At 32.2% G+C, this 60,948-nt stretch overlaps 5 protein-coding genes across 5 annotated transcripts; 3 read left to right on the forward strand and 2 right to left on the reverse strand.

Moving 5' to 3' along the window:
* Nucleotides 1-7,864: 7,864 nt before the first annotated feature.
* LOC129886000 (putative UDP-rhamnose:rhamnosyltransferase 1) lies at nt 7,865-9,466 on the reverse strand. Its single transcript, XM_055960505.1, has one exon. It carries the CDS (start codon nt 9,418-9,420, stop codon nt 7,987-7,989), a length of 1,434 nt encoding a protein of 477 aa, XP_055816480.1. The 5' UTR covers nt 9,421-9,466; the 3' UTR covers nt 7,865-7,986.
* Nucleotides 9,467-12,191: 2,725 nt separating this feature from the next.
* LOC129886008 (UDP-glycosyltransferase 91D2-like) lies at nt 12,192-13,872 on the forward strand. The gene has a single exon (XM_055960517.1). It carries the CDS (start codon nt 12,229-12,231, stop codon nt 13,678-13,680), a length of 1,452 nt encoding a protein of 483 aa, XP_055816492.1. The 5' UTR covers nt 12,192-12,228; the 3' UTR covers nt 13,681-13,872.
* Nucleotides 13,873-25,322: 11,450 nt separating this feature from the next.
* On the forward strand, nt 25,323-34,005 carry LOC129897641 (receptor-like cytosolic serine/threonine-protein kinase RBK1). Its single transcript, XM_055973047.1, has 8 exons — nt 25,323-25,617; nt 25,999-26,544; nt 30,474-30,731; nt 31,420-31,574; nt 31,688-31,767; nt 31,838-31,973; nt 32,176-32,325; nt 33,496-34,005. The coding sequence occupies exons 1-8, from the start codon at nt 25,611-25,613 to the stop codon at nt 33,652-33,654; spliced, it is 1,491 nt and encodes a 496-aa protein (XP_055829022.1). The 5' UTR covers nt 25,323-25,610; the 3' UTR covers nt 33,655-34,005.
* Nucleotides 34,006-34,788: 783 nt separating this feature from the next.
* LOC129886017 (uncharacterized) lies at nt 34,789-35,547 on the forward strand. Its single transcript, XM_055960528.1, has one exon. The coding sequence runs from the start codon at nt 34,824-34,826 to the stop codon at nt 35,460-35,462; it is 639 nt and encodes a 212-aa protein (XP_055816503.1). The 5' UTR covers nt 34,789-34,823; the 3' UTR covers nt 35,463-35,547.
* A 5,696-nt stretch (nt 35,548-41,243) lies between these two features.
* On the reverse strand, nt 41,244-47,384 carry LOC129897657 (AP2-like ethylene-responsive transcription factor AIL6). The gene is made up of 8 exons (XM_055973048.1): nt 47,112-47,384; nt 45,856-46,408; nt 45,673-45,755; nt 43,140-43,228; nt 42,930-43,003; nt 42,794-42,844; nt 42,227-42,303; nt 41,244-42,122 (listed from the first exon to the last, which is right to left on the reverse strand). Exons 1-8 carry the CDS (start codon nt 47,302-47,304, stop codon nt 41,656-41,658), a joined length of 1,587 nt encoding a protein of 528 aa, XP_055829023.1. The 5' UTR covers nt 47,305-47,384; the 3' UTR covers nt 41,244-41,655.
* Between the last annotated feature and the right edge of the window lie 13,564 nt (nt 47,385-60,948).

Here is a 60,948-nt window from a genome sequence, read left to right on the forward strand (position 1 = left end):
ATGTATCAGCTACAACTTATGTATTAAGTCAACTTATGTATCAGCTACAACTTATGTATCAAGTCAACTTATGTATCAGCTGCAACTTATGTATCAGCTACAACTTATGTATCAGCTGCAACTTATGTATCAAGTCAACTTATGTATCAGCTACAACTTATGTATCAGCTACAACTTATGTATCAACTTACTACTTCTGATACATCTACAACTTATGTATCAGCTGCAACTTATGTATAAGCTACAACTTATGTATCATCTGCAACTTATGTATCAAGTCAACTTATGTATCAGCTACAACTTATGTATCAAGCCAACTTATGTATCAGCTACAACTTATGTATCAAGTCAACTTATGTATCAGCTACAACTTATGTATCAACTTACTGCTTCAAATATATCTACAACTTATGTATCAACTGCAACTTATATATCAGCTACACCTTATGTATCAGCTACAACTTATGTATTAAGTCAACTTATGTATACGCTACAACTTATGAATCAAGTTAACTTATGTATCAGCTACAACTTATACATCAACTTATTGCTTCTGATACATCTATAACTTATGTATCAGCTATGTATTAGCTACAACTTATGTATTAAGTAACTTATGTATCAGCTACAACTTATGTATCAGTTATTCTCATGTATCAAACTCGAATATAAGATGAAAGTTTATGTATCATATTCTCATGTATCAAACTTTACTGCTTCTGATAGATCTCAATTTACTACACTCCATACACATTTCAACTACACAACTGCAGTTTTTGCACATTACAACTGCATATTTCAACTGAACAACACAACTATACATTCATCAATATTTCAGTAAAACTAAACATAATTGAATTCGACAAAATAACTGGACATTTCAAACACCATAATAGTTGTATGGATGCCACACTATAACCCCAAAAACTAATACACCACAAGTCTTAAGCAGTAAATACATCACCATAATTCACAAAAAATAATAACATTTCATAAAGCTAAATCAATTGTAAGATCCCCTTCTTGGATTCAATTTTCCAATCCTCTCTTGAGCTTTAGCCTCCAACTTGCTGGTAGTAATTGCATCATTCCCTTGACAAGTTAATCTTGTTAATGAGACTGAAGATTAGTTGCCTCACTAACACCATTGCCGTCACCTCTAAAGCTTATTGCCCTTCTACCTGTTGGTTCTTGCGCTTTCTGCCTCATTTGAAGTCTTGTGGAAAATTCAGAAATCACTATGGGCCTTAGAAAAGGGTCTTCATCATCTTCCTCAACTGAGGGATATTCAAAGTTAGGAAATGGGGTGCTGCTACTAGGCATGGGCTGACTGTCTTGGGTTGGTTGGGGGGCTGTTAAGTTGATCTCTTCTTCAACTTGGGAGTTTTCATCTTCATCAACTAAGCCCCGAGTCTGTCTCTTTTTGCCTCTAGAAGGATGTCTTTTCTTAGCTTGTTGCTTGCCTTTCTTTGGCTACAAAAAGGTGAAAAAATTATTAGAAAATAGTTAATTATACTAATATTAGATACACAACAGTTAATAGATGTGTTTATTTACCTTGCCACAGCCCCTAACATTATGATTTGGCTCTCCACAGTTGTTGCAAGTCATCACTCTACCTTTCCTTGAAAGCTTCCATTCACCTTGCCTATTAAGGGTCTCATCTTTCCCTTTATCCCTCTTAATCCTGGGTCTGCCGGCAAGTTTGACCAAAGCTGGTGGTTCCATGGCCTGAGAAGGGTCAATATTTCAAAACTGTATGGAAAGTGTATGATGAAATAGAGGTTGAAGACGATGAAGAGAGGTGGTATGCATTTTTTTAGAGAGAGAAGAGAGAGAGAGACCAGCGTTATTGATGGGTTAGATTTAGGTTTATTTGGGTATGATATGTTATTGATGGGTTGGGTACTAAATTGATTGGGTCGGATCTATATTTATTTGATCCGGATAAAAAAATAAGAGGGAAAATAAATTGGCCACTGAGAAATCAACACATGGCACTCTATTATACTCAAGGGTATATTTGGCCCAAATTATAACGGCAAGGGTATAATTGGCCGTAAATTATAATGAAGGGCATGAATGAACTATTTTTTGAAGTTCAGGGGTAATTTTGGCCTTTTTCGTATATTATATAAGGTAATGTTAAAATTTAAATTGTTACGTCGTGATTATGCGGAATTTTTTAAGAGTGAAGAGCAAGGTATGGTATATATATGTTAGGAAAATTTGAATTAGTCGAATCAAATGAGATTTTTTCAATTGTATGATTGTATTTGAGAGATTAATTTAGATCAGTCGATTAATGAATGATACATGATTAAGATAAGATGTCAAAATAAATTAGGTTTCTTCCAAATTATAACTATAGGAGAAAACAACATATATGAATAAAGAAAAGACAAGTAGTATGAAATCTTTAGAAGAGAATTGTTGTTACCAAATATTCTTCTTTCTCCCTAATTGAAAAAGACAAATTCAACCAATGTAAGTAACTTGTCTTTTTAATGAAAATAATTGACAATATTATAACAAGAATAGGACATAAATTTCACTATCATCTCAATAGAAAACATGAGTATTGAACTATTAATCCACGTATATGCAAGGTTATCATGTTAAATAAATTAGACAAATTTATTCAATGTATGTAACATGTATTTTATGAAAATAATTGACAATTTTTTTAAAATAAGAATAGTGTTATAAAATAAATTAACTTGGCAAAATAAAAAGGAGAAAGTAAAAGAAAAGAGAAAGCAAAAGGAGTAGAAGGAAAAGCAGTGTATATTTTTGTATCTATGCGTCCTCTTACATTGCAAATGATGGCCTTATTTATAGCCAAAAAGATGAAGAAAAATAGCAGGCAGTGGGCCCCACTTAAAAATAAAAATAATACAAGTGGACAACCAATTGTCCTATTTATTCTTTAACACCCCCTTGGATGTCCACGTGTAAAAAAAAACTTTATTAAAAACAATATACATAGTTATTCTGAACACCCTTAGATGTTGTGCCACGTTAAAACTTTATTAGAAAAAAAAATCAGTGGGAAAAAGCCTAATGAAGGAAAAAGAGTACACACATCTGGTAATACGCCTTGAATGTTGCCTCATTAAAAACCTTACCAGGAAAACCCAGTGGGACAAAACTTTTGTTAAGGGAAAAAGAGTGCAACGCGTATTTTACTCCCCTGATGAAAACTTCATTTGATATTTTGGAGACGACGCATTCCAACCTTATATCTTAGCTTATCAAAAATTGATATTGGTAATGCCTTTTTGAATAAATTTGCAAGATTATAACTAGAACGAACTTGTTGTACATCAATATCACCATTCTTTTGGAGATCATGTGTGAAGAATAATTTTGGTTAAATATGTTTCGTTCTATCTCCTTGTATGAAGCCACCTTTCAATTGAGCTATGCACGCGACATTATCTTCGAATATAACTGTGGATACTTTGACATCATTTTTCAAGCCACATCTTTCCTTAATGAACTGTATCATCGATCTCAACAATACACATTCTCTACTTGCTTCATAAATTATTATTATTTCAACATGATTTGAAGAAGTAAATACAATAGACTGCTTTGCAGATCGCCATGATATAGCAGTTCCTCCATGTGTAAATAGATAGCCTGTCTAAGATCGAGCTTTATGTGGGTCTGATAAATAACCTGCATCTGCATTACCAATAAGATCTGCACAATCTTTGTTAATATAAAACAAACTCATATCAATGGTACCTTTTAGTTATCGCAAAATATGTTTGATACCGTTTCAATGCATTCGCGTTGGGGATGAACTATACCTTGCCAACAAATTAACAGAAAATATTATATCAGGCCTGGTTGCGTTATCAAGGTACATAAGTGCATCAATAGCACTGAGATATGGTACTTCAGGACCAAGAAGTTCTTCATCCTCTTCTGGAGGTCGAAATGGATCTTTTTCCACTTCAAGTGATCGAATAACCATTGGAGTACTTAATGGATGTGCTTTGTCTATGTAAAATCGTTTTAAGATTTTTTCAGTATAGGCAGATTGGTGGACAAAGACTCATCTGCTAAATGTTCAATTTGCAGACCTAGATAAAATTTTGTCTTTCCAAGGTCTTTCATCTCAAATTATTTCTTTAGATATTCAATCGCTTTTTGGACCTCTTCAGGGGTTCCAATAAGATTTATGTCATCAACATAAACGGTGAGTATAACAAATTCTGATTTCATTTTCTCAATAAAAACACATGGACAAATGACATAATTTATATAACCTTCATTTATCAAATACTCACTAAGGCGATTATACCATATATGCCCTGATTATTTCAGACCATATAATGATCTTTGTAGTTTCATTGATTACATCTCTCGAGACTTAGTACATGCTTCAGGTAATTTTAATCCTTCTGGAATTTTCACGTAAATTTCATTATCAAGTGAACCATAAAGGTAAGCTGTAACTGCATTCATTAGATGTATTTCAAGATTTTTATGTACAGCTAAACTGATGAGATATCAAAAAGTTATTCCATCCATAACAAGTGAATATGTTTCTTCATAGTTGACCCCGGGTCTTTGAGAGAATCCTTGTGCAACAAGGCGTGCTTTGTATCTTACAATTTCATTTCTCTCATTTCATTTTTTTGCACCAAAATACATTTATAGTCAACTGGTTTTATACCTTCGGGGGTTTGGACTACAGGTTCAAAAACCTCACGTTTAGCAAGTGAGTCTAATTCTGATTGAATTAACTTTTGTCATTCTGGCCAATTGTATCTACGTCGACATTCTTCGATGGAATTAGGCTCAAGACTTTTACTATCTTGTATGAGGTTAATTGCAATATTATATGCAAAAACATTATCTACCGTAATTTTTGATCGATCTAAATTTATCTCATCACCGGTAGAACTTATTGAAAGTTCTTCATTCACTTGAGCATCGACGTTCACTAATTTCTTTAGGAATATTAGAATTACTCAAATCTCGACCTTCTTCGGGGGGTTCTTTTGTAGTATCATTTTTGTTATTCCTTATGCTTCTCTTTCTAGGATTTTTATCCTTTGAACCCAATGGTCTACCACGCTTCACGCGTGTTTGGGATTCAGAAGCTATGATACTAGTAGATGGTCCTTTTGGGACATCAATCCGGATAGGCACATTCACTGCAGGGATATGTGACTTAGTTATCCGTTTCAAATCAATAAATGCATCTAGCATTTGATTTGCTATGTTCTGTAAGTGGATGATCTTCTGAACATCCTGCTCACATGTGCGCGTACGTGGATCAAAATGAGATGGTGATGAAACCTTCCACACAATTTCTCTTGCAGGGTCGGTCCTTTTTCTCTCCCCCTAATGGCGAAAAAATTATTTCATCAAATCGATAATCTGCAAATCGAGCAGTAAATAAGTCTTTTGTCAACGGTTCAAGATAGCAAACTATGTTTCTACTTCTAAAAACATCGATCGACTCCCAAAAATTTCTCCAAATTCAAATTACTGTATAAATTTCGTTAATCTCTCTCGACCTTTAACTAACAGTCTACTAGAATGTGCAGAAGCCACAAAGGATGTACCACTTGACAACGTTCAATACCTCAAGAAAGTCTTTGATGGAGTGGAGCACGAGTTGACTAGATTCCTCAAAGACTCAATCCCCGATTGGGTCATTTACGATTATACCCCTTTGGTTGCCCTCTATCGTGGGTAGACTTGAAAATTCATGTGCCTTCTTTAACACGCCTAATGCATGGTCTAGTGTTTTTTTCGGTCCGGTTAATGACATGAACGATGGTAATCTTCCAAGGACCAAGCCTGAGGATTTCACCGTTCCACCAAAATGGATCCCTTTTCAGTCCAATATTGTGTATCGTCTTTATGAAATAAACAGATATTATTCAATAATAATTCAAAATTTAACATATTCCTTTTATTAGGTAGAGTAACGGCTCGAGAAAAATGATTGATTCGAAGTTTTGTCTCTATGGAATTCTAACTAAGAAATGACAATTAATAGTTCCGATTTTCACAATTTGTTAGTCAAAGTAAGGACATAATAGGTGCTTAGATTCTGTTACTAGTTGAGGATGTATGTCTTTTTTTTTTCTTTTTTCTTTTATCAAGCCCAAGCTATAAACACACATGTTCAATCCACTACTTAAAAAAAAAAAATTAGCGACGGACAAATATTGTAGCTAAATAGAAAATTCGTTGCTAATCCCATTTAACGACGAATTAATAATGAATTACCAAAAAACTTTATTAGCTATGGCAATTTAGCAATAGATTAGCGATGGAAGTTTGTAATTCTTTTTATTTTTTTTGGTAGTGACCTATTTTTAGGTTTCTCTCCATTGTGATCAATTAGCTATCCTTTGTTTCTAATTTTCATACTTTATTTAAATTTTTCCAATAGGTTTTTTGGTCATGGACAAGAAATGTTTCCGGTGTATCTAATTGGCAGCGATTCGAAATTTCAGTTTTCGGTTGTGACGTGATTCTCATTCGGAGTTGTAACGAGTTAAAATGAGAATGATTAGAACTTCTTTCCGAACTTCATCAGAAACTTGTCGTGTCAGTTGGCCTATTGCCACCTTCGGTATCTTGTACCGAAGGTGACAAGGACGATGCATGGGGTTTAATCAATAATTGGTTAGCCATGCAACGTGAGAAATCCGTTGTCTTCGTGGCACTCAGAACAGAGGCGACTCCGAGTCAAGATGAACTTACCGAGCTAGCTTATGGTCTAGAGCTCTCAGGGTTGCCATATTTTTGGCTCTAAGGATTAACCAACACGATATTCTATCGTTAAAATTATCAAAAGGTTTCGAGGAACGTACAAAAAGCCAGGGGATAGCATGGACAAGTTGGGGCCCGCAACTCAAGATATTGGAACATGACTCAGTTGGCGTGTTCTTGACTCATTGTGATTGGAGTTCAATTACAGAAGGACTTCAATTTGGAAAACCACTTGTTATGTTGCCTTTTATGGGAGATCAAGCACTAAATGCTAGAGGTTTGGAAGAAAAAAAGTTGGGATTAGAAATTCCAAGAAATGAAAATGATGGAACTTTGACCAATTTTTAAAGATTGTATATTTATTTGGCCAAAAGAATATCATATACTAATTAATTTATGATAAAAGATAAAGAACAAAAGAATATGGAGAAATCATTTTATATATGACAGCTTTTTTGATTTAGCATATTCGTTCTTGAAGTGCTCAACTTTTCAGGATAATGTTTTAGTGATAAATGAATCGATTCGCCAAAGCAATTTGAAGTATGGTCCACATGAATATATACGAATTAATTTTCTTGTCATTAATTTAATAAATTGATAGTTATTTATAATTGTAGAGGAAGAATTTTTACTAAAAAATTAATATTTATAAAAAAAGTAAACACTCGAAATACGATAAAGAATAAACAAAAGTGAATTGGCATTGTAGGGGTGGTTTTTGAATGAACATCTACTTGGCAGGTTAGACATTCAGAAGTAATGAAGTAAATATGGTAAAGTGTATATTTCGAAATTATGAAATAATTAGGAAAAAAAAACTATATATTGTACTCCTATTGTCAAATATTAAATAACAAGAAAGAAAGAAAAAAAAACTCTCTCTGATATGTGTCTTCCATCTTCGTTTCATCTTACATATGAAAAAATAGAACATGAAAATAGGATGTTTTAGATAAATAAAAATACTTTATTGAAAAAAGGCGATTCATATAAGTATTTTAAGTCAATATGATTCTAGACTACAATCATTTTTTCTCATTGACTTTTTCATTATGCATATTACATAAATTTTTTAATACAAATATAAATTTAAATTTAAATTATTGAATTATGTAGAACTCTAACAAAACCAATGTAGAAAAGTACAAATTCTTCACATCATTGGTTTAACAACAAAAATATAGAAAAAAGAATATAAGCATCACATCATTGTCTTACATTAAGATTTAAAAATCATGTATGCCAATTCTTGACTATCCTATGATTTTCCAAGAAATTAATTAGATTTTCAATATAGTTATCATGAAGCTCTTTGTTATTAAATATGGAACTCATTTCTTTTGCTTTGTCTCGAATTAATTTTCCATCATTTTCCACCATTACTAGCTTCACCGAGTTAGCCACCGATTTGCTCGTGTAGGACCCGTCCTCTTTGTTTCTTGGTACTTCTATACCGACCCCTTGATCTTCTAGAATTCTAGCGTTCAATCCTTGATCTACCAGAAAAGGTAACATAATCAACGGATGACCAAACATAAGCCCTTCTATAGTTGAGCTCCATCCACAATGAGTCAAGAATCCACCGATTGATTCATGACTCAGTATCTTCAATTGAGGTACCCAACTCTTCCATACTATGCCTCGACCTTTGGTTCTTTCCTCAAAACCATTAGGTAGCTCAATTGGGTCAGTATTTCCTGATCCGGAGGGCTTTCTCAAGACCCAAAAGAAGGGTAATTTAGATAACTCCAACCCACGAGCTAGTTCATTGATTTCACTCTGACCAACCGCGACTTCACTTCCTAGTGCTACATAAACCACTGAACCTTTTGGTTTTTCATCTAACCATTCTTTAATCGATATCCAAGATTCATTATTAACATCGATACTATTTTCCACTATAGGTGGCATTAACCCCGTAGGAAGCACAAGCATATGATGCAAATCCTCTAATAACTTCAACCATTGACCCTCAAACTCATGACAGTGACGAATAATAATTGCATCTAACCCTTTAATGGTGACACCAGTACGATACATGTCTGAAACGCCAGAAACATTTTTCTGGGTAGACTCCACCATCCACCGCGCCTCATGGAGGCGATACGCCGCCTTTGTTTCAAATGGGATCCATTTTGGTGGTACCAAAAAATCCTCCAACTTTGGTGGTGAAGAATTATTAATGTTGATCATGTTCTCAATGGAACCTAAGAAGGAAATGAACCAAGCATTTATGATACTATAGTAAATTCTTGAAATTCCTAATTTAGCTGAAATTGGAGCCAACCAATATTGTGCAAAATCTTGAATAATCCAATCAGGAGAATTATTTTCCAAGAAATTAGTCACTTCTTTTTCCATACCATCCATTGCTTTCTTGAGATAAATCATTTCTTCATTTCTTATATCCATAGTGGCCTCTGCATCATTTGGTAATCCATCAATTTTGGGAAGTGGAATTTTTACAAAAGTTATGGAATTAGAAAATTCATGGGGAATTTTCGGGAGACGATCAATGTTTCTTGGAGTCGAAATAAAAGAAATTTTATGACCCTTTCGAGCTATGAATTTGGATAGTTCAAGAAATGGGATAATATGACCAAAAGCTAGCCATGGAAACATAACTATGTGAAGTTCTTTAGTATTATTTTCATCTCTATTGGCCATGGATTTGAGAAATTGTACACAATTTTCTTTTGTTTGTGCTTCTCTATGATGTTATTTTCCAATACTATAAATAATAGTACTATCTTATGTTGGCATATGCTAAAATCTACCCATACCACTACATTAAAAATGTTAGGGAATAGATTCCTGACAAAAGGTCATACACAAGTGGTGGATGTTTTTAATTAATATAAGGATCTTTGTCCTTTTAATATAAGTTAGATTATTTGATCATTTCTTGAACTTTCCAAATTCATTGCTAAGAAGGGTCACAAAAAAAACTTTTATTTTAACGTCATGAAACATTGATGGACTCCCAAAAATTTCCTTTCAATTTTCCAATTTCATAAATTTTGTAAAAATCCCACTTTCCAAAATTGATGGATTATCAAAAAAATGTAAAGGCCACTAGAGTACAAAGGAGTTAATGTGGAAGTTTCAAGAACGAAAAGGATGGGTCATATAAGAGTGACTCGATAGGTATTTGGTGTGATTCGCATATATCTATATATCTGAGCTATCAGATACGCGAGCAAAATGGGAGGGAGGTGACGCAGACGAGCGAGATTTATTTATGTATCCTAGATATATGCGATTTGTGGACGACATAGTCGTGATCGACGAGACTCGTAGCGGAATTAATGCTAAGCTGGAGGATTGGAGACACACCCTGGAGTCTAAAAGGTTTAAGGTGAGTAGGACCAAGACAGAGTACTTAGAGTGCAAGTTCAGTGAGACACCTCATGAGGTTGGCGCGGAAGTTATGCTTGGTGACCAGGCAATCCAAAAGAAAGGTAGTTTCAAGTACCTTGGGTCTATCATGCAAGGCAGTGGGGAGATTGACGACGATGTCACACATCATATTGGGGCAAGGTGGATGAAATAGAGGCTCGCTTCCAGGGTGCTCTGTGACAAGAAGGTGCCACCACAACTTAAGGGCAAGTTTTACAAAGTGGTTGTTAGACCGGCTATGTTATATGGACGGAGTGTTGTCCAATTAAGGTCTCTCACGTTCAAAAGATGAAAGTAGCCGAGATGAGAATGTTGAGATGAATGTGTGGGCATACCAGGAGCGACAGGATTAGAAATGAGGCTATTCGGGACAAGGTAGGAGTGGCCTCAGTGGAAGACAAGATGCGGAAAATGCGCTTTAGGTGGTTTGGGCATGTGAAGATGAGAGACACAGATACCCCAGTGAGGAAGTGTGAGAGGTTGGCCATGGATGGTTTTAGAAGAGGTAGGGGTAGGCCGAAGAAATATTGGGGAGAGGTGATTAGACAAGACATGGCGCAGTTACAGCTTACCAAGGACATGACCTTAGATAGGAGTGTGTGGAGGACCCACATTAGGGTAGAATGCTAGTACATAGTCTCGTTATCCTATACTATTAGTAGGCGCATCAGCGCACTATAATTTCCTTTGTGAAGGACTCAGATTAGGATAAAAGGCTAGGTGATTCACCCTTTGCACCATAGTAGTTGTAGTTCTCCTCAGTGTTTATTGTCTTTTGATTTCTGCATTGTATTGTTGTTTATAGTTATAGCGCCGTTGTACTTTGACTATCTTACTTATTTATCTTATCTTATTTTATTTATTTATAGTAGTTAATGCCTCTTTCTTCCCGTACCATTCTACCACGACTTTCTCTTTTTTGTTATTCCTTGTTTTCATCTTGTTTTCGATATGCTTGTCCTTATCTGATCTTTTATCTTGTTTTTCTCTCTTAAAGCCGAGGGTCTTTCGGAAACAGCCGCCCTACCTTTCGAGGTGGGGGTTAGGTCTGAGTACACTCTACCCTCCCCAGACCCCATATTGTGGGATTATACTGGGTTTGATGTTATTGATGTTGTTGTAGATATATGCGAATCCACTTTGATACAATATATCTAGAATAAATTACATCTAATTTTGACCTCATGTATTTTGAGATACATTTATCTAAACATATTTGTACATATCAAAATCTAATAAAATTCGTAATATTTTCCTAGATTTGTGATTTATCCATTTTTGAAAAGTTGGGGCCCTTATAAGATAAATTGGACTGGGACCACATATTCACATGGGCTTAATTGCATCAGCAGAAGGGTCATGTGCACTTTTGTCCCTACTTTGTGTCAAGTATTTAGTTTTTACCTCTCAAAATAACTTTTTTGGTGGAGCATAAATTTATATTTTCGTTTAAAAGTTATGTCTCAAAGCTTTTAAAAATATTTATACCCCACTAAATATAAATTTGATTTTAAAAAATATTAATTAAAAATCAGCTTATTTAAAGAGCGAGCTGTGCATTTATAACTCAGCAGAAACATTATTGTGGACAAATATTCCAACTCCAAAACCATGCTGAATTTGTGTATATAAGCATATTATGCAAAGATATTTCTACTTATTTTCTTAAAAATATGTTTCAATGAAATATTGAAAATATTAAACAAAAGGTGTTGAATGAATTTTCTTTTTATTCTACTAGTAATTAGAAATCTCGAGTTTAAAACTTGAATTGAACTTTACATATATTCTACGAAAATCTAAATTCATCTAGATAATTGACTTTAAATTGGATTTATTAGAATTACGTAAAACGTGTTAATTATCAAGTGGCCACTATAGATATCTCATAGAGATTTTTCTATGATTAATTAAATGCACTCTTTGATGACCTAGTAGTGATACCCCTACGTGTATATGATTTAACTATGACACCACTACCATTCAAAAAAATTCTGTCATAAGAGTGATAAAACTTTATAATATAGTTGTCCATCAGAGCAAAACATTAACAAAAAAAAACAAATTGTGTAAGCCATGGAAACTCAATTTCTCAAATCCATGGCCAATAGAGATGAAAATAATACTAAAGAACTTCACATAGTTATGTTTCCATGGCTAGCTTTTGGTCATATTATCCCATTTCTTGAACTTTCCAAATTCATAGCTCGAAAGGGTCATAAAATTTCTTTTATTTCGACTCCAAGAAACAATGATCGTCTCCCGAAAATTCCCCATGAATTTTCTAATTCCATTACTTTTGTAAAAATTCCACTTCCCAAAATTGATGGATTACCAAATGATGCAGAGGCCACTATGGATATAAGAAATGAAGAAATGGTTTATCTCAAGAAAGCAATGGATGGTATGGAAAAAGAAGTGACTAATTTCTTGGAAAATAATTCTCCTGATTGGATTATTCAAGATTTTGCACAATATTGGTTGGCTCCAATTTCAACAAGATTAGGGATATCAAGAATATTCTATAGTATAGTAAATGGTTGGTTCCTTTCCTTTTTTGGTTCTTTTGAGAACATGATCAACACCAACAATTGTACATCACCACCAAAGTTGGAGGAATTTTTGGTACCACCAAAATGGATCCCATTTGAAACAAAGGTAGCGTATCGCCGCCACGAGGCGTGGTGGATGGTGGAGTCGAGTCAAAAGAATGTTTCTGGCGCTTCAGACCTTTATCGTAATGGTGTCACAATCGAAGGAGCAGACGCTATTATTATTCGTCACTGTCATGAGTTTGAGGGTCAATGGTTGAAGTTACTAGAGAATTTGCATCATATGCCTGTGCTTCCTACGGGGCTAATGCCACCTATTGTGGAAACTAGCATCGATGTTAAAAATGAATCTTGGATATCTATTAAAGAATGGTTAGATGAAAAACCAAAAGGTTCAGTGGTTTATGTAGCGCTAGGAAGTGAAGTGGCGGTTGGTCCGAGTGAAATCAATGAGCTAGCTCGTGGGTTGGAGTTATGTGGATCACCTTTCTTTTGGGTCTTGAGAAAGTCCTCTAAGTCGGGATATACTGACCCAATTGAGCTACCGGATGGTTTTGAGGAAAGAACCAAAGGTCGAGGCATAGTATGGAAGAGTTGGGTACCTCAATTGAAGATACTGAGTCATGAATCAGTCGGTGGATTCTTGACTCATTGCGGATGGAGCTCAACTATAGAAGGGTTAATGTTTGGTCATCCGTTAATTATGTTACCTTTTCTGGTAGATCAAGGATTAAACGCTAGAATCTTAGAGGACAAAGGGGTCGGTGTAGAAGTACCCCGAAACGAAGAGGATGGGTCCTATACGAGTGATTCGGTGGCCAATTCGGTGAAGCTAATAATGGTGGAGAGTGATGGAAAGTTAATTCGAGAGAAAGCAAAAGAAATGACTTCTATATTTGGTGACAAAGACCTTCATGATAACTATATAGAAAATCTTATTAATTTCTTGGAAAATCATAGGAAAGTGAAGAATTAATGTATGAAAAGTTGAAAACTTCCCCCCACCCTTTCCTTTTTTTCTTTTTTTCATTTATGTTTAGTTTTTTTATTTGATGAATTTGTACTTGCCTTTCATTATCTTGGATTTTATTCAAAGAAAAAACGGATTTGTACAACTACAAGGACTTGTTCAAAAATTGTAGTAGGTACAAGTCTTACTAAGACTCTTGCCAACGTTTTTAGAAAAATTCGTTCGAACTATATAAATTTTTATATTTTATAAAAACACTCATCATTTATTAATTCTGACTAAATATTTATCTACCAATTTACACCATTGTTTTTTCTTCTCGGTCATCTGATCTAGAATTGAAAGTTTATCGGGAAGAGATTGCTCACACAATGTGAATTTTTTTTATAAAATGATAGTTTGTTAGTACCTCCCCGGAATAGAATAGTTTGAGTGACAAGATTGAAAAAAATAATAATTTATTTTTAATTCAATTAATGTATTGTTTTTGCTCATATTATTATTTTGTTGTTGTTGATTGTTATCAATTATGTTATAAGTTTTTTTTTTAACGAAACATGTTCATTATAAAATGATAACACAAACTTATTAGTATTTTTAATAATTTTTAGAGCTTACAGGTACAAAATAATATTTTTTGAAACTTCACCAAAATTTGAAAAAATTTATGGCCAAACGCATGGTAAAACTTCATTCAAAAATAACTTGCCAAAAATATTTGAGAACTTGGGGCCAAACAACACCTTAGTATATATGCACATATTACTTACTAAGCCGTGTGATTATGACATTCAAATTTGTTTAATCTCACAAGTGAAAATATTAACGTCATGACTCAATTGGCGGATTCTTGACTTATTGTGACGCGAGCTCAATTGTAGAAGAGTCGATCTCTGGGGACCAAATTTGTGATTTACTCTAAAAAAAAGTTGTGGCCCAATATGGATGGGCTTTGATTGGATTGAATTGAAACTTCGGCCCTTGAAAGATTAACTGGACTGCCCCATATATTCCCATGGGCTTAAATGCATCAATAAAGAAACAATTAGTGAACTAGCCAAAATTCTCAACTTATTTATGACTATAGTTTTAAAAAAATATCAATAATAGATATATTATAGTTATATGGAAAATTAAAAGTATCTCAAATTAATTCTTAATTTTTTTCTACTTTTTATGAACGTAAAAAAAAATTAATAGTAAACCGACACACGTTATTTCCTACATTAACTCTTATCTATCTTAATGGTCACTTTATTTCCCCTACTCACTATTCTCTCTCTAATTTTTTTTCAATTCCCGCTCTTCTCTATTTTTTTTCAAAATTCTCAAAATCTATCCTCAAAAGAATCCCACCAATTCAGGTTATAAAATATTCATCATATACCACGGTAGATTTTTAATGACTTGTATTTTTTTTGATTTTTCGATATTTCATAGTTATATTTGAAATTTTATCTACAATATTATAATGTATTCAATCCCAATGTATGTCATTTAATTAGTTATAGTAATTTAATGTCTTTTAAATCTGTATTTTTGTTAATAGTAATTGTATCCTTTAATTATATTTATAGTTTAACCGAAAATGATATCCTTTATCTATCATTTATTTTATATTTATCATTTAGTATTGTATATATTTCATGCAAATTGTATTTCATTGAATTTTTGTATCATTTCTGAATATCTATAGGCAAGTAGATCTTTATTTCATTATACATGATTTGTGTTTTATTATTGTATTATTTCTGAATATTTATAGACAAGTAGATTTGTATTCCATTCTGCCTGGTTTGTATTTTATTGCATTTTTTTGTATTCTTTCTGAATATTTATAGGCTAGTAGATCTATATTACATTCAACCTGCTTTGTATTTCATTTCATTTTGTATCTTTTCTAAACTATGGATCAATTTTTTTATCATCAAACCATCTTTTTATTTTATGTATCATTCCTCAAGTTATATTCATTTTTTATAAGTATGCTTGTTGTGTTTTTCGAACCGATCTCCTTTTTGTAGCCACAAATTTTAACAAACAAATTGTATTTACACAAGAATTGAAGATCGTTAATGGAAGATGAGGAAGAAAATTGAAGCTCCTTATTGGAGGAAGAGAGAAAACTGATAATTGAATTCGCCTATTTAGATCTCCTAATAAGTAACGCAATTAGCATTTACCATATTTGAAAGACACTCTCCATAATTCTCTCCAAGCTGTTTTTAATTACTTGTATTCTATTAAGTAAAAAACAAAAAAAATAAAAAAAATATCTAAATAGCAAGTTAAATTATTTTCATTTTCAATAAATAATAAAATGTAGCCAAATACTAAAATATTGCTGTTTTGAAAATTTCCTCATCAATAAAAGCATTATTCTTCTAATATACAAACGTATAAGTCTAGAAATATTTTGATAAATTAGAGAATGGGCTAAACAGTCCAACAAGGGATGGGCTTGGGCTTTTTAGGCCCATACTAAACAGAGATTGCTGCAGTTTTCTCGGAGGAAAAATTACTTGGGTGAACATTTTTTAATAAATAATTATCGATTTTAGCGATATTTTTTATTTATTACTAGCTATAGCAATATATAGCAACACTATGATAAAATTTCTATGTATTAAAAGTGAATTATGTACGCAATATAAATGTATTATAACTGTTTTAAAATATATAATGTTTGTTTGATAAGAAATTGATACAATGTATTATAAGTGTATTAAAGTGCGTGATAAATATATTATCCATAATAAAACTTGTATTATATGTCATGATTTCAAAGTAACCAACAAAGGAGAGAAAAAGAATACAAGTTTTGCTGACTTATTATATGCATCTTGATTAGATGTGAAACACACCGGCTTATATTGCAAGGACAAATATGTCATTTGCTTGGTCATACCCATGGATGCAGTTTTTCCTAGTTATCTTTGTCCGGGCCGGAGGATTTGAATATTATGAGTTTGAGTTTGGGATTCGAGCACAACTTATTTGATTTATGAGATTAAAATATCTGTAATTTTATACTTGTTTAGTGAATATGTTAACACACATATACAAATCATGAACCAAAGTTACTTGATTCGAATGAAGGGATAAGATATAGCCAAATGGTTTTATGCCCAAAAGTAAAAGAAAAACATTGCAAAATCATTAATAAAAAAAATCAAAAATATTCCAAAATCATTTTTTTAAAATCAAAAAAATTCAGCTACTACACTAAAAAGCCTGCATGGTTTTGTTCATTTAACTAGTCATCACCATAATATATAAAGTACTAATTTCATCTAAAGCACCATATAGATGTGTAAGGAAAGATTGCATCACATTTTCAACTAATCTTCAAAATATGTACTATATGCAATATTTTACTGATGCCCTATTATATTTATTACCATTAAATCTATTTATGCAAACCCTAACCAATCCACAAACATAGTTTTTATCATCAGCTTTCATCATATTTTATTTTTATTTATTTATTGAAAAGATTTTTTTATTATATGATGTTGCTTTCATGTGGATATACTTTGGTGTCCCACTTTTGAAATTGGACTACCAAATTCAACTAGGAACTTGTGCTAGTTGAGGATGTCATGCCACTAAAAGTGGTGTGTATATATATAGATAAAAAAAAAGTATTCATTCTTATATTGGAGTTCGATTAATCTAAATTTATGTATATTTATTGAAACATCACTCCTAAAAAGGCTTTTTTTCATACATAAAATTTGATTCGAGATTACTAATTAAGAGTAAAGGAATGTCAATCATTTCATCATAACTCATGCTGATTTGATTTTAATCTTTATGATATTTGAAAAAACATACTAAACCTTTGATTAACCGAACTGTACACTTTTAATTCACAACACTTACGAGAAAAAAATAGTCTACTTTTATTAAATAGAAATAATTTAGTAAATTATACCTTGTATTATTATTTTTTAATATTCATGAACGAAATTAAAACGACAGTTAAAATGAGTCGGATATATTAGCATTGGAATTAGTTAAGGATGTTATCTAAACTTTTGACTTTGAATTAGGAGTTATAGTATTTTTGGGGAGAATTCAGTTAAACGCACTTCCCTAACTGAAGTGACATTGGTGAGGTTGGTGGAATTGGAATAATATTCATAAATATTAAATAAATGAATTAAGTAAAAATATTTATTTTATAAAAGAATGTAGAGTAGCAAGTTTAGTTCACCAACTAAACGATAAAATCTAATTTCATTTCATTAGTTTTGAGATTATATTATATTTTGTGATCCTTGATAATGCTTACCGTACGTAACTAATTTATTAACTACCAAAGTCAAAAATAGAGCCTAAGTTATACATAATGTAAATGAATATTTATAATAATAATTAAAAAAATTGGAGGATCCAATTATAGAAAAATTAGGAATAAAGGATTTTAATTTATATTGTCTGGTCATGTAAATAATAAGTAATTCTTCTAAACTAAATATTTATTGTTGCAACTGTTCATTCCTTAATTTCACAATCATAGATGTCGTCACACGAGAATAGGTGGAGGACGCACTCTTCTAAAGCTGTCTGAAAGCCCTCATATTCAATTCGCTGCCTTATCCACATAGCATGAACTCACTCGAAGTGTCGTTTCATTCTTTTCGATCTTCTATTTGATTCCTTTTTATGAAGTCGCACCGGGAGCTAGTGCTTGTTGCTTTTAACCAAAAAAATGGAAATAAAACGTCTTAGTGTTGTTCCTAGGTTGGGGGTCGGAGGCAAGCCTTCAAGACACGACTTCAAACTGTAAAAAGTCGGTGTTTGTTCACACCGACTTTCGCGGTAGCTCAGTCGTTGCTTGTTCTGAATGAAAGTGAATACAGACTCACCTTTCTTTTGTGCAGAGCCGGGAGCTGCTGTTAGCAGAGAGAGGGTGGAAAATAGTGGTAAAGGAGAGGGGCGCTGCTACTCGACCATAAAGGGCTTTTAGAAGTTATCTGATACCTTCTTCCCTTGATATGGGAGGTAGGTTATGTAGGCGACAACTGTTCATAGGTTGTTCAATCAGTCCAAATAACCGATTCAATGATGCCATAAGCCAAACGGGCGGGTGAGGCGAGAGTCCTTCACTGCACTCACTGGAGAGAAGGTAACATATCCTATATAGTTCTCCTTTCTACCCTTGTTTTTACTACTTGTCTTTTGTCTCATTTGATTGGCTTTGATCCCTACCTTATTATGGAGAGGGTCAAAGGGTTTCTAACTAGTGGTGGAAAGAGAATGAGAAAGAGAGTCATGAAAGAGAATCGATTTCAAGTAGCAGTAGAAGTAGATTACGTAGTAGTGGTAGCTTGTGACCTCTCCTCTGAACTCTATTCTTTTCCCTGGCAGACCTTCCCTTTCCGCTTGAGCTTCATGGGCGTTGCCCCATTCCCCAATCAGATGTTTGGATGTGAGCTATACTCCGCGAGGAGCCAAACAGGTGAAAAATTGAGACCCTGTGATGGGGCTTCAAGTAGGGCATCAGGAACCTACAGGTTCGCCCCTTGTCTTTTTAGCATGTCGGCGCGCACTAACCCCAAAAAAGGTCTCCCCTATCCTTTAAAGCCATTTGGATCTTACCATCAGTTTTTGAAAAGACTAGTAGCCCTTATTCTTTGCATCAATAGGCAATCCACCCGACGGCTTCTATGAAGGAGGCGGCGCAAAGGAGGCTCGAGGGCTTGTTAAGGAAGGCGGCAAAGGCCGACGAAGGGTGGAAAACGATTGTGGAGTATAGTATATGTACTTAAATTATAGTGATGCAGATAATGCGGTATATGTTAAAATACAATTAACTAATTAGCATAGATTAATTGTTATTCCATTTTTCAAATTGTTATAGGAGTTGCTCGAATAGTAATTAAATAGCTCTGACCTCCAATTATAAGATTACAAGTTCGAGTCATCAAGGGAACAAAATAATTATAAAATATTATATAATATCAAGTGTGATACAAATAATTGCTTGTTATAACAAGTCAAATTATTAATCTAATAATAAATATAAATTGCATTATTAATGGACATAGCATAAACTGTTAAAATTCCAATATTTGATTGATTAGCCAAAGTATAAGGGTCTTAATCAACATAAGGAGTCAAAAACAAAAGAGAGATCATAATTAGCGGGCAGAAATTTATTCAACATCAATTTCATAATTCCCACACTTTTCATACTGATTTATTACTATAATATTATTAATTAATAACAATTAAAGTTCTTTAGGCAAACATCCTTTTCATATACCAAACTAAGAAAAAATAAACATTTACTCAATTGTTTTTTTAAGTGCTATGCAATTTCAGTAATTTTTAGTTACAAAAAAGACTAGCTCAAACTACAAGTCCGAGATCCAAAAAATTCTTAAAGAAGTATCCTCATTGTTCCAATGATGTGGCACTTTTCATTTTTTTTTTGAGATTTAAACTATCAGTTTTATCATATTGATATGAGAAGAATTGTAACTTATGACACGTTTTATTAAGTTTTGAATATCTTAACATTCATCTTAAAATATTGAGTTGTTATATTATCTAATTTTGCTTCAAAAATCAATTAAATTGACTGTTGAAAAATAAAAAATATCACATGAAATAAGATGGATGAAGTATCGGATTGGAAATGGACAACATACATCCTATGGACTCAAATTCTTGTTTGAATAGATTATGATTAAACATGATTTCAAAATGGCTGATGCAATTTAATCAATTAATACTATTTTTATACAAGTTCCACAAATCTCAAAATTTTTAAGATTTTAAAATATCTAAATATGATCTTTTTTACGAAAGGGCCTTACACGTGGGAACACTTACTGATCCTACAGATAAAAAATAAAGAAAGGTCTCTTTTATGAATCAACATTATTTATATGAATAAAAGAGTCTTATACTGAAGGGTTGCAAAAAAGATTTTACTTATTTCATATGCAATAGTGTGTATTTATTTCTTAAGAAATGTTTAAATATTTTCCTCTCCAATGATACTAATATGTTACATTTTATTCTTAATCTATGTTATATGTAAATTAAAATGGCGCGGTGAAAATATTTTGTACTTAGAGTTACTATCATAATTTTATCATAATTATCAAATAAGCTAAATAAACAATTCCCCAATTTTATTTTCACATTCACACAACATATCCAGTTATTATTATTATTATAAAGTTTTTTTTTTCTTTTTGTAGATTTTCCAAGTAAAGGTTTGACACTAGTTTCTAAAGGAAGCAAATGAACAATAACCAGCTATGCATGCGGGCATTATGCGTCATTATTATTGGTTAATGCACATGTTTTAAAGTTAATTTTATCAAAATATTGAAACAAAATCATGATTTTAAATGCTAAAACACTCAATTTGCCTACATAAGTTATGCTAATAAAAAGATTATTATTTTTGCTTGTGCAATATGCCTACAATATTTATGCACCCGTGATAGCAATGACCAAAAAAGGTCAAGTGATTTCCTATAATCTACCTACACTTTTGGGGGATAGAGTCAACGGTGGAGTTTACCAGTCATTTGGTAGATGGATAAGAAATAAGTTGTTTATGTATTAAGTTTCGTATAACTTATATGACATTTGGTAGATAGATAAGAAATAAATTATTCATGTATAAAATCAATACGGCGTTTCATTGACAATTTAGAAACCCGCATAAGTATAAGTCATGAGAGAATTTAAGTACTATTTTATGTAGAATAGAAGGTGAAATAATTAATACATGAATAACTAATTCATGCATAAAATAAGACATAAATTAACTCATAATTAATCTCTATATTACTAATATATGTATAACTTGAACTAGCTACCAAACGATTAGAGTATAGGCTATGTGTTCGGCCATATACAATAGCTAATTTAGTCCAAATATATTTATTTTTTAAAATTCATTAAATATGTATTAAATATTATTTCAAAAACTTAATAACGTAAAAGGACTAGAATTCCAACTTCATAAGCTTTAAATTCCAGTTCTACTTCTAAGTATAATTACATAATATATATATTATTGACGGATAATAAATACCTAATGAAATAATCAACGCACGCAAATTAATATCCCAATAGCATTGTATGAATAGTCTTACTTCTTTGATCTCACTTCTTAATCTTAAAGAATAATGGGCATATTAGCTAGTGGCACATTTTTTTATTTTTTAATTAACTTAAGCTTCTTTTATTTCCTCATCACATGGGATTTTATTTCCACAAAATCTAGAAGATACTTACAATTTTATTAGATTATATAGTTATTAAATTGTACATCTACTTTTGTGTTTCTTTTGACTTAATCCAAATAAAGGATAGACATAGGAATAGTTGAATGTAAAGGCACTTGTAATAGAAAAAAATAATCAAAATTAACCACTTACTATTTTTATAGGAAATGAAATTTAAAAGATTATTATTAGTATGTAGTAGATTGGCCCGAGTCTGTAATAGATCAATTAAAAAAAAGTTAAATTAGTAGAATAGTTATAACGACTTTGCTTTACTACTTGAGATAGTGATAATTTTTATATATTTAATTAATTATAAAAAATGTTTAAAATATCAGTGTTCAAAATAAAAAATACAAATAAAGGTTGACTTCTTTGCATTTGTTTTTCAAGAATCCAAACAAAAGTATGTTCAAGATTAGGGGTCTTAATTACCAAATAAGTACGTAGTCAAGAACCTCCTAATTGATTATGACTATATCATTGAGTCAATTCCTTTAATGGTTAATATCTAGATAAACTCCAAAGTTATATACACTAATATTATAAAAAATTACTGCATCACATTATTTAAATTTTGATTCTTTCGCTGGTTAAATACATCGTAAATATAAGGTCAATATACGAGTGAATTTAGAGTGAAGCAAACGAATTTAGTATAACCTAGTCATTTTAATTCAAATTCTAAGAAATTCACTTATCATATATAAATTTAAAATTAAACAATTCAAATGGCTTAAAATCTCAAATGTTTGCTCCGTTTCCACGCCACTGATAGATCAGTTAGTGTTTTTGTCAAATCGATTATCAATTATTATTTATTAAGATATTTATCTAAAATTATCTAATAAGTGACCTGATTCGATAAATAGTTTTCCACCGTTAATCATCATGCGAGCAATACCAAAAATATCTAATTATAATGGTTAAACATTAGGTAAGTATTACTTAATTAACTTCCCTCCCTTCACTTTTGTGATTGTTTATGTGAAAAATGATTTATGCGTAGTAACTTCAAATGGGATCTTAGCTTGGAAGAGATTATTAATTAATTAATAGTTCATAATTTGGTTGGTTTTATGAGTACAACTACCAGAATGAACTAATAAATCATCATTTTTTTTATTGAATTGCTTACAAATTTTGTGTCATAGGGAAAACTAACTTATGCGTACATTACAATTAAAACTTATATACTCAATGAACAATAAATGTCATTTTTTCAAAAAATTTATTAAATAGAAGCCAAATATTCAAGACCATCCTTTTGGTGTCTTTTATCTGTAATTTCTTGATGCTTGGAATAGTCGAGATAGACGTGCAAGTTAGCCCGAATACCACGTATAATTTCATGAATGTTAATTATTTTAATTTCACTAGTTAAATACAATGTACTCCTTATAAGATATTCCCATTACACTACAAATTTTGAATATAATTAAAACCTTTTTAATATTATGTATAAACAGCAGAAGTTTCATGTAATTAACTTAAAAGCATATCACATGTAGTTTCTCATGATGATGAATGTGGTCTTAATTAATCCTACATATATATTAGCTAAATGCATTGTATAACAAGAGATTCATTGTTCTAGAAATTCCATCAAGAAACTTAAAAAACTTTTTTTTTAATCTTAATTGATCCCATTCATGAACCAATAATTTGTTCATTTTTTATTAGAAAATTAGCATTCCAAAAATTGAAAATTAAAGGAGACAAGATCTCTTTGATTTTCAAATGATGTTGTCCCAACATATACCTATGAAAATCCAAAAATGTTGACTATTTTCAACATACCTCGAGATTTGTTTTCAAACTTATGATACCTAATTTCAAAATAATAAGACAATATAAAACTTGTTGATACTATTAGTATAGTTTAATTAAAAAGTTATATATATATATATTGAATTTTTTGAACCAATAAATGAAGATATCAGTGGATTAAAAAATACTTAATTGCAACTCTATATTTATATCAAGTCAATAAATACATGACATGAATTAAATATTTATATTTAGACTTTTAGACTTTTAACACTTAACCATAGTTAATTAGCATGCATTTTCAACTCATCAAATCATAGATTGGTGTAATTACCTAGTATAGGCAAGTATTTGTCGTCAATTGATATTCGTTCATCGAGAAAATACACTATCTCAATACTTGAAAAATTTATGTATGATATACGATAAATTTAATCCCCTTAGTTTTTTTATGCATTTATTTTTTTACAATTTTAACTTTTTTTAGTGAAATTTTTTATTCCGATACTAATGACATAGTATTACTCAACCATCAAAAATATTGTCTACCTTAAATACTCTCTAAAATTTACTTTAAAGTTAGTTGCGTTCGTTATTTGATGTTTTCCACGACAATACACACAGCGTTAGTTGCGCCAAAAATCAAGAATGTCCAACTCCAACGGCTGAGATCTCATCAATGAAAAAACAAATCATGAATGTCTAAATCAACGGTTAGGATTCATCAGCCAAAATAGATTTATTAATTATACATTAGAGGACCTGTTTGGTACAAAGGAAAACATTTCCCCATACACGTATAAATTTTTTATTTATTATCTAATGTTTGGTAAGTAAATAAAAAAATATTATTTCAAAAATATTTATATATAATATAGCAAAAACACTATGGGGAGGAGGGGGGATGGCGTGGGTGGAATGGTCAAGAGGTGGAGGTTGGAGAAGTTGGGTCGGTTATTAGGAAATAATCAATTTAAAATATCATTTATGGAACTTATTTTCATATTTGTGCATTCACTTTTCTTATTCTTAAGAAACCTGTTTTTTAAAATATTTTGACCAAGCAAACATGAAAAATATCTTTAAGTCGAAAATCTATCAGACTATCAGAAATAACCTATGTACCTCCCAAGAAACGGATCACTACTAGAAACAAAGGTCTTTTTCATCACAATCAACGAAAAAATTCTATTACAAAACATGATTTTTTTTCCATCGAATCAATTCATTGGATAAATGTATGATGCAAAACAGATTCTCATTAATTGAAACAGTAAAAAGCTTCCTAATGTTTTTACATGAAAACAATACTATTTTTACTTTTCTTATTGATCAAATCAAAATATATGTGGTAATAACCTTTCAATATTTTTTAATGAAAATTTCAGTGAAAAAACATTAATTTTTTTTTGTAGTGGATTAAATCTGTATACACTCTACGCTTCTTATATTCCACCTATAGAATTATAATAAATATATTATTATCACTAATTATATTGAAACATGAAAAAAAAAAAATTCTTCTTTCCTCCTGACCAAACACACCTTATATTATAATATTTGCATTCTACATATAAATGTAAGTAACCACACACACTAATATTCCAAGCACCACAAAACCGGATTTCTCTCTATTGCCTCTTCTTTAACCTCTTTTTTAAGTTTCTTTCAAAAGAAAAAGAATCACAACTTCTCTAAGATATACCATTTTTCTCCTCTTTCTTCTTCTTCTTTGAGGAAGAAGAATTAATCATGATTGAACCTCAAATGTAAACCTTCATAGAATATATTCTAATTCTTCTAAATTCCTTTTCAATTTCCTTTCATTCAAATCCAAAATTTTAGAAGAAGCTTCTTAGATTCATTTCATTTGTGTTTCACACAAAAAACATCTCCAAATATACCATGGAAGGTTCTTTCCTTTCCCTTTTCCAAAATTTTGAACATTTTTTCATATATAAGCAACAAAATAAATAAATAGAGGTAGATTCAGAATTTAAACGTGATGAAGAATTTATAAGATGTTTTTCCATACTGTGTGCATTCTTGTAACTATTTCTGTACCTTCTAATCGATCTTAAATAACATATATAAATTTCCTCTGCCCTTTTACTAAAAATGGGACGAAATGATCTTTGTTTTTTGTTTCTACATTGAAAAGAGACGTCTTGAGCAAATGAAGAAGCACTTTGATAAACAGACATTCCAAACTTAATATTTATTAAAATTGTAGTAATTTTTCATGTATGTATTTTTTTTCTTCATAATATGATTTTTATTTTATTATTTGTAGGTGAAAGTGTTGTACAAGTACCAAAAAATGGAGGGATAGAAGAAATAAAAAACCAACAAGTAGAAAAGGAACAAGAAGAAGTAGAAATAACAATTTTGGGTCAAAAAAATGGGGAAAAAGATAACGACCAGTTATCACCAAGGGCAGTTTTGGAAATTCACGTATCAGGCGCATCGGATTCCGATAACAGTAGCATCAGCAGCGGCGAAAGGAGCCGGAGCTTCGGTTCATCTCCGTCTCCGGACGGCGAAAAATTTGCGGTTTCCGGTAACTCCGGCGGCGGAGAGGAAACAGGGCAAGGGATGAAATTTAAGAATTTGTTCGATCAGATGAAGAGAAAATCGATTCGGAGGTTATCGGCGATTCCATTATTAGGGGGATATGAAAATTTACTAGCGAAGAAGAATATTAAGAGGAAATTGCTGTCGAGAATTCGAAGTGCTGAAGAAGATACCATTGATTGCCATGATTTTGTTGTTCCGAAGCCTTCATGGAGGAATTTTAGCTTTGATGAACTTGCTCAAGCTACTGATAATTTCACTCCAGGTAAATTTTCTCTTTGGTATTCGATATTCATGCATAATAGATTCTCCACCTCTTCCTCTTCAGTAAGGTCCTTGTGATCGGACTCTTTTTCGATTCATAGAGTTAGCCTCTATTTATTATTTTTATGGAATTAAATTTTGAGTTATTGCCAATTAAAAAAACCGATGACGTTATGAAAGTAAATATTTTTGTATTTATTCTAGTTTGGACTACATGTTGAACATCCTCCGGTAATAGTGGAAATAGTGAAGTGATTGCAACATGTGCGTCGCGGTATGTATAATCTTACTTTCCTGGCGAACCAACTGATCTATTTCCCTTTGCTCTTCTAAGTGCAAATTCCCAACCAGAGGAAGCTAAGAAAATGAAGGTGAATAGGGTTCCACTGGGGGGTTAAACGGGTACTCCCAAAACAATAAGATTTTCTGTTAGATTCCATGTTTTTTTGGAATTGTAGTACAATTGATCAGAACATCGCCTTATTATATTCTGTAATTTTTAAGATAATAAAATAACGAAAAAAGCTTTGGTGTATCAAACTCTATAGCTTATATGATAGGGGGGTATATGCTATATTTCTTAGATTTTAGTTATGAAATTTGTCGTTGCTATTATTACTGGATGTGTTTTAATTTGGTTGGCTATAAAGTTTTAAAAATAAGTAAGACTTTTTGAATTTTTTGTCTTAAATCAAATATGTATATATGTCTAAGAGGTCATGTGAGTTGTGAAAATAATTTCTTACAAAAGTACATATTAAGATTTTATACAATAGATTTTTATGATCTGATTTGAATCCTCAAACTCTATGCATAGAATTATTTTTTTAGTGCATCTATCTTTTTTAAGTAAATAAAAAATGATGAGTGAGACAAACTAATTAAAGCAAAGAAGTAAGATTTAATATTTTTTATAAGTTTTTCTAAGTTTATTTTGCTCCACAAATTTCTCGATTTTATATGGGTTCTTTTTAGAAAAATATTTGCTCAAAAGTATAGGTTTCTTTCTTTCAAAATTTGCTCTGTTCCTCTTGGGATGCTAAAACCATATGGGAGCAACAAAATATGGACCTTTTTCTACTTTTGATGAAAAAAATAAAGAAATTAGTACATTGTTTTATTGCAATATTCTTGTTTTAGTTATTGAAACTAGAAATTGCATATTTATCTTATTTTAGTTAATTTTTTCATATACTCTTTCTTGTTGAAGAAACATAGACAATTTTCTATTTGAAATTTGAAAGAGAATCAAGAATATTTTGGGAAGGAATTTAGTAATGTTGAGTTTAGTCGAAGGTCTATTGAAAATAATTTTTATACTGCAATCTACTTATATTTTATTATTTTCAAATCTCATTTATAAAAATGTATTGTACGATAGAAAATGCAAATTAAATCAAATGAAATTTATTTGCAAGAAATTTAAATTTTTAATTATTGTGGGGTTACTAGAGACCCAAAAAGTCCATTGCTTTTTACACATGAGACAGTTGGATTGGTTTATGGTCATTAATTTCTTGAAAAAGACTACTTTACTACTACACCCAAAATTTTGAACTCATTAAAATCCTTATCCTTCTAATAAACCATAAAATTAACATGTAGTTATAAATATAATGAATTTACCTAGAAGGTTTAGGAGAAGTACAATGAATTGTTTCAAAACCGATTTAAATTACTCCTTTTCATTTATTGAATTAATCCCACTAGATCAATATTTAAACATATAAAATAGAAAAGTATTTTGGCTTATTTGTCATTCTTGAATCGAGGTGTTTTAGAGAGAATCTCTTTAATTCTAAGTTATGAATAAAATTTACATATACTTTGTGAAACTATATTGATTCCTATCTCAAAATTTGTTTCTCCATTTATGTCACATCAAATTTGCAAACAGATGAACCATGTGAAGTTGTGCCTCATTTTATATAGTACTTCATTTTCCTTTTGCGGGGTTTACTTAACATGTCATGTTTTACTTTTTTTTTTTGGAAACCTTGTCAGCTTAGAAGCATGCCCTATTTTCCTCAAGGTTCTATCTTTTTAAAAAAAAAACTTCAAAATACTGTTTTCTTTTTTCGCAAAAGACTATATTCGCATATCGAGATAATTTGTATATCGAATTATTTTTTCTTTTAATAGGAGCCTAGTAGGAGCCTAGACAGGCATGGGACATTTGCAGAGTACTTTTTGTGCATTTTAAGGCCGCATGCTATTGTCTCTGTTAAATAATTAGTTCACATTTATGTTTAGTTTTTTTATGTTGGATTCTTGGGGAATTCAACTACCCCACATTCTCATTCAGTAGTCAAAGAAGAAGTCTGGTACTTGATCTTAGAGACTTTTCTTTGCTCCATGGCAGAAAGTAAAACAAGGTCTGCTCAACATTTTTATTACAAAAGTGAAATTGATAGTGACTTGTGGGATCCACCACTAAAAAGAGTCCTAAACATATAATAAAACATATAATAAGGGAGCGTTTTGACTGCTGAGCGAGAATGTGGTAAAGTTGCTGCCACGTGATCTGGAGGTCATGGATTTAAGCCTTAAAAACAGTCTCTGGTAGAAATCCAAGATAAGACTGCGTACAATAGATTCTTGTGGTCGGACTCTTCCCCGAACCCTGCGCATAGAAAGAGCTTTAGTGCACCGAGTTGCTCTTTTATAATAAGAAAGGGTTTTAACAATAATAATAATAATATACATAGTATAATTCCGTAAGATAGAGTCTGTCAAGGGTAGAATTTACTCTTATCTTATGAAGGAAGAAAAAATGTTTTCAATAGACCCTCGATTCAAGGAGAGAAATTTCTAGACACAAATTTAAATTAATCAGGTCTTAAAACGAATAGAAGAGCTAAAGTGGGAAACCCAAAAAAGGACTAGTGGGAAACCAACTTATTTACACCATCCTCACTTAACAACCAAAAGAAATGCTTAAAAGTCTTTTTTTTATTCATTTTGAAAAACCCCTTGTTATAATTTTTTAAACAAATTCTATTAAAAAAAATTAAAATGTGATATTGGTAATTTTTGTAAGAAAAATGTGAATATGAATTCTTGAACCATGCCTAGGAGATAGTGACAAGTGACAACTAACCATGCAATCCAATTATTTTTTCTATTATTGTCTATGGGCCTTCATGTTTCAATTTGTCCCATCAGAATTGAAATTTCTGCTTTAAGTAAGGCCTAGTTGATGCAGCTGGAGCAGCTGCAGGTGTACTCATCTTGCACATGCCAGCAGCTTCTTGCCTTTCTTTTTCTTATATCTTATTCGGGACAGCTTGTGTGCAGAGAATTACTATTTCATCGAATTTTGTTATCACAAATATTATATAACTCTACCATTAAGGCTTACCTAAATGGAAAAAACAATTACAAGATATTTTTTTGTGCAGAAAGGTAGAAGGGCGGGTCAATTATCTATAAAGTTTCGAGTCGCATGCCCTAGCCCTCCAAAATTTCTTATTTTGAAATTTGAACATTTTTTATTTTCACCACTTCATTGACCGCTATTCTGAATACACCTACAAGGCCATTATCATTGACTCAAGAATAATATAGCAAAAGAACTGTCCAATTGTCCAAGAATCAAGGGCGGTAGAGTGTCGTCATTGGATTCATGTGGAGTTTTTGCCCAAGTATTAAGAAATCCATTAATTATTTGATTGTGAACTTAGTTACTATTGTATATTAATTGACGTTGTTATAAAAATCCACAAATTTCAAATCCTAGAGTTGCCTTTGCCAATGAATCCCACAATTCTACATAAAACATGTTGCTTTCAAGTTAATTTACTACTAAACTCTTATATTATAGATTGCATAATCTGCAAGCTACTTCAAACAAAAAGTGCCCACATAAACTTCCTTTGCAGGTAATTATGCTAATACTCTACTAATTCTATGTCTTGAAAATGTGACTAGATAACTTAATTGGCAAAGGAGGACATGCAGAAGTGTACAAAGGACATTTACAAGATGGTCAAGTTGTGGCAGTCAAGAAAATAACAAAGAAAGAAAAGAATGATGAGGACAGAGTTGGAGACTTCTTGTCTGAGCTAGGAATCATTGCTCATATTAACAACACTAATGCTGCTAAGTTAATTGGTTTCAGTGTTGATAGTGGTTTACACCTTGTTCTTCAGTACTTGCACCATGGCAGCCTCGCTTCCGTACTACACGGTGCTGTATTTCTCTCTCACTCAATCTTGATTTTCTAGTGTAATGCTTATACTTGGACATGTATCATCTAACGAAGAGTTTAACGTTGATAGCATAAAAGAATTTTCACACTATAAAGTCACTTAGAAGATAAGCATAGATAATTCCTCATTATAAGTGGGATTAGTAACCTGAAAAATGCAATAGATAACATACCATAACTAGGGGTGGATCTAGATGTAGACAAGGGGGTTTAATTGAATCCCTTTGTCGAAAACTATACCTGCAAAACCCATAAGGTGGTTGGTTAAATCATGCAATGAGCACAAACCTCGTGATAAGTTGGAGGAAGGTGAGGATGATGTAGTCATCATGCCCCTTATGCCTTGGGACACACACGTGCTACAATGATTGGGACAAAGGTTAACAATCCTGCAAGGGTGCAGGACAAAAATGATTTTTCTTGAATATGTATAAATTGTTGAATCCTCTAGAAATAAGATAAGACTTCTGTGTAGTGGCAAAAGTGGTTCAAAATTTGCTAACAGTCATAGGTCCAAATCGCAGATGTTACATTTTTTTTTTGAATCCCTTTGTTAGAATTCATGTCTCGGTGGTCACTGACTGACTACAACGTGTTTAAATGTACTGAGATGACTTGGGATTTTAATGTAGTTTTGACTGATAAGAGAAGAACTCAGCATTTCAGGTAGAGAAGAGTGCCTTGAATGGAAAATAAGATATAAAGTGGCGGTTGGAGTAGCTGAAGGATTGCGATATCTTCATTGTGATTGCCAAAGGCGCATAATCCATAGAGATATTACAGCCTCAAACATTCTTCTAACAGAAGATTATGAACCTCAGGTTTGAATTCAATCTTGTTTTACTTTAGAAACTTCAGTCTCAACGAATAATTTCATTTCAATTGTTTTTGAGGTTTTTGAACGTTTTTTCTTTTGTTGTTTGTGTTGCTGAAGATATCTGATTTTGGACTTGCAAAGTGGCTGCCAGAAAAATGGGTTCATCATATTGTTTCTCCTATTGAAGGCACTTTCGGGTATGTAAAGTTCAGTTTCAACTGAATTTTAGATGTTTCATTCGTTAAAATATGGAAAATTGGTTCTCAGATATATGGCACCAGAGTACTTTATGCACGGGATTGTTCATGAGAAGACTGATGTTTTTGCCTTTGGGGTTCTGCTATTGGAGCTTATTACTGGTCGTCGTGCAGTTGATTCATCAAGACAGAGTCTTGTAATGTCGGTATGGCCTCAACTGAACCTATTACTTTGGACTTGAACAACATATGCAAAATGAATTTAAAACGTATATGTAAAACAAGATTACCTCATTCTGAACTCACAAATTCTGAATCCTGGACGTGCTTCTGTGTTGGCTGTCGTGTTTTCCATTTTGTTCTGCATTTTTGGATGAAATATTCATATCTGCTGCCATTTTTGCTTAGGCAAAACCAATGCTGGAACAGAACAATGTCAAGGAATTAGCGGACCCTCGATTAGGAGATGCCTATGATGTTGTTGAGATGAAACGAGCTATGTTCACAGCTTCTACATGCATTCACCACTTGCCAAACATGCGTCCTAACATGATACGGGTATGTCTTTATCTTCGCAAACTATTTCGATACTGAGTTTACGAGCATTTCGGTTTTCCAAATTTTGATTTTTAAAACTCAAAACATGTTAATCAAAGGGTTGGTTACAAAAATGAGGTTCCTATTCGCCTCCTCCTCCCCCCTCCATAGTCCATTAGTGGGTAAGGTGGTCAACTTAAAGGATGCTCGCCTCCTCTTCAAATGTGTCCTCGACAATTCTTTGGTCTCCACTTTTGGGAGCAGGGAATGCTTGGTCGCTAGAGTTTTCTTTTTCTTCAACTAATTCAGTTGTGTTAGCCCTCGGACTGATCTAACATTTTGTTATGAGGTAGCTGGACAACGACACCTTGAAACTTAAATTGGGAAGACTTAGCCGGGTAGGGAAAGGCAGGTCTAAAATAGAAAAAAATGCTAAACGAGACGAGGCAGACCGAGTTAAAATTTTGCTTGGTTAAGAGTTGCCTTAACCCACCCCATTTACAACCCTATTGTTAAAGTACAAAGACATTTCAAATGAAACCTAACTTATTGATTACATGAAGATTTGAACATCTTGAATTCTCGTCATAGAGCTAGTGAGCTAGAAAACTTGTCCTTATGCGTAAACTTGAAATGACTACAAATGCTAACGGGGATTTCAAACAAATGAAAAATCTAATCAAACACTTAGTTTGTAGGATCATTAAATTCGTTTCACTAGTTAAAAAGTGTAATCATATACGAAGACGAACTACACTATATAAAGCCACAGTCTGAAATCGTACCTTGTTACAGATTTGTTACAACACTTTTCGGTGAAGAAATCTTCACTAGAATCTTCACATAACCTTTTAGGAATTGGATAAAGAAAAAGCACAAGAAAGCAGAAAAGTTTTTTTTATTATTTTCAAAAGTTAAGGTTGTTTCTCTTTTCAAAGAAAACTTTTATAAACTTTTCAATTAGTTGTGTCTCTTCCTTTCAATTAATAAATAAATATATAACAATTATATACTAGTTATTTATTAATATGGATCCGGGTTGACCCACATGGGTGGCCGGATCCAATTTCCTTCAAAAACCTAACTTGAATTTGATTTCAAATAGCTCGATCGTATTTGGTACACAATGTTATTGAATAGTACAAAATGATCTTTTTGCACGAATGCTAGTAAAATTCTTTGATAATGCAGGCTGTTCAGCTATTGAAAGGCGAGAACTTACCAATAGACATGAAGCAGAAATCTACAGGAGGAAGAGCATTGATGCTGGATGCTTGTGATTTAGAAGATTACAGTAGCACAACTTATCTCAAAGATCTCAATCGTCATATGCAGCTCGTTATGGAGTAACCTTGTGATCTTGATATCATCAATCGTTGTTCTGTATCTGCTGCTCTTAGTTATTCCAACTTGTTCTCTGTTTGTGCATATATCTTGTAAAATCAAGAGTTCAATCCAGTCTTATTCCACTAGCCGTTTTTTCGGGTTCAAAGTTTTCGAGATGCTGTACATCTTAACACTGAGAAGCAGTATCTCAGTTTGTGTCTCAATATTTGGATGTGAAATGTGCTGCGCAGCAATTAGCAGCACAAAATTAATGCAGTAAAAAGCAAGTGCTTGTACTGCATTAAATCATTTATTAACACATGAAAAAAGGATTAAAAAAGCTCTTCATTATAATATTTGGCTGGCTGAAGTGATCCACTCTCATCTACTCGCTCTGTTTTAATTTATTTATCTAGTTTAGATTTAATATGGAGTTTAAGAAAGTAAAAAATAAGTCTTTTGCTCTTATGGTAGAATGTACCAAAATTTATTTTACTTTACTATTTCTCCTCTATTCAAGATTTAAAATAAATCATAGAGGACTTTTTTTCTTTTGATAATTTAGATTCATACTGAAAAAATTGATCACTTCATATTTAAGATGCAATACTTTTACAAATTGATGAGATTCCTCTGTTCTTAAACGCATTTCAAGGGTTTGAACTCTAGATATAAAAAAAATTTGTTAGGGAGCACTTTCTTTTTAGCCAGGATCCTTAAGAATGCGGGTGTCATTCTATCAATTTCGTCCCAATAAAGAGCTTCTTATTGAGTGTTTACATAGATTACAACAAAACTTACTCACGAGGAAGAGCAACTCGGTCTAGCTTCTTACTCTTTCACCTTATAAAGAAGTCGAAATGGTAGTAGGATAATCTCTTTTGACAACTCAATTCTCACGATAATAATTATGTGAAAAGATTAATTGAGAAAAGAAAAAAAAAAAGGGGAAAAACATCTTATTCTCTTCATCGGAATCATTTTCATTTTATTTCGTCAATTTTGACTAAGAATTGTTTATGGGCCTACAATTGTTTCGCCAATTCAAATGGGCCTACAATTGTTTATGGGCCTCCAAAAAATATCTAGAGGACCACCAAAACTCAAAAAAAGAACAATACAATTACCAGTGGCTTTACAGTCCTCCATTGAAAGCTCAAAGCCTAGTCCCTGTTTGGCTTAAACTACAAAAAATGGAGACAGACATACTGATTCAGCTAGTTATCCTCCTTTTCAGTCTCGGAATTTTCTACACCATATACAATTTCCCCAAACAAGCCTTACCCCGACTCCGAACAAAAACCCGATCCACAAACCAAGCCCATTCGCACTTCATCAAAGGAGCTCAATTCCTCTCCCGAGCAAAATCCAATCGGAGCAAAAAATCCACTTCCTTCAACCTCGCTAAACTCGCCGCCGGCGAAGCTGAAAAAGCCTTATCCATCGATCTTAAAGATCCAGCGGCTCATATTCTCAAAGCCTTATCACTCGATCTAATGGGCCATAAACTCGCCGCTTTAAGATCGTTAGATACTGCCTTATCTCCTCCGGCGGTGAAGTCGTTGTCCGGCGGAGAAAGAGCCGATGCACTGCTGAAACGGGCGGAGTTACTGGTGGCGTTGAACCGGAAGAGACGAGTTGATTCGGCTTTAATGGATCTTTTGGAAGCTGTAAAATTGAGTTGTTCGGATCGGGCTAAGGCCTATTGTTTATTGGGCCAGTGTTATGAGATAAAAGGCTTGAAAGTTGAGGCCCATAATGCTTTTGAAGAGGCTTTAAGGATTGAGCCTGATTTGGTTTTGGCCCATGAAGGATTGGGCCGGTTAAGATAGTTAGCCGGCCCAGTTTCTCGTTTCGTAGAGATGAGAGGCTCAATATTGTATATTTTTTGTTTCAAATGAACTCTTTTTTTTTTAGCTTTTTAAAGGAATTTCCATAAGATTGTATGAGACGAGATGGAATACAATTAAGAACTCTCAATATACTCACAACTGTCAAACAACGTATCTCGTGTAATCACATAAATAGGATCCGAAAAGGAAAGCGTATACGCAGATCTTAAACCTACCTTAGAGGTTGGATATATTACTTGTCATAACTAGATAAACTATATTGATATTGTTACAATAACAACAATTACGCCTTTTGAGACAACTTATTCATTACATGTAGTTTTAGTGTATATCGCGCTATTTTAGCATTTTCATTCACCATGATTTTATACTTATGGACCAGTCCATTTGAAAGTCAATACAAAACATGACAAAACTATCTCAAACAAGATTTGTCATTTTATCCTCGATATGTGCACTTGCATCTTCCGTTGAACGTAATCATATTTAACAATGTCTAATATTATAAGATCGTACATCTATCTGAGTATCTGTATATCTATTATGCTTTATCAGTTATCTGAATATGTTGGACTTTAGCAGTCTAACATGAGCCAAAAAGCACAAATTAAAGGGAAAAAGCTCATTTTTGAAAAATAAAGTAAAACTGTCTTGACCAATAGGTAATATTTTATTGTGTCATGCCCCGAGAGGGTATCCTAAATATGGCCGGCACTCAGAAATCGTTACTGGCTCCCGAGTGAACCACTTCACCTGATCACACATCCGTTCATTCATTCAATCAGCGGAAGACTTAAAATAAAGAGGTAATTAAGTGGCCAATTCCAATCAACAATCTAACTCAAGGAAGAAAGGTCATGTGCCAACAAATCGAACTACAATCTATGTCGTTAAATAGTCTGACAAGAAAAATTCAAGAAAATAAAATACTTAATCGATCCATCACTATCTAGTCTATGAAGCCTCTATCACTACTATTTAATCGGTGCCAATGACAGGTTCATGACTACCTCAAATCAGAATGAAAAGACTAAAGTCAACGCAAGAATAACATAAGTGGTATCCTCCGAATGTAGGGGAGGACTCACTAATAAGCTGAGTGTGAACAAATCCTCAGCAGTGCACCTATTGTTGACGTCACTACATGGAATGTAAGAGTATGTAATATGGCAGAATGAAACATATGTCAAGATAGAATAATATCGGTTCAAATATCTCAAGTCAGAAAGATAATAGAGACTCAATCAAGGTGTCATAAGTCTAAAGTAAGAACACAGTTTAGACAGAGACCAATCATATACAATCCAATTCAATCATATACAATTCGATCCAATCCAGTCATATACAATTCGATCCAATCCAGTCATATACAATTCGACCCAATCAAATCCAATCGTATACAATCCGATCCAATCCAATCCAATCGTATATAGTCCAATCACATACCATCCAATCTAATCCAATCATATACAATCCAATCCAATCTTGTACAATCGAATTCAATCAAATCATTTACAATTCGATCCAATCCAATCATATACAATCCACTCAACAATAAAGTCAAATGACTCAACTCAATAGATATGCAAATCAGAATTTAGCAATGTTTTACACATCAACTCAATTATCTACAATTTCAATCAAACCAATCATATCAAGCACAATCCACTCAATTTGGGAGTATCTCTAACCAAAAAAACATCACATATAAATTAGTGATGTACAACAAACAGACGTTCTTGTCACGTCCGTTCAATATTTTGCCAGGGTATGGACCAATCAACCAATAATGGATCCATCAATCAATCAAGTCCTATCATTTTAGGACAATGAAATAGGAAAACATCCGACTTTAACGGTCCAATCCCTTTCTACGTTGCTACGTAGTTCATGAGATTCAAGTATGGACTATACTCATACCCAATTCGATTCTCTACTCCTCCCAAGTAAGTAAAATACTCAAAATACTCATTAGTCTTTTTGGATTTAGTTTCAAATCAACTCATTTAGTCTCATTGGACTCTTTCAAAACTCAATCAATCTGGTCTCATTGGACCTTCTTTCAAAATCAACTCATCTCAATCATCAAACTCTTTTTTTTTAAATTTGATCCAATGTCAACTCAATGAATGCTGTAAATATTAGATGCATTTAAAATAAAATTTTAACCCTCAACTCAATCTCAAAATAGACGTTCTAATGTAAAAATGTTGAACTCATTTATACTCAAAATACTCATGCTCAAAATGATAATTAAGAGATTTCTCAAACTCAAATCATGCTTAAATACTTTCTAAGTCAAACATGAAAATAATCATTCTTTAAACTCAAAATAGTGCATAAATAATTTATTAAAAAACGTTCACAAATCATTTTTAAAACTCCTTCTCAAACAATCATTTATACTCAAAATCCTCATAAGACTCCAATCAAATTGAATTATGCAAATTATATCATGTAGTCACATTAGACTCCAATTCACTTCATCTCAAAACATCACATCAACATTACCTATTCATCAATCATTTTACTAAAAAAAATAAACATCATCATCAACATCTTGCTCCAAAATCCTCATTTAACTCTATGTTCAATTTCATCAAACTCATTAAAATATGCATCATCTCACTTTGAAAATATTATTTACACAAAAACCATAAATCTCAACCTCAAACAAATTATGACAAAAAATAAAATCTCATCTCGGAGTCATGTGAATGAATACATGAATCCATAATCTCAATAAAACTCAACTCAAGAACATCATTAATACATATAAATTTATATACAAACTGAATAAAAATTATAGATAACTCAAGAACTCAACTCATGGAACCTTAAACTCAACTCAACTCAAATCAATGAAGATGTAGGGCACGTGGATGAACTCAATCCAACATTATGAGTAGCCTTACATACCTCGAATGAAGATTATCTCACCAAAAACCAAGGACATGGCTTGAAGATCTTGAATCCTAACTCTTCTTCTTCTTCCTAGTCTCTTCTCTCAAATCTCCTAAGGTGAAGGAGAGGAAAACTCTTTGGATATTATGAGGGAATTGATTTTTTCGTCCCCAAACGGCTAGGGTTAAGCTTTGGGAAAGGTGGGGAAAAGACCAAAGAGCTCCTCCCAAAAACAAGAAAACTGACAGAACATGAACTAAGTTGGAACAGGTCTGCGTCGCGGACTTGTTCCCCCATATTTTAATTTTTGCCGAAATTTCAAGTTGAAGCAAAAACTGGCCAAGTCCGCAACACGGACTTGGAGCGCACCCTTCCAGTTAAGAGAAGCTAACTTTTTACTCCGAACTCTAAAAATTGCAATCATAGTGACGTTGGAAAGAAGACTCAAAGACGTTTGATTTGATAGGCAGAAAGAAAAACAGCAATTGGACCAAAGAATGTGATTGATTGCATTATAAGGGTCATAGTTAGGGGTGTACATGGACCGGGTTGGTTCGGACTTTTTATAAACCAAACCAAACCATTTGTGTCGAGTTATTAAATTTATAAATCAAATCAAATCAATAAAAGTCGGGTTTTTTTATATCAATTTTTCTCGGTTTTTTCTGGTTTTTTGGGGTTTTTCGAGTTTTTCATAGTATCATAAAAAGCACAGAGCAGTGCTTCTTAAAAAGAGTTCTAGTACAAAATATCAACATATAAGATGGAGGCAGAACACTGTTTGAAGTTTAACTTTATAATATAACTTTATAAGATGAGCTTTTTTTGTATATTATTTAGATGGGCTTCTCAAGTCCAAATCTAAATGTAAGAAAGAAAACAAAAATTATAAAAAAATTTAAAATATATATATATAAATTACATTTTAATAAATATTTTTATGTATAACATAATTTAAAAGTAGTATATCTATAATCGAGTCGGTTTGGGTTCGGTTTGACTTTTTTTAGTTAAACCAAACCAATCCTATAATGGTCGTGTTTTTTTTCAAACACCAAACCAAGTCAAACCAAACCACTAGTCGAGTTTTTTTTCCGATTTGGTGCGATTTATCGGTTTGCCCTGTACAGCCCTAGTCATAGTCAATGGAAATAATACAACATGAAGACAGGACGCATTAATATTCACAAACAAAGACGATACTGAAAAGAGAAAGAATTACGTTTCTTTTGAGATAGTCATGGGCCACCCAATTCGTTATATTTTAGGAGATATGGTCGTTTGAAGTTGACCATTCTACGGTCTCATACCAAAACTTAGTCGATAGAAATTCTTTGGGCTTGACTTGGTTTTAGAGATCCCTTATGACCCTAAACCACATCTAATACTATTCAAATACTTAGGAATTGATCCTAACTCATATATACAATTAAAAGTCATTCATTTCAAGTCTATACGCATATGAAGAATGGTTCGAGTCTTGGCGAAAAAATTTGGGGTGTTACATATTGTCTCTATATGTGATCTTTTGCAATATTATATTGTGTTTGTTTCATAACCATAGTGAGAAATGGGCCAAAGCATGGTTTTCAAACTGAAAAAACGTCAAAATTCAAAACCTTATGATGTAACTAGTAATATATTCTAAAAGTCCATCAACTTTTCTTTGTTTGATGGTATATGACTTTTTAGCCTGATGGAGTTGATAGCATCCATCATTTCCATGCAATCTCAATAATATCTCAACTTGTTAGTTATGCAAAATCATCCCATAAAATCATAATTCACTTAATCTGTGCAAATTTAAATTGATAATTGATCTGTTTATTTATTAGCTCAGCCTATTTTAATCCGTCAAAGTTTGAGTTGGTATTTAACCCATACTGATCCGTGAGGAATCTTATCAAATTACTATACATATCTTTTCTTGACTATCTGCCTGTTTCACTTCCATATTTTGGTTAGGGTAAGGTGTACTGCTTGTTCTGCTATGACCTTTTTTAAAAAAATAAATAAAATAAATAAAAATGAAAGGGCCTTCTAGGAAACAGTCACAAAAATTATTTTAAACTTAAAAATAAATATCTAGGAAAGAAGCTATTTAGATAAATTTATTGAAATACTTTCTGTTACATGGTATATATTTCACATGATTTATTTGACAACTCTTTATTTAGTGTTCCTCACTAATTTCTCATTTGATTATGTATATCACAGAAAATATATCGTAATCTTGTTAAAGTAATAAATGATAAAGACATGATATATCTACAACTAATTGAAGTTGAGAATTATTAGGATAAAAGATCTGTAGATAGTTGAGCATAGTTTAATTTTTCTTTTTTCGAATTGTTATTATTATTTTCTTATTAGCTTACTCTTCAATTGTAGTATTACATGTTTTTTCCTTTGTTTCGAATATTATATTATTTGTTGTTGCTTCAACAATTTCTTTTACATTATTTTCATACCTAATTTGATCTGAGGATCACTCAAAAACATAATCTACCTTTACGAGACAAAGGTAAGACTACATAGATACCAAAAGTCTATCAAAAAATAATCTTTTTAACCTTTCACAAGAAAGAAGTAAAATCACGTGACACCAAAAATCTATTAAAAATAATCTCTCCGCCTTTACACGATAGGAGTAAAACTAGATATACTCTACCCTTCTCCCCCCTCCCCCCTCCCCCCGTGAGACTAGACTGAGTACATCATCACACTAAGAATATATTTAAAACAATCTATACGCCTTTACACAATAGAAGTAAAACTACATATCCCACCCCACCGCTGTGAAATTAGACTGAGTATATTATTGACTTACAAAACAAATGAAGTATTAGGAGGAGGAAAAACTGGTTAATTGCAAAATGTAAAGAGCTTTATATCATTTTCTTCTTTTTTTATATGTCAATTCGACCAGCAAAACATCCATATGGTCCTTGGGAGCAACTCAACAAAGCTGAGGAAACTAGAGAAAAAGAAAAATCAAAATTTTTCCACAATGAGTGCTCCCTAAGTACCCTTGTCAACATTGCATCTACTACTTAAAAAAGTCTTGTAATTGAAGCCACTTTACAACATTGAACCTGTCTATACCGGATACCGGATACCGGTTAAACGCTACACTAAAAACGCTATCAGGGGTCAGAAGAGAAAGGGTCAGCACGAAAACAATAGACGATTTAACACATTAGCAAGAGTCGAATTTCGCTAATCAGTAAAAACTAGCTAGCTAGCTATTATATCACTTTGAGGTTGGTCAATAGGATTGGTGAGGCCAGATGAAGAGATCAGCAGCCGAGGGGAGTAACGGCATTGCAGCTGCCATTGTAGTCGTAGCAGCACCAGAAGCATCGGGCACACTTGTGTTGCCGGGGTGGAGGTACTGGAAGAAGTTGTGATGATAGAAAGCAGGGGTGGTTGTATCGAATGGCACACCACAGGGGATAGAAGAGACGGGTGGCATTGCACCGAAATTGATGTTATTGCTACTGCTGCTGTTGTTGCATTGAGTCAACTGCTGGTGATGGTTGTTATTGATCGACAATGATTTCTGCTCCGATTCAAGGGAGAGTTTCAAACGCTTCGCGGTTCCCCCAACAGGGAGGGAGCTTTTCATGATGGCCTCGACATCATATCGATTCATCTCGAAGTTGGTCACTGCATTCACTCCCCTGAACTTTATTGCTGCTATGTCATAAGCTTCCGCTGCTTCCTCCTCAGTAGCTGTTGACAATTTAATAAAAATATCGATTAACATTAAGACACGCTTAATTCCAATACGTTAAAAGTTCCAACTCCAGATTTGATTATTAAGAACATTAATTTACCGAATGTTCCTAGGTAAAGATCCTTGTTTCCAGCAACCCGGCCAATTCTTGCTTGCCAACGACCTTGTTGATGATGCCTGCAATTGTTTCATCAAAAGTTAAGTCACCACCACTAACGAAACGAGGAAATAAAGAATTACCCATCTCACAGAGGCAACATTTTAATCTTGATGCATCCAACTTTTAAGGTTCTCATCCAACCCCTTTGCACTTCAGAAATTACAGGCCCGAGATTCATACTCATTGACATTGGCAAATTTTTCACATGTATCGTGTAGAAAATCATAGTTGAACCGAACCCTTCAAACGTGATCTTACATCATTTAGCACTGTTACTAAGTTTGGTACATGACACTAATATAATAATAATTTAGGAAGGTACTCCCTCCGTTTCGTATTTACTTGGTCTAGGCTGACTTGGCTCAACCTTCACGAAAATTCTTATTATGGGTGTATTTCACTAAACTAACCTTACTTTTTTTATGTAGTTATTTAATACAATGGGTAGTATGGGGAAAAAAGTAACAAGATTCTCTTGAAAATAAAACAGAGTGAAAAAATTGGTACCTTGTCACACCACGGTATATTGAAGCTCCTCGGGAGAAACCACTACTTTTCCTAAAAATATTTGTATGACATAATCCAATGAGAATAATTGATATAAAAAAGACGAAAGCAAATACCATAAGAGATGGGCAAAAACCTTCTTAGAGAGGCAATGAATTCTTGCTTAGTCATGTTTTTCATTTCCTCCAATTCTTTAGTATAATTGGAAACCTGAAAATAAAATCTAACCAAGTTTAGATACTAGTTGTTGTTTTCATGGTCATGTCACTTTCCATGCAATAATTGAAATGCCCATAAACAACAACAGAAAAAATTTAATATGTGATATATAAATAGTATATATTACAGGGAAGTTGGTGGTAGCTGTGGGACCCCAATATTTCAGAGCTGCCAAGTCATATGCTCTTGCTGCTTTTTCTTCTTTGTCATATCCACCTATTCATTTTTCAAAAATTTCCACATATAAATATCTCAACTTTATGCTTAACTTTGAAAAATAAGTATTTATGGGACTTTAAAAAAAAAAAAACTTACCTAAGTATACTGTAGATTGAATAATAGCAAGAAAGCGCAATCCCACCATTCCATGAAGAATAAAAGGAGTTAAACATTTAGATTATGCTGACAAATATTAGTCAAGATTCTAAACATAAAAGTGTTTTAAAGGGAAAAAGGGAAAAAAGAGTATAAACAAAAACAGAAAAGCCAATAGCATGCTTAATTAAGCTTTCACACATTTTGTAGACATCCTTTTTGTAGGTTGGCAAGATAGTGACTTGTGTCTTGCCCAAACCAGGAAATAGTTAAAACATGTTTATACTCGTAGTTGTAATAGTTATTAGGATCATGGACTTGTGAACAATGTTGTTCAGACTCTACAAAAATAATGTCGACCTCATTTCTGATCCTCCCAAAATGCACTTCTTCTCCCGACCCCGACCATTTTTAGGACTCCGAGCAACACAACTTGAGAATTGAAGCTAAGCTTTCAAATCCTCAAGATTTCATTCCGACAACACTCATTGTGTTCTCAAAATGAATGTCACCTTTCTATAATAGGTAAGGATTAAACTTTAAATGATTTATTGCCACACAAAGGTTGAGAAGTGTTTCAGCCTACAAATTTCACAAATTTGCTTTTTTTCTTATACTTAGCATCAAGTCAAACATTGTTACATAAATTGAGATGGACGGAGTATTACTAACTAAGCACTTGGATTCTAACTATTTCAAAGATGTTAAAAGTGCAAAAAGACAAATTCATATTGAAGTTCTATCTAGATATAAACAATATTTTGATATGTCAAATCTATCATTCCTCTTGGTTCAAAAGTTGGCTAATGCATGTACTACACATTAAAGAATTTTGGTGGGGAGTTCATTTAAATTTTTATGTGGGGAGGGGGGGATGAGATGAGATTGGACACACTTTTGGTCAAACTAAATGAGAGCCACTGGCCCATGAAATGAAAGGGGAAAAAAAGCAAAAAAGTAAAAGCAATCTGAGAAAATATTTCAGAGTACCAGAAGCTAGCTCCTGTCTAGACTAGCTGAGGTATGTGTACTCTCAGGGTTGGGGGTGGGGGGGGGGGGAAGGTATAGTCATTTTAGATGCTGTATAACAGGAAAAAAATCTATGGATAAAGAATTAGGAATAACTTCTAGACAAAATCTTGGAAGACTCTAGCTTTACATCATCAGTGTATCTTACCGTAAATTTTCTGAGAGTCAATAGAGACGAAACTTGGTGAATAATTGACTCTAGGTCACTTCTCTACTCTTCTCCACTTAAATGTTAGGCTTTTGCACCCCCACACAGTGGTGAAACCAAGATTTTTCAATAAAGGGATTCCAATACGAAGAAATAAACACGAAAAAGTCAATGAAAATTCAACATCTACTATTAAAAGCAATTTTAACAATGTATAAACAATATAATTTCCAGTCGAACGAGTTCATGAACCCCTCTGCCCTAACTGGCTCCGCCGCTACCCACACATCACATGCTATACCATCATCACTACTAAACTTAAAACCAAAGACGGAATAGCAACAACAACAATAACATACCCAATGAAATCCCACTAGTGGGTCTGGTGAGGGTAAAGTGTAGGCAGACGTTAACACTAGCTCATGCAGGTAAAGAGGCGGTTTTCGAAAGACGGAATAGCAAGTAACCTATTTTTTCTTTCAGCTACTAATCTCATTTTTTATGAATGATTACCTACAAGCAAAAATTCTTGCACTGCATCTTTAAAAAATTGACTTTTCGAGATAAAGATTGTACCTTTGGGCTATGGTGGTGGTATACAAAGAACATTTTAGCAGAACACAACAAAGACCATAACACCAAAAACATGAACAAATTGACGGCCTATCTGGATCAAAAAACACTTGAAAGAATAATTGGAAACAAATGAAAAAAAGAAGCCAGAATACCACTACTACTCCTACTACCATTTCTACAGCCGTACTAATAGTAGTATGTAGAATAGGGAGCAGGAGAGCACAGCACAGAGGAGAAAATTTGCTGCAGTGAAACATACACCAAAAGTACAACAAAACTGCAAACATTTGTATTTCCATCACTCACTCACTCACTCATCCTAAAAGCTTTCATTTATTGAAATCTGAATTCAGTATAACTCCTTTTAATTGCATGCAACTTTCTTTTCACACTCCAGTCTTACAACAAATTTAAAACCACAACATGATCAGTGTAGTCTCAAAAGTTACATCAATATATACACAAATCTTATTTCTATCTTCGAAAATCAAGACGTCCGTTTTCAATAGATCCTCATGTCAAGAAAACAAAGGAACAGTAACTGTAACAAAATAATACCATAAAAAAATTTAAGTTAGTTCTTTTGTACTACCTTGACGCCCTTTTCTTGCTTGACCTTCTCTTCTACAGCTGTTATCCCATAGATGAGCTTCATATCTTCCTGTCCATCTATGTCTACAAAAAAAAAAATCAAGAAAATCAAACCCCACTTATTTTTTCATCTAAATCTACTAAAATATCAAACACCCATATGAAAAAAATTATTTTTTTATACCTTGTTACACCTCTGTAAATAGAAGTTCTTTGACCAAAAGTATCAGAAATTTTCTTACAACTCTGAGAATCAACAACAGCAACAATAGCTTTTTCATTTTCCGAGCACTGATTAGTAGTCATCGTAGCATTAACAGCTAACGACAAAGCTCCACCTCCGCTGCCCGTAGGCAGCAGAGGAGGAGGAGCAACAGAATAACCCAACTCGTTACATGACTCAGTAGTACCAAACTCAGTACCAACTGAGTTATCAACTTCAGAACCCGAATTAGTCGAAAAAGCTTGAAACCCAGTTATATTTTTGAGATCTTGATGATCATTGTAGTTACTATAAGCAGCAGTAGCAGCAGAGCCAGTTGGATTTTCATAGATGTGAGTTAACGAAGACGAATCTTGAGTCAATGAAGACGAGTCACCACCAAGAAAATCTTCAAGCTTTGGTGGAAGGTGTTCAACAAAGTTTTGGAAAATCGAAGAATCGTTATTAATGTTTATTCCTATAACTTCTTTTTCGGCTTCTGAATACATTATTTGAGGTTTTGGATTAGACCAACCTGCAACAATGGTGAGAAAATAAGCAAAAACTTAGTGGCCAAGTTTTGAATTTATTTGCAAAAGAAACAAAATTATGTGCTGAGCTAGAAAATGAAATAAAATAAAAAACAGTCTGTTAAATAAGAGATGATGATGAATGAAAAAAATGTTTTTAGCAGTAACCGAAACATCATACACACTATACACACACGGCTGCATATTCTTTGTCTTTTTCCTCAACAAACCAAAATGAAAACTCTATTCAAAACATCTATTGTCATTTCACACTTTCAAAGTTTCAAAATTTACGAGCTCGACTAATCTAGATTCACATTGTCACGAAATAAACGATATGGGATTTTAGCTTTTTCAACTTAAAATAACTCATTTTTATAGCTGAAATTCGAAAACCATTAAGAGTGATACTAGCTTGACTAATCTAGATTCGCGTAGCCTGAAAAACCAATTAAAGATTAAGATTTAAGCTCTCAAACTTGCAAGAAAAAACTAGATTTTATAACTAAAACTCAAAAACTCTGATTAAAGAATCTATCTTTTTTATGATTTCACCATGCTATCATTAAAAAAAAAAGGGGGGGTTTAATTAACTCTTGAACTTAAAAGAAATTGATTTTATTTTTAAAACCGAAAACTCTGATTAAAGACGAAATCTTTACAATGATTTCACCAAAAGGGGATGAAGAAAAAAAAATGCAAACTTACCATGGGGAAAGAAGTTATCAGCAAAATAGTACTGATGAGAATCAGCAGAAGAAGAACCAAGATCAAATTTCATGTTGGATTGATGATGAAGAATAGAATTATTATTAGACTGATGATGATGAGAAGAAGAAGAGTTCAACATTTCCATAGAAGACAAAGAAAATGATAACCAGTTGTTGTTATCTGGAGCCATTCTAGAAGAAGAACAAACCAAGAAACTTCAAAACTCTTTTTTTTTAAAAGAAAATCTTAAAAACAACCAAAAACCGACTTAAAAGATCAAACTTAATCAACCATTTGAAGAAGAACCCTTTAAAGATTGAGAAAAAGGGTTTTTTAAAATATCAAACACTTTTGATTTTATTTATGGTGGTTGTTGTTGTTGTTTTGACTAGAAGGACCAACGGGGTTCTTGAAAATGGACTAAAAAGCATGCAAAATTTAAAGCAGAAGAGAACAAAGCAAGAACTTAAAAACTAGAAACAGAAAGTGAGTTTAATGAGTAAACGAAGAGAGAAAATTGTACAAGTTAATAAAATGAAGTTTTTTTTTTTTAGTTTTGGAGAGAAGAAGGGAAAGAGAAGAGAAGAGAAGAAGAGCATGTGGTGTAATATAATGGGAGGAAAGAGCGGTTTCAGCTGCCATTCGGCGTAAAATCAGAGGGACACATTTGAAGAAACTATGGGAAAAAAGAAAGAGAAGAAGAGGGGGGGGGGGAGTTGGGTAAAAGTGAAAATTAGAGGGGGCTAGTAAGTTATTTTAATAAAAATAATGGGGGTGGTATTTAAAAATTATAACAAAAATATACTCCGAGAAGGTCCATGTTGAAGGGTTATAAGTTATAACCCTTTCCTAACATTGATAATTTTGTACTGAGGAGACTCGAATTCAAGAGTATTTTGATTAAGGATAAAAAGTAGTTATCACTTTATTATAATTTTTATTGGTAGTTCATAGGATATACTCATATCTTACTTTTATTCTGTGTAATTTCACTTTAGATGGAGTATATTTTACTCATATCTTTATGAGGAAAAAGATTGTTTTGATAAATTCTCGACATAAAGAGGCATAAATCATAAGTGAAAAGTAAAGAGCGTAATTAGTGATTTTTTATAAAATAATGGGGTCTTATTTAAAATTATAATATAACACTAATAATAATAATATATGAAATATCATTTCATGAAATTTAAAGCGTAAAATATACGCAAATGTTACATTTATTTTTATCAGACAAAAGAGATTGTTATAATAGATCCTTGACATAAATGACGCATTATCATAAGTGAAAAAGTAAAGACGCTAGTAAGTAGCCTGGTCAAAATCGAATCGAAACAGATAATTCGAATCAAAAAAAATTATTGATTTATCAGTAATGGGTTATTGATCTAGCGATTTCGATAACAATTTTAATTTTTTTTATTATTGATTTATTAATTCTGAACAGTTTGATATTTTTCTTGATGGGTTAACTGATAACCTGATAGTAAATTAAATAATTATATTTATACCATTTGGTGTATAAAATCCTTGGCTTAAATTTAGTTTCATACTTGTATATTTGGTTGTATCAAATTCTCGATTGTTCTACAATGTGACAGTGTTTGCTTTTGAGCAAGATGCAATTTGTCAACTAATGTGCATGGTTCATTTGATTTGTCACTTTATTTCTAAGTTATTTTCAATTAAAAAAATTGTGTCAAATCTTAACGGTTAAACCAATTAACGAATCAATAACGATCAATAACCGATAAGTTCATAACTTAATATTTCTATAACGATTTAGTATGTCTACAAATCGATAACCGATAAGTTAAATCAATAAACTTCATAATCAATTCAAACCAAAATGATCAATACATAATCCTAAAATATACACACATCTTACTCATATCTTTGTAAAATAAGAGTTGTTTTAATAAATTCTCGATTCAATGACCCATAATTATAAGTGAAAATGTAAAGAGGTTAGTAAGTGATTTGATAAGACAATGGTGTGTTGTGTAATACTATAATAATAACATATTTCTACGTCTATGAGGTAAGAAATTGTTTTTGATAAATTTTTGACATAACAACGCATAACCAGAGGTGAAAAGTAAAAAGGTTAGCAAGTGATTTTGATAAAATACTGGGGTGTTATTTAAAATAATAATAGTAACACACTTAATATAATTTCATAAATATAATTTGAAGCGTAAAATATACGTGAATATTACATTTATTTGTATGAGATAAAAGAAATCGTTATAATATATCCTCTGACATAAATGATGTATTATCATAAGTGAAAAAGTAAAGAGGCTAGTAAGTGATTTTAACCAAAATAACAAGGATGCAATTTATTAATTACAATAATAACATATTCATTACAATTTAACAAATATAATTTAAAAAGTAAAATCTACATAAATTCTCCTATCTTTGTGAATAGAAAGAGTAAGAGACTATTTCAATAAATTCTTAGCACAATGATACATTACTAGAAGTGAAAAAGTAAAAAGGCTAGTAAATAATTTTAATACAATGATGCATGATATTTAAAAATTATCCTCGATTTATATGACATGATTTAAATTTGAGATAATAAAAAAAAAAAATTGGTCGTGATTTATTTACATATTTTTTTAATGTATATTAAATTATAAATTTTTGTAACTTTTTATAATTTTTTATATAATTTTAAAATTTGAGGTGGTGGGTGGGGGTAGTAGGGGAGTAGGAAACAGTGACTCTTTTGGCACAGCATAGTAGAAAATATGTCTGAAACAAAGCCGCGAAGAATCCGGGCTGGCGGACAATTTTTTTATTTAAAAAATAATTAAATTATTTTTGAATATCTTAAAATTTACAAAAATAAATAAACAGTATGAAATTAAATTAAAATTTTACTAGATCATTATAGCTATATTATATAAGTTACAACGATGTTAGAATTATAGAAAAAGTTTGGGATTGAAGACCAATATAAAATGTAGGATAAGGGTAGTTATAATTAATACTTTTATACTTAATATATAGTTATGTTAATATATTGTCATGTTGGAGCGGAGAAATGATAATTTGTTATTACGAATTTAAAAGATTGTTTTTTTTAATATATCATCATGCATGAGATCGATAACAAATGAAAATGTTAAATTCGCGAGCTATTGATTACAATTACTGCAGAGGATATATTTTAGAGCGACGCGAGATATTTATCTATAATTACTCTAAGATGAAAAATTAGTGTTTTCGCCTTTACACGTTTGCTAGTTCTTTCAAAAAAGTTAAACTACAATAATTTAGTGTAAGATTTTTGCTTTTAAAATAAAGATTTGTTTGGTTAATATGTTGCATTGATGAACGCACAATTTATTTATTTATTCAAAAAGAAGACAGTAGTAAAAGAGAATTTATAAAAGAAATAAAAAAGAAAAAAAATGCTACGTGGGAGTAAAAATTTAAGTGAATCGTAAGAAGGCACATTACAATTCTATGAACAACCTAAGAAAATGTAATAAGAATGAAAGAAATTAAAATACTTTCAGTATATAATTATGAAATTTAAAACCTCAAATTTGTCACTGAATACTTTATTAAGGTCTCGTTGAGAAAAAACGTGATCTTAAGGCTTGTTTGGATGGTTGTTACATGTGTTTCTGTATTGTATATTATTTTGATAAATATAACGTCTAAATAAATTATATTTTTTGTGAAAAAATATATTAAATAATCTCATTTGTCTTATGTGTTGCTGAGTCCCTTAAAAAAAGATCATAAACAAATAGGTGACACACGCACTACATATATTAGCAATCAAATACTATTAGGGAGACAATATTTAAGTGACCCACTAATTATGTCTAAATTACAAGTTAAAATTAAACAATTAATACATTTATGAAGTAATCATTTGTAATAAAAAAAAAGTTAAAAAAATAATATGAACAATTGTTATATTTTGAGCAACAATAAAATGCTCTTTTGAGAAAAGAAAAGAGATAAATGATACTAGTCAATATCTCAATTTATCACTTTAGAAAAGTATATTGTAATAAAATACTCAATGTAATTTTATAGAGAAAGATATAAAAAAGGTAACGTATATGTGACGTTGTCTTTACCTCAGATATAGACAGAGTATTTTTGATAGATCTTCGACTCAACAAAAATAGTCCAAAACAGTTTAGTGAAAGAGTAAGCAGAAGTATAAGAAGCTAATAACAAAAAATAAGATAGTAACAGAACATAAACTACAATAAAACTATCGATAATCAAATTTCAAAGAACCAACATATAGTAACGAAATGAAGGAAGTGAAAATATCAGCAATTTGATAACGGGACGGCACATGTAGCACACGTACTTCGCCACGAGCCACTTTCTCACGAACGAAATGAATATCCATCTCAATGTGTTTAGTGCGTTGATGTTGAACCGGGTTGCCGGATAAGTATATCGCACTCACATTGTCACAATAAACTAGGGTAGCCTTTTGAATGGGACAATGCAACTCTAGTAGTAGGTTTCGGATCCAGCATGAATCAGAAACAACATTAGCAACACCCCTGTACTCCGCCTCTGCACTACTACAGGAGAGAGTAGGTTGTCGTTTTGAAGACCAAGAGACCAGATTATCCCCAAGAAAAATACAATACCCAGAAGTAGAACGACGGGTGTCAGGACACCCACCCCAATCAACATCTGTATAAGAGATAAGTCGATTAACTGAGAATTTGTACAAATGCAAATCGTGGGTTAAAGTACCCTGAAGATAGCGTATAATACGCTTGAGGGCACGCATGTGCTCATTAGTCGGAGCGTGCATATGAAAGCAGACCTGTTGCACGGCATATGAAATGTCTGGACGAGTGAATGTGAGATACTGAAGCACCTGCAAGACTATGATACTTAGTCGAATCATCATACGAAGTATCTGCGGTTGCACTAAGTTTGGACTTAGTGTCAACAGAAGTAGGACAGGGACTGCAGTTAGACATTCCGTCACATTCAATAATTTTTGTAGCATATTGTATCTGAGATAAGAAGACACCGTGGGTGTTACGGGTGACAGCAATACCCAAGAAGAAACTCAGATGACCAAGATCTTTCATAGCAAATTCAGAAGACAAGAGAGCCATAATATGCTTACGAAGATGGTCAGAAGAAGCTGTAAGAATAATGTCATCCACATATAACAGAATATAAGCAATAGCAGAACCATTCTTGTAAACGAATAAAGAGTGATCTGACTTACTATGAGAGAACTCAATGGTAGCCACAAAATCAGCAAATCTTTGATACCAAGCCCGAGGATCTTGTTTTAATCCGTACAAAGACTTTTTCAGAAGGCAAACATGGTCTGCAACTTATTTGCTACGGAAACCCATGGGTTGATGCATATAAATTGTTTCACTGATATGACCATGTAAGAAAGCATTCTTGACATTCATTTGATGAATGAGCCAAGATTTAGAGAGAGCAATGCTGAGAACTGCTCTAATGATAGCCGGTTTAACCACGGGCTAAACGTTTCATCACAATCAATGCCCTGCTGTTGTGTATTTCCGTTACCAACAAAACGAGCTTTGTAACGCTCAAAAGAATCGTCAGAATTGTGTTTATGACAAAAAATCCACATAGACCGAATAACATTCACATTAGGTGGCCTAGGCACTAATTCCCAAGTCTTATTTTCAATTAAAGCATTAAATTCATCTAACATTACACTTTTCCAATTATGATCACGAAGAGCACTAACAGAATTTTTTGGGATAGGAGAAATATCAGTAATGATCATAGTGTGGTAGTTGAAATAGTATTTGGAGTTGGATTTAAAAATGACGTTAGATGCATGAGTGGTTATGCAGTGTAAAATAAGGTTAGTAGGCCTAGAAGTGGTGTGAGGAAGGGTCAAGATAGCTGGGCTGGGTGTAGGAGAATCAGCATGAGGTGAGGTGTGATCTGGGCCCGTGTGAGACTGCGACCTAGATTGAGGAAGAGAGGCTGAATTTATTTTGGGCTGCACATGTTGATCCGGTTGATTAGGTGGGTTAGTTTGCAATGTAGGTTGAGTGGAATTTTGTGATAAATGATATATTAAATGGGAATTAATAGTGTCACTAAAAATATCATAATCCGAATGTTTTATTTTGTGAAGTTTGGAGAATGGAAATTCAGTTTCAACAAAACGAACATGACAACAGATTATGATTTTACCACTCAACATGTCATAGCATTTTGAACCACGATGATTAGGAGCCGGACCTAAATAAGCACAAGGAGTGAACCTTTCTTGTAATTTATGAATAGTAGATGAGGGGAATAATGGAAATCATAAGCAACAAAAAACACGTAAATCCAAATAATTCGGATCACTTTGATATAAGATTTGATTGGGTGATTGGTTATTCAATACCTTGGAAGGAAGGATGTTGAGAAGATATGTGGTCATGGAAAGTGCATGATGCCAAAAGGATAGTGGCATGGATGCATGAGCAAGAAGAGTTTGGATGATATTATTGATGGATTTTATGTGTCTTTCGACCTTGTCGTTTTGAGTAGATGTATAAGGGCATGAAAGATGAAAAAGTATTCCATGTTTCTAAAAAAAATCGTAAAAGTTCCATTGATATATTCCGTACCATTGTCACACTGAAACGTCTTAATATTATGTTCAAATTGAGTTTTGACTAAAGCATGAAAAACTAAGAAAAGGTATTTGACTTGAGATTTCTTGGCAATAAAAAATGTCCACAGAAACTTATTATAGTCATCAAGAAAAGAACATAATAACAATGGCCGAAAGTACTAACAATGGGAGAAGTTCAAAGATCATTATGAATAATATCGAACGGAAGAAAAGTATATCAAACCGAATCATAAAAAGGTAGCTTAGAATGTTTCCCAAGAGGACAAGAAGAACAAAAAATTTTACAAGCCTTATTACAATCAATAAACTTTTTACTACAAAGAGACTTAAGTATATTATCTCTAGGGTGACCTAAACGATTGTGCCAAATATCCGAAGGCAAAGCAGTAAAAGCAGATTGATTGGTGAAAGAAACAGCTTGAGAGTTAGAGAAAAGTGGATATAAGTCTCCGGTGCTATCACATCTCATTAGTCTGTTCCCCGTCTGTAAGTCATTAAGAGAGAAACCAAAAGGGTCAAATGATATAAAACTATATTATCTGTGGTAAACTTACGAACTGAGACTAGATTTTTGTTGAGTTTTGGAGCATGTAACACATTGTTTAAGGTAAATGGCGGATAGGGTGGGAGCAAAAAGTGCGGTCGTGACCAATAATTAGAATTAAATGACCACTATCGACAATAATGTTATGATGCTTATTGCTTGAATTAAAATAAGAAGAGAGAATACCTGCATCCGCCGTCATATGAGATGTAGCATCGGTATCCATGTAGTAGTTCCCATCGGGTTGAGAAAAGAAAAGAGCATGCATAGCGGCCTCAATATCGGTGGGTGTGTAGCTAGAAGTTGTAGGTACAAGAGCATTAAAAGATTGAGGTCTCAGCCCAAGTACGCCTGGCCTAGAGGTTGAAGGGCGTTGGGCCCCTAGATTGGGGCTTGGCTGCCACTGGAATGCAGGAATCGGGCAAAAAGGCACTGTCCAACCTCCCCAACTAGGCTGCCACATCGGCTGCCATTGTGGTGGTGGGCCTTAATGATGTGGCTGCCACCGGTGCTGCTGATGTGGCGGCTGACTTAGACTGGATTCACTGGGGCTTTGTTGAGGTGCCTTTTTCTTGCCATTTGATTTCGAATTGTTCCTGTTTTTATTATTGTTGTTTCTTTTGTTTCTAGCAGAGGAGTCTTTCGAAGAGGCAGAAGGTGCGGCAACCATGACAACACTATCGGTCCGACTTTCGGATACACTATTTTCACGAGCTTGGCGAGCCTTTATGGTACGCTCAGCCATTTTCAACCTGGAACGACAACTTTCAAAGGGGGGCAATGGCTCTTGATTTTATATAAAATCCACCGTACCACTATAGCCTCCGGTAAGGAGTCGGTAAGACGTAAAATCAGGCGATTAGTCACCGGAGCATCAACATCAGCCAACCTGTCCGTCAGAGATTGTAAATAATTACAATAACTGTCAATTGAGGTGAAACCTTCAAAAATAGCGTTCGTAAAGTCCTCCTAGAGATGAGTGGCTCGGGAGGCTTTGTTGTCTTGAAAAAGAGATTCAAGACGATTCCACGCGTCCTCTGGCGTGTCATTGCATTTGAGGATAGCTAGAAGAAGATCAGGTGCAATGGTAGTGTAAATCCATTGCAATATAACAGCGTCCAAACGCTTCCAAAGAGCCGGATCAGCCGACTTGGTCATAGTGTAGGTAGCCAGAGCCGACGCTTCCGTGGGTGGAACCAAATGATCGTAAAGATCATAAACCCTGGCAAGATTGATGAACAGAGTAGCCCAAGAATGATACAAGCCTTGCTCATTGTCTAATATTACGGGTACGAGAGACTTAATATTAGTAACGGTGAGAGCGGGATGAAAGTTGGGCGAATCTGCCATGAAAAGAGATGAAATGAGATAGGAAGAAGAAAAGATGAGGCTAGGATTAAGAGATCGTACTAGTCTGATACCATGAAGGAAGTGAATTGCTTAATTTCATTGAACTTGGTCAATATATACAAATTACAAGATATGTTAAATACAAAGATTGATACTAATAGTTAAAACTAAGGAACCTATATATATGTTTGCTATAAATACAAAAGTACAATATTAATTAGAATATATTCAAAATATATTATTAAAGGAATAATATATTTTAACATATTCTAACACATGCTTGCTATAAATACAAAAGTACAATATTAATTAGAATATATTCAAAATATATTATTAAAGGCATAATATATTTTAACATATTCTAACACGAAAATTGAAGGATAAAAAACTACAAAAACAAAATATTTCTAGTAAAACATTATATGCCCAATATTATGTTAAATCAAATAATTTGACCATTTAAGTTACAAATTAAAGTAAAAATTCCTATCACAAAATCATAATTCGTTGAAAATAATTTAACATAGATATTGGACTCAAAAAAAGTATTTTGTCTATAATTACGAATCATATTTATTTTACTTTGGAATAGTATTTTCACCCAATATTTGATCCTGCATTGGTCTTTCATTAATTCATATTTGCTTCGTAAAAGATTTTGAAGTATTTCTTACTAAGATTTCTTCACCTTTGGAAATCCAACTCAAAACCATGTTAAGGATTGAATAATTCTATCTATCTTACCACAGTCTTAATCATTACTTTTCAAGTTTTAAACCATAATTATTAATTCTTCTTTTAAAAAAACTTTTAATTATTTTTTAAAAGTAAATAAAATGTGAAATCTGAGTTGACTTTTATTTTGAACCTAACCAGTGTGTAAAAGTATATGAATTAATTAATGTCACTCTGAACGTTGCATTTAGTTTTATTTATTAGTACATTAATAAAGTGTGTCATTATTTTCTTCACATTTGTCCAACATGCCGATTGTTGTTGCCACCAATAACTCTTATAAATGTTACTATGGTCCATTTTTAAGGTTGTAAAAAAAATAGAAAATAACGACAGATCAGTGATGAATTATTTTTCATTGCTAAGTAACAATGAATTCATATATCAACACAAAGCTATTAATTACCTAATTCGATTCAAGATGAGTGATCTAGTTTTTCTTCCTTTAATTGGCACAAGAATCCTTCTCAAAAGGGAAGAATCAGAGTTTATAATCAGCCTATCATGAATAATAGTTTGTCTTAACTTTTTTTTGTCATTAAAAGTTGTCAATATTGAAAAAGTCTTAATATTATCATCGAAAAATCTATAAGGATAGCTTGGGAAACCTATGGTGAATGTCAGTGGGTTATCATCGATTACGATAATAAATTATTACCTAATACAATGAAGGAAATAGTGATGAAATTTATCTGTTGCTAATTCATATTTTCTTTCATAGTGTTATCTTGCTATCCAACATTTTTGTAACTTAAAAAATGTAGTAAGAAAATTTACTGTTAAATATTAATTAAAATATTCTAATGGTACTCGTATATTAATACTTTAGATATATCATTGATGTATATAAATAAATCCTTTTAAAACAATTGAAAAAATGATCCCATTTTATTAGATTCTTGAATTGATAGTGACTTTGGTCATTCAAGAGTCCATAATAGGGTCATCATTCCTTCTTTCTTTTTATTTTTTCCCTTTGTATTTTAGATATTATAATTATTTATAATCATAAGAGAGAATATTTTTTGTCATATAAATGATTGTATGTATTGGTAGGGTCTGATAATCTCAGCAATGTCACATTAAAAGGGAACAAAAACTCAACAAGACCAAAATCTATATAATGGCCAACAATTGTGGACATTTTTTTTAAAGAAAATAAATATATAGAGAGAATTTCTTTGATTGTGAAAGTTTAACCAACAAGTTTATATTTAATATATTTTGAAATAATACTTCTTAGTGGCTTTTTCAAACATTTTCTATTTTAATCCAAGAATCCCACTTCATGTTGTTCTAATTAGTGCCACACTTCTTTGATTATGAGAATTATTAATAAATAATTGTGTCATCTCCATGATAAACTTTTAGAGGACACTAAGTAATAGTAAAAAAAAAAATATTATTAAAAGAGTGGTGCTTTTACCAGCTTGCTCTGAGTTCAAGGAGGAAAATATTGTTCTTTTACGCTCCATTATTTTCTAAATTTTATAAATTATTTCAAAAATATCAATACAAGAATAATATAAAACGAGTAAAGTCTTTCTTTTCCATTTTAATTAAGAAAATACAAGAAAAAAAAACTCATTTTTTAAATTTTTTATTGCCAAATGCCTTAATTTCTGAAATATTTTTTTAGAAAAATGTTTTTTTGTTTTTGTTTCATATCAAATGCAAATAATATAATCGACTAAGACGTAGTCAATTCGATAAAATTTTATTGAGTTTTATTAATTTGGATTACATAACAATAGGTCTCATGTCTGAGTCTCGAGAATGAAAAAATGATCCAATAAAAAAATAATTTCCTTTTTTAATGGACTTTATGCAACACAAATTAGAACTAATCGAGGAAGCATATACCAAATAAAAAGAAAACATATATAAAGATCATAAGAACCAACCGATTCTAAATTTGAAATAAGTTGCTAATGTAGTTAAAAAGTCCCAAATTTTTCCTCCCGTGTCTAATTCATATTATTATCCGACTAATTCAAATTCATATCACGTAAGACTCATTTAAGGAGGAAACATTTGTTAACCTAATTTTTTTCATACTTAAAGCTCAAACCCAAGACCTTTATAAAAAATATCAAAAAAATTTATTCATCCCCTCACAACCGTAATTCAAAGTTGTTTAGTCAAGAAGTATCCCAAAAATTACTCTTGAGACAAATGGCCGGGAAAACAGCAAGGAAACAGTAACCCTTATCATCTGGGAAAAAAAATGAATATTCACTCCGATCCTTGGTATTTATCTTATATTCAGTTTAGTACTATTAAAATTCAGAAATTGGTCTAGTTAGGTCCCCCAGTTTTTAAGGAAGGTGACCTATTAATTGCATTCGTGCAAATTACAAATCCCCATATTATTATACGTACATTTGTACAAATTTCTATATATACTGTCAATATATATATATGTATATATATCTCGAGCCTGCTAAAAATAAACACCTATACTTCTTCCTAGCTACCCTCTAATAGATATAATAACATTTTTAATTTTTATATACCGACAATGTAAAAAAAAGAAAAAAAGATAGGTATAGGTTCAATTTTAACGTATATTGTATCATAAAAAGATTGGGATTAGCTATGATTTTTATCGCTAATCTGTTCCTGAACTGCCTCTAAATAGATTGTAGCTAATTAACATAATTTTTTGATATATAACATTTTGTCTAGACCAAGATTAAATCAATTAAAATTGTTTAAAATTTATAAATTACGAACTCCGAACTCAAATAAAGTGATTGGAATAATATGAGTTAGAACTTATAGATAATTTGATTCCATAATATGATCATTGATAAAAATAGTAAGTTTAGTAACTTCAAAATAAATTATATTACCTGCTACTAACATATTTAAATATTTTATGTTTAGAGTGGTGGGGTTTGGGGGGAGAGAGCTAATATATATAGGTACATAATAGTAGAGTTAGATTCTGAAAGTGTTGACCTATGGCTGCAACATACGTACAAGTTTAATTATTTTAGGACTTTGCAAATAAAGGAAATGAGTTTTAACAATTAATCATATGCAGGAAACAGTCAAATAAAGTCTCGATTTGGTAAATTGGTCCTACGGAATATTCAAACCAAAGTACAGATGCATAAAGGAAAAAAAACTTGTATTTTTTCTTATTTTGTGCTTATTAAAATATATTTGGTGCATGCGAACAAGTGATATTTTATAAAAAAGCTCGTAAAGAGAGTTTATCTAATGCGCATCAAATAATAATATTACAAACTTCACCCAAAACGGATATTATAAATATTAGTATATTACAAACCAAATTGGATTTCAAACATTGTGTACGTACATTCTAATTAGACGAAAATGGAACATGCCATAATCTCAGTGTATAGAACTAAAAGTAGTTTACAACCTGTATTTTTGTCGTGTTTACTAAGTAAGTATAGGTGAGTTGAATGAAATTTTTTGGACACAAGTTGAAGAATATATATCCAAAAAATTGCATGTGTAAATATGGATTCATTCGTTAGAAATGCCGGTGCTAATGTAAATCTAAAAGTAGGCCCCGTCCATTGTTTCGTTACCTCCGTTTTAATTTATACGACATTATTTTTTCTTGAGACAAATGAAAATAAAAAAGTGTCACATACCTTATATATTAATTTTTTTTAAAATAATTATCATTATAAAACATATTATGTGTGATATTAAAATTAATGAGTTTCTAATATAGAATATAAGATTATTTTTTGAATAGATTAAAAAGTAAAATAAAAAATATAAAGTAAAAAAATAAGATAAATGCATCTTTAGCTATAATAAAATATCTCGATCGAATTCATGTCATTTTTTCGTAAGAACTCGTTTACTCCTAAAGTAAAATTATTCAAAATGAATTTGAATTAATAGATCTCGAAAGGTGATCAGTATTGAACACAACATGACAAATAAACAAAATAGAGTACTTAATGTTATAAAATATAACACTTGAAGAGTACTTGTTGTTGTAATGTTATAAAATATAAGCAATATAGATAAGAAATATAGAGAGCAGTGGAGATTATCTTATTCAAATGTCTTCAAGTGTCTATTAATTATTATATTAGTTGAGAAATCACTCCAAATTTCAACATGTTAAATGTTCAAATTAATAGAAATATTTCAATCCAAAATGATTAATAGAACCCAAAGAGTATGTACACATGAATATAAGTAGTTTACGTATTAAGTAAATGGACAATTCACTAATTTAACGGATCTATAATACTTAATACATTGACAATCTCCTAAATTTATATGTAAATTTTATAGACACTAGAATTATAACTTGTTCTGATTGAGCCAAAACACTTAATAAAATATTTTTATTAGATATTTGAATACAAAATTTTAGAAAATTTGTGAGTAGTCTCAGATGTCAACTACATAGATAAGTTAGTTAGTATTCAAAATATATATCATTCTTTAGTTATATGCATTTGCTATAATAAATTGTAAAACTTCATATATGCTTTAATTAAGTCTGATGTGTATAATTACAAAGTAAGATCAATTCAACCACCTAATAAATGCTTGAGTACACACCA

The sequence above is a fragment of the Solanum dulcamara genome, chromosome 1 (genome assembly GCF_947179165.1).
Source record: "Solanum dulcamara chromosome 1, daSolDulc1.2, whole genome shotgun sequence".
NCBI classification, from domain to species: Eukaryota; Viridiplantae; Streptophyta; class Magnoliopsida; order Solanales; family Solanaceae; genus Solanum; species Solanum dulcamara.

Coding starts and splice junctions, on each gene's coding strand:
- LOC129886000 (XM_055960505.1), bottom strand. CDS start 9,420: ATGGCCAATAGAGATGAAAATAATACTAAAGAACTTCACATAGTTATG.
- LOC129897657 (XM_055973048.1), bottom strand. CDS start 47,304: ATGGCTCCAGATAACAACAACTGGTTATCATTTTCTTTGTCTTCTATG. Junction 46,409..47,111: donor TGATAACTTCTTTCCCCATG/GTAAGTTTGCAT, acceptor CCATTGTTGCAG/GTTGGTCTAATCCAAAACCT. Junction 43,229..45,672: donor AGCAAGAAAAGGGCGTCAAG/GTAGTACAAAAG, acceptor AAAAATGAATAG/GTGGATATGACAAAGAAGAA.
- LOC129886008 (XM_055960517.1), top strand. CDS start 12,229: ATGGAAACTCAATTTCTCAAATCCATGGCCAATAGAGATGAAAATAAT.
- LOC129886017 (XM_055960528.1), top strand. CDS start 34,824: ATGGAGACAGACATACTGATTCAGCTAGTTATCCTCCTTTTCAGTCTC.
- LOC129897641 (XM_055973047.1), top strand. Junction 31,575..31,687: donor CAGAAGATTATGAACCTCAG/GTTTGAATTCAA, acceptor GTGTTGCTGAAG/ATATCTGATTTTGGACTTGC. Junction 31,974..32,175: donor GACAGAGTCTTGTAATGTCG/GTATGGCCTCAA, acceptor ATTTTTGCTTAG/GCAAAACCAATGCTGGAACA.